Below are 68,881 nucleotides of genomic sequence, written 5' to 3'. Positions count from 1 at the left end.
AACCCTGTGGAGATGCCTGGATCGGGCTAACATTAGTAGGTTATAGAAATAAGGGCCGATTGGGATACTCCCTAAGACTGAGGCGATGTAATACCTGATTGAGAAGAAACCACCTTCCAGATCAAGCTTACATTGTAACCATTCTTTAAGTTACTAAAACTTTCCAATAAATTATGATAAAAATTACATCTTACATATACAAATTAAAATAGACAAAAGAAAGGATCAGCAACTCACAGAAGTATAAGAAAAATATATGAAGAAATATTCAAACTCATTTGTAACTACATAAGTTTAACTTAAAACAACATTAAGATAGTATTTTCTGCCCATTAGAGTATAAAAAATTAGAAAGATGGATATACCAAGTGTTGGTGAGGATGTAGAGAGATAAGAACTCTCATGCGTAGATGGTAGGAGTACAATCTGGTCCAGCTATTCTGCACAGTAATCAGCCAATATTTAATAAATGATGTGCATGCCTGTGACCCAACAATACCACTCCTGGGTGTGTCCAAGAGAAATTCTCATCATGGCTTTGATTGTGGCTGCTAGATGTTGAAATCAATCTAAGCATCTGTTACTAGGGGCATAAATAAATAAAAGGTGGTGGATGCATATTGGTTAGTCCAGGTCCCAAAGGGTTGGCTTGGGTTTGAAAATTGGCTAATAGGGCAACTCAGACCCAAGTCAAGGTTGTTATCACTTCAGTTTTCTAATAAATTAGCAAACAAGCAAAGCAAAAAACAATGTCTTCCTAGTTCCTCACAGAAACAGGCCAAATTCTGGTGATCAGTTCAGGCCATTTAGAGGGAAGAAACTGGTCTAATGAGTTCAGAGTCAATTCTAAAGTGTTTGTGAGATTAGGCTTGGGGAGGGTTTGGGTCAGCATTCTAGCATCTACCATCTACCGTGTAAGAACATCCTCTATTGTACAGAAAATTGAGCCTATAGCATCCCTGTCCATGGCTTAGCCCACATACTATAAAATCTACACTAATAAAAGAGAAAGATGCAAATTGGCCATACCTTTGTGACATCCACCAGCCAATCAGGAGTGAGTATGCAAATTAACCCAACAAAGCTGGCGGGTTAATTTGCATACACAGGCGCCTAGTGGCCAGGGGCAGGGCGGGAGGCTTGTGTCGTCGCCATGGCAACAACGCAGGTGTTCCGCACAGCCCCAGCCACTCTGGGCCTCTGGGCAGCATGGGAAGGCGGAGAGGCGGCTCCGGCCGGAGCGAAGGCAGTGCTGGCAGCCAGGGGAAGGAAGGCCCATTCTTGCACGAATCTTCGTGCATCAGGCCTCTAGTGCTGTATAAAAGTAATAAGCTAGTAACCAGCTGCACATACAGCAACATGGAGAACCGAAACAAAAAAAAAACAAAATCAGCCCTAGTTGGTTTGGCTCGGTGGATGGAGCGTCAGCCTGCAGACTGAGGGGTCCCAGGTTTGATTCCGGTCAAGGGCACATGCCCGGGTTGCAGGCTCAATCCCCAATGGGGGGCGTGCAGGAGGCAGCCGATCAATGATTCTCTCTTATCATTGATGTTTCTATCTCTCCCTCTTCCTTCCTCTCTGAAATCAATAAAAATATATTAAAAAAACAAACAAAATAAAAACAAAATGGTTTATAGTACAATGCCATTCATGTAAATTAAAAACATACAAAACCGTACTTTATGAGGTTTCATATATATTTAATAACATACATTAAGTACATTGGAGCAGGAACCTATGGAGAGGGAGGGCAATGAGAAGGGGGAAAGGAAAAAATATTAAATGAGATAAAATGAGCAGGACCTTGCACAGATTAAAAATGTCAGTGGTTAGTGTGCTAAGAAGTGAGGATGATTAATTCATTGCTCTTTCTGCCTCCCAGATCTAAATTTTTAAACAAAACTAAAGTGAGGAAGGGATTAAATAGTACATGGAGATAGAGGAAATTTATATTGATGTGCCTTACATATGTCAGATTAATAGCAAAGTGAGAAAAAAACTAAATATTTGATTTGGTTTGATAAAAAGAATACAGATTCTAACTTGTCTGCTTTTATGCCTAATTGCCACGTAACATAACATAGTTATGCAAATTTAAAAATTTGTGACAGATTTGTTTGATCACATTGATTTGATTATGGAAGCTCAGACTTCATGGAATTGTCTGTTCATGAAGCTTGGTGCTCAGCTCTCAGCTGTCACCTGTCAGCCCTTGCCCCGCCCTGTCTGGTTCCAGCTCTTTGGACTAAGCACCCAGTTATTTACAGGCTGCCCCACCTCTTTCCTGGAGCCAGAAAGAGGTAGAAGCTCAGGGTGTCAAAAGCCTTAATGCTACATACAAATTGAATTAGACACGTCAAGATTAATACCTGAGCGCAGCCATCTATGTTGTCCAAAATACAGGAAGCCAGGCCCTTGCCCATGTAGCTCGTGCATCCAGGGTTCCACTGCCTTTTGTCCTACCTCGGGGCATTGGTGTCCCTGACAGCCAAATGGAGATCCTGATTCTTTGCCTTGTTCCTACCAGTGCCGGGCTCCCAGCCTTCACCCATATTCACTCACTTCCTTGAGTAATGAACATTTTCCAGATCTTTGGCTGCCCAGCATTGAATTTCCTTCCTTTGACTAGGAAACTCTCCACTACAAATATTCAGTATGCAGACCCCTCCTCCCACTGTATTCCCTTCCTTAGCACCCACCTCACATTGTACCCCTAAATACACATCTAGGCTGTGGAGACATGAGCTGGGCTCTACCAGTCTGATGCACCAGCCTAAAACCTTGACACAGGGGTTAAGGACACAAAAGAGGAGGCACCGTGGAGCATGTACTGAGAGGGCAGTAGGGTACGGCAGCAGCACTTGGTTTCCAGGGCACCTGTGTATAATATAATATAATATAATATAATATAATATAATATAATATAATATGATAGGTTATATTGTAATTGATAATATAATCCCCAGAGCCGGATGCTATCCTAGGTCCAGTGCTGGCCATAGCTGTGCTTCAGGCTGCAGAATCTCTTGGTTTCCAGAGGGGACAGTGATGGCCTCATTGTCTGGCCTCAACAGACTGCATCTGTGGTCTGTCTCTGCCCCCCAATACTTCAGCCTGGTTATCCAGTCTTCCCAATAATTCTGAGAGCTTCCCAACAGCCTTTCAATAAATTTATTTTCTGCTTCTATTTGCCAAAGTGTATTTGTGTTGCAGCCAGGATCTCTGACTGACATATTTGTTTCTGGTAGAACTCCTATGTGACTTCAATTTTGCCTGGTATTCCCACCGTGTCCACTTTCTCTTTCCCATTTTCTGCTGACCTTACCACTTGGACATGCCACACCTCTGCTCAATCTTGGCCCCTGTCTGCCAGTCTCTCTCCTAAGTCCTCTTCCCTGTGTCTCCACCACCTCCCTCTAAGCCCCTCCCAGGACTCAGGTGTCCTATGCTCCCAGCCCATTCTAAGGCCTGGAGAGCTGGGTGGTCATCCTAACCCTGTCTTGATGTCAGCAGTAGGCCTCATGCTGACAGGAGAGGGTCCTCAGATGCCAGATGGGAGGGTCACCAGGAGAAAAGAGGAACAAAGGCAGAGAGGTGGGAAGGTAGCAGAGACTTTTCCTGTTTTTATATTTTATCTAATAATGTAAGTTGTCATTCACTGAGTTCCTGCATTGTGCTGGCCCTTTATATGCATGACCTTACATTAATACTTTGAGGTAGGGACTACCCATTTTCAGATGAGGAAACAAGAGTTTAAAGAGCTTAAGAGGGACGCCTGGCAGGCATGGCTCAGTGGTTGACCTATGAACCAGGGGGTCACGGTTTGGTGCCCTGTAAGGGCACATGCCCAGGTTGCAGGCTCCATCCCTAGTGTGGGGTGTGCAGAAGACAGCCAATCAATGATTTTTCTCTCATCGTTGATGTTTCTATCTCTCCTTCCTTCCTCTCTTAACTCAATAAAAATATATTTTAAAAAAGGTTAAGAGGGATGGAATGAAATGATGCCTTGGATCTCCTTCAAAATAATTGGAAGGAGGGGAGATAAGTAGCATGTAGATGAAACAGGATTGGCCATGGGTTGATAATTATACAAGCTGGATAATGGGTATATGGAAATTTATTATACTATTGTGTCTAATTTGCATGTATTTGAAATTTTCCATAATTAGAAATGTGTTTTGTTTTCTTTTAAGTTGGGAAACTTGATCAAAGTCATACAAGAAATAAGTAATAAGATTGGGTTTAGATTCCAGACCTTCCTGACTTCAATGCCCGCTCTCTTAACCTCTTTACACGAATCCTCCCCAAGGTACCTAAAAAGACCAAGAGGAACAGATTAGTGATTTTCAGAGCATTCAAAGGGGATTCAGAGGCCTCTTGACGAATTTCTGCTCCTGTTTTCCAGGCACATCATGGCAGGGATCAATGGAGTATGGCCAGATATTAATTCCCCATGCCTAGAGCTTATTTTAAAGATGCCCTCATTTTCTCTGCCTGCTTCTGAGTAGGTAGGTGCAGAAGCAGCCTGTAAGAGTCTTTGGCAGCCAAAGTTTTCTAAAAACACCCAGGCAACAGCTGTCCTTGTGCTGTCACCTGACTTGCCAGGCCCTGAATCAGCACCACTCCCCACCCAGCCCCCACGGCTCAGCCAGATCTGACTTGCCCTTTCAAGGCTGGGCTGAACCAGTTGGGCCAGCCCAACCCCGCCCTGTCTCAGCATCTTCCTCAGTCGTTGGCTTCTTGCTCCCTTACTCTCACCTGAGTTCCTACCCTTGCACTGCCCTTGTCATCCAAAACAGCAATCTCATGCCTGGAACTTTAGCTCTGAAGGGAGCTGAAAGACCACCTCCGTGTGATTGGAGATGTAGAAAAGGCTCTGGAATCTGTCCCTGGGTAGAAAGGATAAGCTGTGTACCAGCATCTCCTGCCATCTGTCAAGGAAAATCTTCCTTTTCTGGGTGACTCTGGGATTTGCTTTAGGAGAAAAGCAGAAGAAAATATAAAGATACCATTAACCTTCCTGTAGAGGAGGATTCTACCCCTAGACTCAAGTCCAGAAGCAACTAGGGCTGGGGCAATATGGAGACCCAATTCTTTTTCTTTTGTTTTGTTTTGTTTTGTTATTCCTCACCCGAGGATATTTTTCCATTGATTTTTAGGAAGAGTGGAAAAGAGAGGGAAAGACAGAGAGAAACATCAATGTGAAAGAAACACATTGATAGGTTGCCTCCTGCATGAGCCCCCAACCATGGGCCAGGCCAGGGAAGAGCCTGCAACCAAGGTAGGTGCCCTTGACCAGAATTGAAACCTGGACCCAAATAGACAGCTAGCTCCTCCCTTCTCCCCAAATAGCTCTCTGGCCAAGGGAAGGGTGTTACAGCTCTCTTCCCAGGATCAGGGCTTTGTGTAAGCATGCCAATTTTTCAGTCCCTGTGAAAATCGGATTGGGAGCCACAATCAGGACAATACTCCAGGAATGGTTTGACCTGATATGGTAGAAAAGACCACCGCTTCTCATGGTGTGCATATATCCTGGAGTTTATGTAACCTAAGTCATAGGACTTTGGCAACTATGTCCTAATGTTGCTCTTTTAGGTTTGTGGTCAACTAGGAATTATAGACCTTTATTCACAAACTGCAGGTGTCTCCCAGATGTCATTTTGTACTGTGACAGCTGATTTTATAAGCTCAACTTTAGTATGACATCTATTTATCTCTACTAAATATCACTTTATTATCAAGATTACTATTTTGGTTTTTTAGCAGATAAAGTATAAGGGAAAAAGTGTAAGAGGGCAACTTTTAGAATGAAAGAGTCTGACTGGCATAGCTCCGTGATTGAGTGTCGACCTATGAACCAAGAGGTCATGGTTCAATTCCCAGTCAGGGCACAGGCTCGATCCCCAGTGGGGTGCATGCAAGAAGTAGCTGATCAATGATTCTCTCTCATCATTGAAGTTTCTCTCTCTCTCCCTCTCTCCCTATTCCTCTGCCTCTCCCTCTCCCTTCCTCTCTGAAATAAATAAAAATATATATTTAAAAAAGAATGAAAGAAGCATAATGATATATCAACCAATTGCAATGTGAGAGTTTTGTTTGGATCCTGATTTAAACAAAACAACTACAAAATTTATATTTATGAGACAGTTGGAAATTTGGAACTGGATATTTGATGATGCTAAGAAATGATTGAAGTTTCTTTTTGGGTGTGATAATAGTGTTAGAGTTTGTTTTTAGCAAGTAGGATGCCTGAGATTTGCTTCAAAATAAAATAATGGAAGGGGAGTTCATGGGGGTACAGAAGAAACAAGATCGGCTCTGAGTTGAAAATTGCTGAAGCTGGATGATTGGCACATGAAGTTTCTTACACTATAATGTCCACATTTGTGAATGTTTGAAACTATCCAAAATGAAAATTATTTTGTATCTTGCCTCTGTCATCCAGCATATTAACTGCTCTTAGCCCTGTACTCTCCCTCCATCTAATAAGTACAATTTCTGTACCTATATCTAAGTAGTTAATAAACAGGTCAACCAGGTCAGAACTACGAACAGATCTCTATGCCTCACCAAGATCCACAAGGTTGATCCATCAGTCAGTCCTCTTTGGAAATGGCTGATCAATGAACCATGACTCCACCTACCTCAGTTATCCAGTCTTTGTTTACAAGGATAACATGAAAGACTTGTCTAGTTCCTTGCAAAAAATAGAAATGCCAAATTTCAAGCATTATCCTTTCCTGCCACTTTTGCAATCTATTTGTTTAGTTAAGAGTTTGATCCATTTGTTCTAAGTGAATTGAAATTGGTTCCAAGTATTCATCTTTCTTTTCCAAAACACCCAAAGATCACATGCTTTAAAAAATCCAATTTGGACATGTATGGCATCAACAATAACTCACTATAGTTTGTCCCTTACCCTAATACTAGGTCAGTCACACATCTGGGGCCACACACATGAGCTAGTCCATGACAATCAAAGTCTACTCCTGGATTTTTGTTGGGAAAGGCATTTTCTTTCCCTGCTAAGTTGGAAGGTTGTAATCCTGTAGACACTGGTGGCCATCTTGTCGCCACTTGGGCGGAGTCTGCCTGAGAACGAAGCCAACACAGAGGAAAGCAGAGCTGAGAAATGGAAAGAAAGGGATTCTGGAGTTACATCATTTGAGCCTCCAGATTTAGCTACGCCTAAAGCCAACAACCCCTATAATTTTTGGCTATGTGAGCCAATACATTCTATTATTTTCTTAAACCAGTTTAAGCTGAATTTCTGTCACTTGCAAAAGAAGTCCTGACTAATACAGTGTGTGTGTGTAATTGGCTGAGCAATGCATAATCTAAAATGTTCTATTTCGTGTAATAATTTTTGTGTGATCATATTGTGTATACAACATTATTTTTATAACACCTTTATTGAGATACAATTCAGGCATCCAAAATTCACTTAAGTATACAATCTAGTGGTGTTTAGTATAGTCACAGAATTGTGCAACTATAACCACCATCTTATTTTGGAATATTGTCATGTCCCCAAAAGAAACTGTATCCATTACCATCACTCCCCAAACTCCATTCCCCCACCTTCCTTTAACCCCTACTAACCACTAATCCACTTTCTGTCTCTATGAATTCACCTATTCTGGACATTTTATGCAAATGGAAGCATATAATATGTGGTCTTTTGTGATTGCCTTCTTTCACTTAGCATAATGTTTTCACGGTTTTGCATGTTGTAGCATGAATTTGTATTTCATTCCTTTTATGGATGAACAATATTTCATTCTATAGATATATCACATTTTGTTTATATATGCATGAATGGTGTACATTTGTGTTGTTTCTACTTTTTTGTTATTATAAATTATGCTGCTGTGAACACTTATATACAAGTTGTTGTGTGGACATATGTTCCAGTTCTCTTTGTTACATACCTAGGAATGGAATTGCTGAGCCATATGGTAACTTCATGTTTAACTTTTTGAGGATCTGTCAAACTATTTTCCAAAGTAGCTACATCATTTTAAATTCCTACTAGCAATGTTTAAGAGTTTTAGTTCTCCACATTCTCAGCAACACATGTCATTGTCTTTTTTATTTTGGCTATCCTAGTGGTTTAAATTTGCATTTTCCTAATATTGATAATCTTGGGCATCTTTTCATGTGCTTATTGTCTTTTGTGTATCTTCTTTGGAGAGATGTATATTCAAATCCTTTACCTGGTTTTGAACTGAGTTGTCTTTTTATTTTGTAAGAGTTATTTATATATTCTGGATACAAGTCCCTTATCAGATATATGATTTACAAATATTTCCTTCCATTCTGTGGGGTTTCTTTTTTCAGTTTCTTGATGGTGTCCACTGAAGCACAAAAGTTTTAGATTTTGACAAGGTCCAATTTACCTTTTTTATTTCTCTCTCACTTGTGCTTTTGGTATCATATCTAAAAAACCACTGCCTAATCCAAGGTCAAGAAGAACTATTCCTGTTTTGCCTTTTAAGAGTTTTATGGTTTTAGCTCCTACATTTAGGTTTATAATCAATTTTCAGTTAATCTTTTAATATGGTATGAGGGAGGGGTTCAACTTTATATTTTTGTTTCTGGCACCATTTGTTGTATTCTTTCCCCTACTGGTACAACCATATTTTTATAAACATGTTTTTACTTAGAACAATATTAATGTGAGTTTATATTCTCTGAGCACACCCAGCACATCCAGCAGTGTTGCATGCTGGAGATTGAGGAGGAGGGTGATTTTTCTGTGGGTGAGTAAACATTTGACTATAGAATATGATGAGTATGTATACAATGATGCCAACATGTTGGTGTGCATCATCATAATCTGTGAAACATTTTTTCATGGGAATTCACAAGCTCCACCCCAACCTACTGCATCAGAATTTCCTGGCAACCCTGGCCAGGTAGCTCAGTTGGTTAGAGCATTCTCCCAATATGCCAAGGTTGTGGGTTCCATCCTCTATCAACGCACATACAAGAGTCAACCAGTGAATCCATACATAAGTAGAACAACAAATTGATGTTTCTTTTCTCTCTCTCTCTTTCTCTCTCTCTCTCTCTCTCTCTCTCTCTCTTTTTTTTTCTCTCTCTCTCCCCTCCCTCCCTCCCTCCTCAGATCCCCCCTCTCTCAGAAATAAATAAATATATAAATAAAAGAATTTACTGGCGATAGTCTATATCTTCCATATATAAAATCATAGACCACTAAGACTGGGAGAGCCCATATGGTCACATAATTCACCCCCTCATTTTTAAATTGATAATATAACTGGAAGATGATTGGATTATCAGCTTATTCCCTGTACCCATCAAGGCCAGGCTGAGCACTTTCTTTGCACCCCCCCCCCCCCGCAATATGTTCAAATGCAACAGTATTTATGACTAATGAGATTTTACTGAAGGCCTCATGGGAAGATGGAGAAGAGGGTTACATCAAGATCATAAAGCAATGCTTAATTAGATCCCTCCATCTGACTAGCTAGACCTGTTCTTCCTCTAAAAGTTTTCTCCCTTGCTACCATATTGCCAGGTCTCTTCTCTTCATCCCTCCTACTACACAACTTTGACATTCTCTCTTTTTTTCCAAACCATTCAAGCTATGGTATCAAGTTTATATAGCACACTCAACAAAACAAAAACACAATAGCTACCTGAAAAGCAACTGACCCTTTTCCCTCAAGCATGCTCTTTGGGAAAGTGGGGAGGTGTCTCCGTTATTATTAGGAAATGATAAGTATTTCCTGAAGGCTTATTAAGAACAAAACACTGGGCTAAGTATCTCACAAAATGACTTACTTACTGTCATGTAACTCATTACTGGCAAATCTGGAATGGACCTTTAATTATAAGGGTCAAAGCACAACTTCTGAGCAACTCACTTTCATAATCTTCAGTTTCTTTGGCTTAACAGCCCCGTGGGATACATGGAAAAGGCATAGTATTTCATCTCCTAAACATAGGGAAATTGAGGTACAGTGACACTGAGTGACTTTGCAACTCAGACAGTGGAAGGTTTTGATCTGGGATCTAGGATTGTTTATCTTTAGCAGGGTACGTGACATTGTGGCCAAAATCTCATTGGGAAGCCACAATGGAAATATGTAACCAATAAGGGACACTGTGTCATCCTGGATGTGATGTGACGCGATGTCGAGCCTAAAGGAGTGAAGCATTATGACCAATAGGGAGCACAGAGAAGGGAGAATGAGAGAGGACAGACTGTTAGTGCCTCTCCCACAGTGACAGGAAAGAGAAGGCAGCATTGGGCAAGGCAGGATCCTGTTTGGCAAGGGAGTCTGTTCCCGTGTGGGAAAGCATGACTCATCAGGGTGCCACAGCTCAGTGACACAGTCGCTTAAGATCTTCCAAGTCCCCTTAGTCCAACTCTGTATTTACCAAACAGCTCTCAGATCTGCTTGTGGCTTCTGAAGTACGCCTTCCCACAGAGTAAAAAATGTGCTGACTGGGCTTTCTTCGGGCCTATTGTCAATTATGCTCTGCTGGATGAATGAATAATGCTGCATCCGGCCTCTCTTTCATGGGTTTGGTTTAGAGTGAGTTTTTTCATTCAACATTAATTCAACAAATATTTACTGAGTGCCATCTATGTGCCAGGCATAGGTCCGAGCCCTTGTGGTGCAAGTCAGATTAAGATCCCTGACGCCGAAACTGGTTTGGCTCAGTGGATAGAGCGTCGGCCTGCGGACTGAAAGGTCCCAGGTTCGATTCCAGTCAAGGGCATGTACCTGGGTTGCGGGCACATCCCCAGTAGGAGATGTGCAGGAGGCGGCTGATCGATGTTTCTCTCTCATCGATGTTTCTAACTCTCTATCTCTCTCCCTTCCTCTCTGTAAAAAATCAATAAAATGTATTTTAAAAAAAAAATCCCTGTCCTCATGGAGTGCACACACTAAGGAGAGGTGACAATAACAACACAAATCAATAGATAATTTCCCACTGTGATATTTTACACCTAAGGTTACTGAATTCCTTTCTACAGGCTCAGCTGTACCCCAGATTCTGTGAACCTCCCCCTCTCACCTTTCCCAGGAAGACTTAAGCTTTAGCCCAATCTCAAAGGATTCAGCATCAAATTTCCCCTCTGGTCTGACCCAGACTCTGAGAGAATGTGTTTCAGTAACTACACTTAACACCCACTGCCTCTCTTACCACCAAAGGTCTGGTCTCTGGACCTCAGCCCTGTTTCTGAGGCCAGGACTTGATAACTTCATCCATTTGTTCATTCAACACAACTCTTACTGGCACCACGCATTTTGTTAGGGGCTAGGAATTCCGAAATGAATAAGACACATCCCCTGCCCTCTACTCCAGTTCACAATCCAAGGGAGGATGCACACCCCTTTCCCCCGGAGAATTGTCAGTCCACTCCCTTTCTATGCCCCTGATTCTATTATATTCACCAGTTTATTCTGTTCATTGGCTTTTTTATTCACTTGATTTTTAGATTCACTTGTTGATAGATATGTATTTGTTGTTCATAATTTTTATCTTTACCTTTTTCTTCTTCTTCCTCTTCTTAAAGAATACCTTTCAGCATTTCATATAACACTGGTTTGGTGGTAATGAACTCCTTTAACTTTTTCTTATCTGTGAAGCTCTTTATCTGACCTTCAATTCTGAATGATAGCTTTGCTGGGTAAAGTAATCTTGGTTGTAGGTTCTGCTATTCATCACTTTGAATATTTCTTGCCACTCCCTTCTGGCCTACATAGTTTCTGTTGAGAAATCAGCTGACAGTCGAATGGGTACTCCCTTGTAGGTAACTAACTGTTTTTCTCTTGCTGCTTTTAAGATTCTCTCTTTGTCTTTTGCTCTTGGCATTTTAACTACGATGTGTCTTGGTATGGCCCTCTTTGGATTCCTTTTGTTTGGGGTTCTTTGCACTTCCTGGACTTGTAAGTCTATTTCTTTCACCAGGTAGGGGAAGTTTTCTGTCATTATTTCTTCAAATAGGTTTTCAATATCTTGCTCTCTCTCTTCTTCTGGCACCCCCATAATTCGGATGTTGGTACGCTTGAAGTTGTCCCTATCTTCATATTTTTCTATTCTTTTTTCCTTTTGCTTTTCCAGTTGGGTGTTTTTTGCTTCTTCATATTTCAAATTTTTTACTTGATTCTTGCAATCCTCTGGTCTGCTGTTGGAACTCTGTATAATATTCTTTATTTCAGTCAGTGTATGCTTAATTTCTAGTTGGTCCTTTTTCATATCCTCGAGAGTCTCACTAGATTTATCGAGGATCTCACTGAATTTATCAGTGGTTTAAAGAAAATTTTTGAAAAACCTTATAACTGTGGTTTTGAACTCTATTTCCAGTAGTTTGCTTTCCTCCATTTCTGTCATTTGTGACCTGTTTCTTTGTTTTCACATTTTGGCTGCTTCCCTGTGTTGATAGAGTGGCTTTCTGTGCTAGGTGTCCTATAGGGCCCAGTGGCTCAGCCTCCCCAATTACCTGAGGTGGACACTCTTGGTGCACCCCTTTGTGGGCTTTGTGCACAGTCTTGTTGTAGTTAAGCCTTGATTGTTGTTAGTGTCACTGGGAGGAATTGACTGCCAGGCCAATTGGCTGTGAGATTCAGCTGTGTCTGAGGTGGGAGAACTTCTGTGCTGGAGACACCCTTATGGGGCAAGACTTGCTTCAGTGGGGCTTTGGTGCTCTCTGAGTCTGCCCCTTGAGTGTGTCCCTTATGGATCTGAGGAGTTGCAATCTGGATGGTCCCACTCTGACCACTGGTTACACTGGCTCTTGGATCTCTAAGGAGGTGCTAATTTAGCCTCTGCCTGAGGCTACCCAGCAGAAGCTACGGAGAGATCTGCAGATTCCTCTTCTTTGTTTGGGGTTTGGAGGTGCCCAGATGAGGCCCAGCTGTGAAGCAATGCAAGCTGCTGTGGGGCCTTGGGCCTTCTTTTGGATGTTCTGGATCTCTCTTACCCAGCTGCAGTTTGTTAGGTAATTTTAGATTGCAAAGGGCTAGGTCATTCATATGCAAAAGCCTCTGCACACAGCTTGGGTGGAGTGGGGTCTCAGGGAATCAACAGGGCGGAGCAAACAGCTATAGCTGATCCTCAGTCCCACCCTAAGAGGCCCGGCATCTCAGTGTCCCGGTAATCACTGCAAGCACCTCTGAGAGAAAGCCGCCCTTGAGTTCCGCCCGATGCCAGACAGTCCAGTTTCTCCCCATGTGAGTCTGGGTCCCCAGAGACTCGCCTGGAACTGGAGTTCAGAGCCGTCAGGAGCTTGAGACTCCCTCCCGATTGAAAAAGACAACCGTGTCCTCAGCCGCCAGCCCTTTCCGCATGCGCCTCCGTACCTCTGCACTTTACTTCCGCACCTCCTCTGAGTCTCAGTGTGCTTTTCTCTTTCCTTCTAGTTGTAGAATTTCCACTCAGCCAGCCTTCTTGTGGTTCTGGATGATGTCCATTTTGTCTTTTAGTTGTATTTTTGAAGTGGTTGTGCGAGGCAGCAATTTCAGGTGTTTACTTATGCCGCCATCTTGGTTTCTCGCTGAATATATATTTTTGTTGTTGTTGTTGTTCACTGAGATATCACTGGCACCTAGCCAGTACATGGCAGCATAGTTAGTTGCTCAACATGTATTTGTTTAAAAAAAAAAAAAAAAGCCCGGCTGGCATGGCTCAGTGGTTGAGCATCAACCTATGAACCCGGAGGTCATAGTTCAGTGATGGTGAACCTTTGGAGCTCGGCATGTCAGCATTTTGAAAAACCCTAACTTAACTCTGGTGCCGTGTCAGATATAGAAATTTTTTGATATTTGCAACCATAGTAAAACAAAGATTTATATTTTTGATATTTATTAATTATATTTAAATGCCATTTAACAAAGAAAAATCAACCAAAAAAATGAGTTCGCGTGTCACAGGTTCGCCATCACTGTCATAGTTCAATTCCCAGTCAGGGCACATGCCCGAGTTGTAGGCTTGATCCCCATTGTGGGGCATGCAGGAGGCAGCCATTCAATGATTCTCTCTCATCACTGATGTTTTTATCTCTTTCTCCATCTCCCTTCCTCTTTGAAATCAATAAAAATATATTTTTTAAAAGAAGGAACAAGATGTAATAGAAAGATGAGCTTCTGAATACTGAAGCATAAGAATGCAATTCCTTCTTTGAGGTCCAGCATCTGCAAAACTGAAAAGAGAACATCCTGGAAGGGGGCCACACTAGACCAAGGTCTCCTGTCATTTATTAGCACCAACGTGAACTACAAAGACTGACATCTGTGCTCTTGTGGGAGAGAAGATATCAGAGGGAAGGAGACGTCTGGGTGGTCAGGTATGAAGGGCAGAGAAGGCTCCATCTGCTGCCTTCCCCCACCCCCTCCCAGGTCCTGCTGGTATTGTGTGGAGAAGTTGGCATGAAGACCTGAGACATTTCTGATAAAATGTCTCATTTGGGAAGGTGTGGAAAGAAAGGAGATTTGACATCTCCACCTCTTGCCTTTTCTCAGGTGACTGGTAGGAGTTTCTCCTTAGGAAGAAGAGAGGTTTTAGGAATCTTTACCCAGGGCCACTAGGAACATTGAAGGAGGCAACATACACGACCAACTTGAGTGAAAATAGGTAAGCAGCTGTAGACATTCTAGGCCTCTGGGCTGGAGCAGCACCCATCTACGGAAACCCCCACTAGCATACACAGCTATGCACAGACTTAAGAGCAAATGCTTGCATGCGCTCACAGCCAGTGCACAGCCATGCCTGTCTCAAAGGCACTGTGGTATAATTGAGGTCTTGTCTCTTACCACCTGTTCCTGTCAGAGGCCCAACTTCTCACACTCCCTCTCCCCCAACTCTAAACTTGACATAGTTCACCTAGGAGGCTGGGGGAAGGGTGAGGTGGCAATGGGCTGTGTGGGAGAGAGCAAGGGTGTGAGTATGCCTGGGTCCAACCATGGATATTCCATGCTAGGACCCTAGAGGGCTGCCTGAGTCAAGCCAAGGAGCTGAGCCTGCATATGCCACTGCACAGGCTGTGCAAAAAATATACTGACAATGGTTTTTACTTGAGGAGGGGGACACTTTTCCTAATGAGCAGAAGCTAGTGGAAGCCTGGGCCTTGCGCTACATGCCTCCACTCCTGTTTTTTACATCTTAACAGGTTGTATAACTTCTGCTGTCTCTTGGGGTTCAAGAAGACAAATTCTGAAAGGCCAATTCTCATGTTTCCAAATCTCAACTAGCACATTAAAGGTTATGAAAAGCTTTGAAAACATAAAATACTAGTCAGGGATTGTAAACTCATGCATGCTGGAAGCAGAGAGGAGACAAGCAGTTAATCTATATGTATAAAGTGAGCCTTTTATTTATTTTATTTTTTTGGTCATCTTTATTGAGGTGTAACTTATACACAATAAAATTTGCCAACTATAAGTATACAATTCAATGAGGTTTTAAAATATATATATATTTTATTGATTTTTTACAGAGAGGAAAGAAGAGGGATAGAGAGTTAGAAACATCGATCAGCTGCCTCCTACACACTCCCTACTGGGTATGTGCCCGCAACCAAGGTACATGCCCTTGATCGGAATCGAACCTGGGACCCTTCAGTCCGCAGGCCGACGATTTATCCACTGAGCCAAACCGGTTAGGGCCAATTCAATGAGTTTTGACAAATGCAGCCACTGCCACAATCATGATTCAGAGTGTTTCTATTACACCAAAAATTTCCCTCATGACCCTTAGCATTCAATTTTTCCCCTCCAACTTCTGGCCCCTGGCAACTACTGACCTACTTTTTATCACTGTTGCTTTTCCTTTCCCAGAATTTTATATAAATGGAACCATACATTACAGAGTCTTGTGTCTGGCTTCTCTCTCTTAGCATAATGCTTGTAAGATTCGTCCATATTGTGCATGTAGTCTGTTCCCTTTGATTGCTGAGTAGTGCTCCGTTGCATGGGCATACCATAGATTGTTTATCCATTCAGTGAGGACAGTCCGAGAGGTGGGTAGACTGTCCAATTCTGTTTTTTTCTTTAGTATCTTTAGGTAGTTCCTTTTGTTTTAAACCCAGGTTTTATGACTGTTTTCTGCAGGCAAGAGTTGTGCACTATAGTCTTTAGCACACCCAGAGGCAGAGTTTCACTTTTGTATTTCTGAAAGTCTATTTCAACTTCATTTTTGAAAGATATTTTGTTTTGGGTTGGCAATTTTTCTTTCAATGTTTTAAAGATGTTTCTCCACTATTTTCTGGTTTGCAATGTGTCCAAGATGTTTGCTAGCATCCTTATCTTTGTTCCTCTGCACATAATCTGTTTTTGTCCTTCTGGTTGCTTTTCACATTTTCTTATCATTAGTTTTCTTCAGCAATTTGATCATGAGGTGCCTTGGTGGAGTTTTCTTTATGCTTTTCTGCTTGGGCTTCTTGAGCTTCTTTGACTTATGAGTTTATAGTTTTTATCAAATTTTCAGCCATTGTTTTTTTTCAAATATTTTTTCTGGCCTCTCCTTCACCCCACCCCCTTTCTGGGGCTCCAGGTACATGTATGTAAGGCTTAAGGTTGTATCAGCTAACTAATGTTCTGTTCATTTGTTGTTGTTTTATAATCTTCACCCAAAGATGTATTTTTTATTGATTTTTTTTAAGAAAGAGAAAGAGAAACATCGATGGAAGAGAGAAACATCAATTGGCTGCTTCCCACACACGCCCTGACTGGGGATCAAACCCACATCCTGGGTACGTGCCCTGACCAGGAATCAAACCTTTGGGTATATGGAATGATGCTCCAACCAACTGAGCCACACTGGCTAGGGCTATTGTAATTTCTAACACTGTAGTGTCTGTTTTTGAACTTTATATAAATAAAATCACGTAGTGTGTACTCTTTTATGTCTGGCTTCTTTCACTCAGCATTATGTTTGTCAGATTTATCCATTTTATTGTGAAGCAAGAATTCATTTCTTTTCATTGCTGTATCACATTCCACTTTATGAATATACCATATTATTCATCTATTTTGCTGTTGATAGCATTTGAGTTGTTTCCAGTTTGGGGCTATTATGAATAGTGTTGCTATGATCATGTTTGCTCAGTTTTGTGTGTGTTACCTGTTTGTATTTCTAGGAATAGAACTGCTGAATCATAGGCTAGGCTTCTCTTCTACTTTAATAGATGTCACCAAGCAGTTTTCCACAGTCATTATTCCAATTTACATTCCCACTGGCATTGTAGAGTTTCAGTTGTTCCATATCCTCACCAACACTTGCTATTATGTCTTTTTCTTTTTATCCATTTGATAAATTTCACTTAAATTGCCTTTCATCAAACACCACAGGCATAATAAAACTACCAGGCAGAAGGAGCTAACAGTGTGCTGGTTTGAGACTCTTGTATTAAGGTGTTTCTTCTCAATGGCTTGGAGCACTTCCAAAAGCATTCCGTTGTTACATACGTGTTCCTCAACATTGTTTGAGAGTTTGAAAGCTAACTGTGGGATGGTTTACCAGGTGAAGAGATGATGGGAAGAAAGGCAAACAAGGGTGTTCTTGGCAGAAGGTGCAATATATGGGAAGGAAGAAAGTCATAAAACGTCTTGGCTCAGGGCTACCTGGTAGAGTTGTAATGGTTCTTGGAGGCGCAGTTCACTCTTTTGTCTATGGGAATGGCACCTCTAGGAACTGTGTAGTGCACTACCCATGAATCTGTACAGCAGTCATGCCCGTCATGGTCAGGGGTGATTAGAAATTTGGTGTGATTAGAGGGCAAAGTGAGGAGGGTAGAGGAACAAGAGAAGCCAGATCCAGAATTGGAGCAATATAACTGACTCAGCCTTTGTTAAAAGTCACTATAAAACTCCACCCCACCCCCACCCTACTAGATGAGGGATTGTACAAGCTTCCTCCTCTTGGATCCCTCAGCCCTCTGAACCAAGAGAGCTGCCACTGAACTGGGGCCGAGGTGAAACCCAAGTCAGGAAGGAGAAATGCTGAGCGTGCTCCAGCTTGTCTTGCTACACAACTTTGGTCTCAACAAGTTGAGAAAGCAACACCCTGTCCTTCCTCTGTCTTGGGCTTCCTCTCTTGCCTGCGGCCTCAGCACACTCCTCTGCCTGGGAAAACTGGGTAAACCTGGATGGAAAGCCGTGCCCCATCTGTCTAAACCGAGCCACTAGGGGTGGTTCCTGAAGACACAAGAAAATGAAAGAAAAATCCCAGGGCCCCCACATGTCTTTGCCATGGCCTGCCAGAGTGAAGAGTACCCCTCTGAAGGAAAGAGACTCTTTGGGTTGATGCTGTTTGTCTCTAAGCCCTTATTACATTTTGTATGTACTAGTATGTGTGTCTCGTATGCTTGTGTAGGGAATTAAATAGTTGAGGTGGGGCTCGCCGATTGGGCTATAAGGAACGATCCATTCTCTGAAAGGCCTCTTCTGGAACATGAGGTTCATGTTCAAGTTCTGCCTTCCTTCTAGTTACTTTGTTAAACACACACACACACACACACACACACACACACCACACAAACAAAACAAAAAAACACACCCGTATTCCTTAAAGTAGAAATTGGGGCTGGTGGAAGAGTTCCAGGGAATGGCAGAGTGAGAATCTCTGTTGGCTCTGGTTACAAAGGCAGTAGCTCTGGGGAAATAAGTGGTAAGTTGGCACCCCCTCAAGGAAGAGACAAAAGCCAGGACAAGGAACCTGGGAAAGGTGCCCATAGTTTCACCAGAACTTTGGAACTAAGTATATATCATGAGACCAGATGTCAGCTGGAGATTTGTGGGCCCTGGGATCAAGTTGACTATGATATGAGTAGAATCCTTTCCAACCTAGCTAGTCAACTCTCGAATCAATCAAAAGGAATATCTTGCACGCTTAAAATGTGTTCACTGTACTTGTGCCTTATACAGAGTAGAGGACTGTCAGATACACTGTAATATTCCTAAACAATAAATAAACAAGATAATGAAAGGCCATATCTAAGTAATTGCTAAGTGATGCAGGAGAACTAAATGCTGAGGGGACTCACAGGTACCCAAGAGGCTCTAGGTGCTGGGGAAAGTCCAGTTCTCACTGGACTGGGGAATAGAGTCAAAGGGCATTCTGGATAGGTGATCAGTGTGATAAAAGGGTAAATAATCGTCTTCAAAATCACTCCCATTTCTATTGAATTTTAAAGTTTTCAAAAAACCTTCATAGCCCTAATCTTCCCTCCCTCTCCGCCCCCCGCCCCCCACCCCCAACATCTTTAAGCATTTTGCAGAACAGATTCCCACTCACAAAGGAAGTGAGAACTGGAGAGTATCCGTTGATTTTGTCTGCTCAGCAGCCCTCTCTCCCACCTTCAGCACCTGGCACCCTGAATTTTCTTGGGAAGGCATCTCTCTCCACTCTCAGACCAACCACGGGTTCTGACTCCACCCTTGAGTCCAGGCCTAGCCCACCACTGACCACAGTAGTTTAGGGATGGACATGTGATCCAAGCTGGTGAATGAGACATCCAGACCTTTCCTGGAACAATTGGGGAAGAGGATAAAGCCAACACAGAGGAAAGCGGAGCCAAGAGACTTTGTTTGGGTCTTCAAATCCAGCTGTGCCTGAAGCTACAAGATACGCTCCAGTTCTAGTCTTGTTTCATCCATTTATGGTTCACTCATTCATTTATTCAAAGGATATTTGTTAAGTGCCAAGTACTTGCCTGGTACTGGGGATATAATATTGAGCAAGATCGATTAGGCAGAGGTTTTCTATGGAGAGAGTGTGTACTTTTTCCTCCCAGGATATTACATACTCATGCATGTGTACACATACACACACCAGACACATGCATGTATACAGACATATGCATACAGGCACACACACATGCTTATACTAGTATGCACACACGCACACACACACACACACACAGGCTCACCAACCCTTTCTGTTTACATCCTCTCCAAAGCCTCTGACTTGGGACCCAGCTGTCAAGCATGCGATCGATGTGGGGCACAGACTATGGGAAGGAAGTTAGGCCAGTAGGCTAAGGAAGAGAGTCAGACAGCCCAGAGGGAGCTGGCCACTCTGAATGGCAGTACCCACTGGAGAAGGGCACACGCTGGAATCCCAGTTCTGGGCCACTTCAGGCAGTGCCTAAGGCATGGTCCTTCCCAGGAGGCCAAAGAGCAGCAGTTCTCAACCTGTGGGTCTCGACCCCTTTGGGGGTCGAACGACCCCTTCACAGAGGTCGCCTAAGACCGTCGGAAAACACATATTGAATATATAATTACATATTGTTTTTGTGATTAATCACTATGCTTTAATTATGTTCAATTTGTAACAATGAAAATACATCCTGCATATCAGATATTTACATTACGATTCATAACAGTAGCAACATTACAGTTATGAAGTAGCAACGAAAATAATTTTATGGTTGGGGGTCACCACAACATGAGGAACTGTATTAAAGGGTCGCGGCATTAGGAAGGTTGAGAACCACTGCCAAAGAGGGACCTGGGGACCTGGTTCCAGCATTTTGGGAGGCAAGCGGTCCAGGGCTATGCCTGCTACAGCGCACTCCTTTCCTGAATCCTGGTCTTGCTCCTGGAGCAGGAAGCCCCTAAAACTGTCCCCCTAGAGAGGGGAGTCCCTGAGCAGGACCCTGACATCTTATAAATGCAAGGAGCCTTTAAAAAAAACCACCTTGGAAATCTGAACAAAACGAGAACCACAACTTGTTCTCATCGGAAACTGAGATTAAATAAATAAATGAATGAATGAATAAATAAATAAATAAATAAATAAATAAATAAATAAATAAATAAATTCAAGGAGCCAGCCAGTTAGGGCTCCAGCTAGCTGGGCACTCAAGAGTTCTCATGATGGAAGGTCCCAAAATTTTCTTTTCTTTCTCTTCCTAGGGAATTATATAAAGTAAATGAAGAATAAAAAGGAGAAAGAAGAGGGGAGAAGGAGAAGGAAAAGAAGTGGAGAAGGAAAGTATTTTTAAAAACATATAGCCCTGATCATAGCATTTCTCTGCCTAAAACCTTTAATAACTTCCCATTGCTCATGAGATAACCACACCCCCTTTTCACTCTGCTCCCCCTTCCTGCCGCACCCCTTCCAGTCACATGGGGTTCTAGGGCCTGCTAGGATGTGTTCATACAGGTCTTATGGGAAATTGCCTCATGGGGTTACAGCAACTGAAACAGAGAGAACACCATAATGGGCCCATCATGAGCGTAGAGAGCTGCATAGGGTGGTTTTAGTCCTAAGTCCGTGACTATAGGGCCATGGGAAAATCAAGTTCTCTAAGCCTCCTTTTCTTCATCTGATCAGTGGTCAAGGGAAATAATCCCCACCCTGCCTGCCTCGCCGGGTCGCTGTGAGGCTCAGGTGAGATAAAGAACCTAGAGAAACCCTTTGTGAAGGATCAAGCACTGAACAAATACGGGATTGTTTTTATTACCCAGCAAATCATACTGAGAAGTGTCCGAGGCCCGCCCCGTTCATCTCTCAGCACTCTTCTTTCTAATAACCCTTCATGTCGGTATAGCACCTTAAGCTTTTCAAAGTACTTTTACATATAATGTGCCATTTCTTCTGACACCATCTCTGTGCAGTGCCTGGGCACGGCTGCCCCTTGCTGGGCATATAAGGGCACAGGCTCAGGAGCTGAAGTCACCAGGAGGCCCAGTGTCACGGGGTGTGCTGTGGCAGAGCCAGGCCTGAGCTCAGGTTTCCTGACTGCAGCTCGGGCCTGCGCCCAGCGCCTGGAGCCACTCTGCTCCCAGTACGTACCAGCTGTTGTTCTGTTTAGATTCTATACCTTCAGAGGGTACAGACAGCATCTTCTTAGGGGATTAACTTCCCCGTCAGTGAGCATGACCTTGGGTGGAGCTATTTCAGAGGATACTGAAGCCTTCGCCAGTGAGACAGGCTTGGTTTTTGAAAGTCTACTTGCCAGAGCCGTGGGAGTTTACCCAGGCCCCTTTGTCACTCCTCCGTGAGGGTAGTCAACCCATAGGCCAGAGGTGCGAATTTGGGATCATTTTGGAATCCTTCCTCCGGGTGGGATTCTAACCACAAAATGTGCTCATGCCCAAGCACCCCACAAACCTCATCTGCTGGCTCACTCTCACATGGAGTGTTATCCATGTCCAGCCCCTGAGTCAGGGCAAGGCAGAGGAATTCATGCATGCCCCTGACCTGCAGCTGCTCACAGCTGGAGAAACAGCACCGCAGGGGAAGATAACAGCCAAGAGGACAGAGTGAGCGCCTTCTTGGGGGCACACAATAACCCGGGGATGAAAGGGTTGTGAACTCAGAAAGGCAGAGATCTCTGGGGACTGGGAGGCTCCGAGGAAGCTTCCTGGCTGAGGACACGGAGTCCCCCTCCCCAAGTCTGGTCTCTGTGTCAGACTGAAGCATTCTTGCTGTTGGTGAATCACACCAGGAAACCGCCCCTGCAGCATTCCAGGATGCAGAAGCCAGGACCTTGGTCTGATTGCTGATTGGTGATGGTGAGTCAGCGTAAGAGCACCAGATGGGCAGTCTGGAGATGCAGGGGACTTCAGGGATCCTGGCAATGTCCTTTTTTTGGCCTGGGTGGCTGGTACAGGGATGTTGTTTTATAATAATTATTTAAGTGTTAATGCAACTGTGATACGTGGCATTGACAATACTCAACCATTTTTAACCTACAAATGGAGATTTCATATGGTTCAACCTAATATTTCACAGTGAAATTTCACAATTTACACTGTTAAGCAACATTCAAAATAATGATTGTGAAGGCTATTAATAACTTCATTCACTCATTTATTCATTAAACAAATGCTTCCTGGGGTTTTTGATGAACTGGTCATATTTCCAGACATTGGGATACAGAATAAAATTCTGTTATGGTGCTTGTTTTCTAATGGAAAATAATCCATAAACAAACATAGAAACATCTAGAATGTTATATTGTGGCAAGCGCTATGAATAAACAAAGGATAGTAAGAGTAGGAGAGTGATGAAGAGATACTTGAGGAGGCTTCTCTGAGGAGATGACGTTTGAAAGCACAGCTGAATGAGAGAGAGAACCATGAGCAGCCGTGGGAGAAGCCTCGGGCAGAGGAAAGAGCAGCGCACAGCCCTGCAACTGGAATGTGCCTGGCAGGCCTGGAGAACAAGGAGGCCAGTGTTACTGGATCAGAGGGAGGGGAGGGGAGAGTATGAAGACATGAAATGGGAGAAGTAACCAGGGACCTGATCGATCGTGGAAGGCCTGAGTGCCCTGGTGAGGGACTTCGGATTTTATTCTGAGAGAGATGAGAGGGCATTGGAAGTTTAGAGCAGGAAGTGGTGTGATTTGATTTATAGTTTAGAAGGAAGACTCTGGCTGTTCTGTGGAGGAGGGAGAGTAGGGTGGTAGAAGCAGTGTTTCCTGTTAAAATGCTACCATGGTGTCCAGGCAAGAGGTGAAGGTGGCATGGGCTAGAGTGGCAGTGGTGGTGGCACACAGGGTTTTGGAGTCAGGATTGGTAGATTTTTGTAGGCAGGACCCAGATGGGATTTGTAGATGGACTGCATGTAGAGTAGGAAAAAGTGGATGATAAGGTGTATAATATTTTAAAAACTTAGCCCTGGCCGGGTGGCTCGGTTTGTTGGAGTTCTATTTGGGTTCCATTCTTGGTCAGGGCACATACTTAGGTGCGGGTTCAATCCCAGTCAGGGCACTTACGGGAGGCAACCAATCAATGTTTCTCACATCAATGTTTCTCTCTTTCTCTCTCTCTCTCTCTCTCTCTCTCTCTCTCAAATCAATAAAAAACAAGCATATCTTCGGGTGAGGATTGAAAAAAAAAAGAAAAGAAACCCAATATAGTGAAAGCTCTTCAAACATGTTCTTCAATCACTTTTTAAAAAATATAAATTTTTATTGACTTTTATAGAAAGAGGAAGGGAGAGGGAGAAAGAGAGAAATAGCGATGTGAGAGTGAAACATTAATTGGCTGCCTCATGCATACCCCTTACCAAGGAATGACCCCCGCACAACCTGGGCATGTGCCCTTACTGGAATCAAACCAGCAACCCTTTGGCCAGGGCGATCTTTAATTACTTTTGTAGTGAGAAACTTAAGTATAGCAAAGTAGAAGAAGTGCAGTTGGGGAGACAGAATATTTTCATAATGATATGACCACATCATAAAACAAAAAAGCAGATGTTCATTGTTAAAGGCGGTAAAGAAGGGAAGAGACCCCTGAGGCTGGAAGAGGCAGGAAAGTGTTGAAAGAAGGTAGAGTTAGTCCAGCGAGGGGACAGATTGGGAGCTAAACCTCAGGGCCCAGTGGTGGAAAGAACACAGGCTTTGGAGTTGGAGAAATTTGGCTCAAGCCTCAGTACTGCTCAAGTCTTAGTACTGCCACTTACCACCTGGGTTAATGTGAAGGTTAAATAAAACATCTGTACTCACCTATTAGGTGCTCAACAAAGCTACCAAGAACAGTGCATTTTAAAAAATATGTTGTTATTGATTTTTAGAGAGAGGGGAAGGGAGAAATAGAAACATTAATGCAAGAGGAATATCAATTGGTTGCCTCCTGCATCCCCCTACTGGGGATGGAGCCCACAACCTGGGCATGTGCCCTGACCAGGAATTGAACCAGTAACCTCTTGGTGCATGGGTTGACAATCCACGGAGCCACACCCGCACTGGCTGGGCAAACAGTGCCTTTTTAATATTTAGATTTTTCTATTCTTTTAGGGAAGGGGATGGGGAGTTGACTCAAATCCCATTCTCCAGAAATTACAGCAGAGAAAGAAGGAAAAGAGGAGCTATTAGTAATCTAGATTTGAACACAACTGGGTGTATCTTGAATTAGATAATGTGGCAGTGATTGAGAAGCGGGAAGCTTGGAGCTCATCCAGTGATTCTGTCACATACTCATGTCTCCATCTGCTGGCAGAACTTGGTTTTACAAGGCAAACTCAAATCCTGAATTACGTGCATATGGAAATTTGCAGGCCCCAGGATTACTAAAGAGCTAACTCTGTCTTCTTGGTATAATTTCACTCTGTAACTGGGATCACACTGGAAGAAGAGGCTGGTGTGGAAATCCCCTGGGAGAAAATGACGGTCATTGACAAAGGAGAAACAGGAAGGAAGCTTTTGCCTTCTACCAAGCCTAAGACGGGTCTGGACTCCAAAGAAACTGTCAAACAAACCAGGACTGAGAAGCAACTGTTCTGCCCTCTCCATGGTAAGCTCCCCCCTTGACATAAGAAAAGACCCCAGGTTGCAGATTTGGAGTCTGAAGATTGACTTTGCCACTTGGTGGCTGGGTTTCCTTCCTTGGTCATTTAATTGGTCTGAAGCTTGGAATCCTCTTTACAATAAGAAAATATTAATATTTTCCCCTTTCCTGGGGTTGACATGAGGATCAAGTGAGTAATATATGTGATAATACTTTGTTAACTGTAACGTATTCCACAAATCTAAGAATTTATTACTGTTCTTCATTCTGTTTTCCCATTTTCTTGCCCTGAAGGTCTTGGAACATTCATTCACTTGGTTAGGCATCGATATTGATTACCTAAAGTGTATTTGGTACTGTGCTAGATATGGGTAAATGAGGCACAATGACAAAAGCCATAGCTCCTGTCTTCAGGAGATATACATTATGGTAAGGGAGACATATGCAGTTAATCATAGTATAAGTCAGACTATGATGGGTACTATAAGGCTAGTTCAATAATGAGCAATAGGATCATGAAAAAAGTAAAGATCAGTTAGAAGGTAGACTCAGGGAAGTCAAAGAAAGATCCCCAGAAGAGGTGATATTCATAAGGGGCTTTTATTTATGTCACTTATTTATAAAAATAGTTACTGAGCACATATTATATGCCAGGAACTAGACTACAAACCTGTATATTTGTAGATACAAACCTGAACAAAGCAGATATATTATGTCTTCAAAGAACAACAGAGGAGGTGGGTGAATAACCATTTAATTATAATTATGCTAACTTCTATGAAAGAAATACAGGGAATAATGAGAATATATTGCAAAGGGACATAAACTAGGTGGGAAAGTCAAGAAAGGTGCCCTTAGGAAGTGACATTCAAGCTGAGAGCTGAAGGATGACGAGCAGGTTACCTAGGCAAAGATGGTGAGGATAAATGTTCTATGCAATAGGAACAGAATGTGTAAGGGCCCTGTGGTGGGAAGTTGGAAAGGAGCTGAAGAAAACCATTGTTATAACAGCCCAGAGAGCAAGGTGGAAAGTGGCATGAGATGTGACAGGAGATATGGGCAGGTACCAGGTTATGTAGGGCCTACGGGGCCGCATTAATGATTTGGATTTTACCTTAAGAGCAGTGAGAAGCCTTGAAAGGTTTGAAGCATTGGTGATATGATTAGTCAGGTGTTATTGAAAGACTAGAGGCCCGTTGCATGAAGAGATTCATGCAATAGGCCTTCCTTCCCCTGGCTGCCGGCACCGGTTTTCCTCTGGCACCCAGGACCCAGGCCTTCGCTCTGGCCGCAGCAGAGAAGCCAAGCTTGGATGCTTCTCTGCTCTGGTTGCAGTGGAGAAGGCAAGCCTCTTCAGTCTTCAGTTGTCTTCAGTCTTCGCTCCTCGCCTGCATATGCAAATTAACCGCCATCTTTGTTGGGCTAATTTGCATACTCATCCTGATTGGCTGGTGGGCATAGCGGAGTGACATCAATTTGCATGTTTCTCTTTTATTAGTGTAGATTACCTTATAGAGAATGGATGGGTAGAGACAAGAGCACACCTAGGAAGACCAGATTGGAGGTATTTTGGGAGGTCAGGCCAGAGAAGATAACAGCTTGGAGAAAAAGTAGATCTGAGAAATATTTAGGAAGTTGAGTTGATAGGATTTGGTGTTTGAATGGATATATTGAGGGTGAGGCAAGAGTTGTTTACAAAGCTAAGGACCATTCCTAGAGGACCAGGTTTGGATGAGAGGATGATGAATTCAGTTGGACAAATAGAATTTCATATGTATGGGAGCTATCCAAGTAGCTATGTCCATTAGAGAACTGGACATATAACTTGGAACTCAGAGGAGAAGTCTGGACTGGAGATACAAATTTAGGAATCACTTAGAAAATACTGAACCCATAAGCTGTAGTGATCATCAGAGAGGGACATTGGAAGAAAAAGGGGGCTTAGGATTTAGCCTTAGTGAACTTCAACATTTAATGTTGGGGTTCAGTGAGATCAACCAGTTAAGAAGACTGCGAGTTCTGGGAGCTGTAGGAAGAATACCAGAAAAGTGCAGAATCATGGAAACCATGGGCAGTGAGAGTTTGATAAAGAATGAAGTGGATTATGTCAAGTGCTCCTATTGAAAGGGGCCTACTAGAATTGGCCTTGGAGTTAACTGATGTCCTTCATAAGAGAAATCTCTATTGAGCTGTAGAAGTGGAAGCCATGTAAGGTCAAGTTATAGAATTAATAGAAGGTGAAGCTCTGTAGGCAGGGACAAAGTTAGAAGGACATTTCTGGCTGAGGGACAGCATGAGCAAAGATATGGAAACATGAAAAACTACGTGTTTGGAGGATCTTTAGTGAACCAGAAAGGCTGGAGACTTGAGTGTGTAAGAGGGTGCAGGAAAGAAGGATGGCTGAAGACAGTGCTGAAAAGGGAGACAAAGAATGTGAACAACCTGAATGCAAAGGATAAAACGAAGGAAAACTACAATTTCTTGAATGTCTTCTATGCCCTGGGAGTTTTCACATACATTATCTCATTTAATCCTCATGTAAACCCTGTGAGTCAGGCAAGCATTCTTATCCTCACTTTTCCTGCTGAGAAAATAGCTGCTCAGAAGTTTAATATTTTACTCGGGTCATACATTATGTAAGCAATGGGAATCCAGTATCCCTCCCATATGGGAGGATTTGGACAAGTGCCCTGACAGGTAATGACATCAGGTGGGGAGAACGGGGAAAGGATCTGTTTTATCCAGCACTGTAGAGTCAGGTGGGTTAGCCAAAGTAGAGAAAGGGTAGTCCAAAAACCAAAGCCAAGTGCAACAAGAAAATCGTTCAACAGCCAAATCGTCCATCCAGAAGTCAGGTTGCCAGAGCCAAGAGAGGTTAGTATACAAAGCCAAAACCCCACCCAAGAATTGATTCAAAAGCCAAGTTAATCACAAGCAGTTAAGCTTGATCAAAGAAAGAGAGGGCTGAGGAAGGCCAAGAAGTTACAGATGTGGACCAGCCACCAGCTAAGCCTTAAGCTTCCAGTTGAGCTGGCATTCAGGTCCTAGGGACTTGAAGATGGGGAAGAAGTAAGGAGATAGGTTCTGTAGAGTTGAAGAACACACAATTAGGCTCTCTAGAGAATAACATGATTGAAAATGTTGTATGGACAGATTCTTCTGGTGCCTCTATGAATGGCCTGAAAGTTTCAGATAACAGCATGTCCTCTATCTGGATCTCATATGGAGGATAAGGACAACTGGGGCCCAGTCCACAGATTCAGCTCCACTCTGCCGAGTGGAACATGGATAGGATACTGGCTTCATCCTTGGATTTGAAGAATTATAAGTGATTTGTATCCTAGAGGAAAAAAATATGAAGACACCAAAGAGAAACAGCAAGCATTGGCCTGGGCTATCCAGGATGCTCAAGGAAGCAGGAGCTATCAGACAATCCAACGTTATTAAGGGCTTGCTTAAAATAAGTCTTTTCATTGGTGCAATACTTTATAATTCATTCTTTGAGTCTCACAACCATCCCAGAAGGAGATAATATTTCTTGCCCCCTTTCCAATTTTTCTTAAACAGATGAGGAAACTAAAGCTGGGGCAAGGTAAGTGACTGCCCAGAGTCACACAGTTGGATGAAGAGCAAAACTGGAACTGGAATGTGAGTTTTTTGTTTTATGCAAATTATGTGTCTCTTTCTGCTATGGGAAAGACATTGGTCAAGGAAGACTTCACAGTGGAGGTGCCTGAATTACCCAAGTGTCAGGGCGCCAAGTACACAAGGGGGACAGGGTCCTCTGGGCAAAGGCACAAAGATGCAACACAGCACAGCCAGTTAAGGAAACAAAACATGGTTTCTAGAATGTGAACCCCTTGAGGACAAGAAGGTCTAGCTCCTTGAATGGGGCCTGGGTTTTAGCAAGCGAGGTTTGAAGGAAGGAATGTCTGGAACACAGACTCTCCATAGGAGAGTAGCTGTGGGGGAGGAAAGGAAGTTAGGCAAGAGTCAGAAGATGACCGCCCTGACCGGTTTGGCTCAGTGGATAGAGCGTCAGCCTGCGGACTGAAGGGTCCCAGGTTCGATTCCGGTCAAGGGCATGTACCTTGGTTGCGGGCACATCCCCAGTAGGGTGTGTGCAAGAAGCAGCTGATCGATGTTTCTCTCTCATCGATGTTTCTAACTCTCTATCCCTCTACCTTCCTCTCTGTAAAAAAACAATAAAAAAATTAAAAAAAGAGTCAGAAGATGGAGAGCCTTTTATACGATACCAGGGGCCCAGTGCACGAATTTGTGCACCTTGAAAGGAACTGTGGGCCGTGAGGCTGCGGTGGGCACAAGGGTGGGTCTTTTTTAAAAAATATATATTTTATTGAATTTTTACAGAGAGGAAAGGAGAGGGATAGAGAGTTAGAAACATCGATGAGAGAGAAACATCTATCAGCTGCCTCTTGCACGCTCCCTACTGGGGATGTGCCCGCAACCAAGGTACATGCCCTTGACCGGAATCGAACCTGGGACCCTTGAGTCCGCAGGCCAGCACTCTGTCCACCGAGCCAAACCAGCTAGGGCAAAAGGGCGGGTCTTGGCTCATCCTCCGTGCCCCCGCCTGGCCCCTCCCGCCTTGGTCCCCTGTCTGCTGGCAGCCCTGCTCCTGCCACCGCTGCTCGCTCGCACCCACTGACAGCAAAGAGTGATTGGGGCCAGCACCAGCAGCGGGTGCTAGTGGTGGCTGCTGTCCCAATCACCCCTCAGGAGCAGGGGGAGGTGGAGAAGTCCTCAGGGGCGATCGGGGCCAGCAGCCACTGCTCGCACCTGCTGATGGCGCCGAGCAGTTGGGGCTGGCACCAGGCACTGGCAGCGGGTGTGAGCAGGGCCAGCACAGCAGTAGGTATGAGCACCAGGCAGGACCGCAGCACAGGGGAGCAAAGAATTTTCAGTAACCACCAGAGGCTCGCCCCGATGACAGTGACAGTGACTGGCGCCCCACCTTGGTCGGGCACCCCCGCTCACCTGCTCCACCTTCTCACCGCAGCCGACGCCCGCCATGTTCGGTGCTCTGCCACCTGCTGTCGACGCCCGCAATGTTCTGCCCCCTGGTGGTCAGTGCACGTCATAGCGACCAGTTGTCCGGTCTATTTGCATATTGCCTTTTATTATATAGGATAGAAGGCTGGTGGAGGAGGAGGGGTGCATGTGGGGAGAGAAGGTGAGGAGAAAATCAGCTGGAAGGAGGCTCCAGGAGAGAGAAGAAGACAGAAGTAAACCAGGGTAGGGCGAGGAAAAGATTAGGAATTAGGGTACCTGGAGACCCTGAAGGGGAGGGGTGACATGTACCTGTCTGCAGACAGAAAGGCGGGCGCATTGGAGAGACAAGGATGGTGGCTGTGGAGGGAACACATGTGGGTAGTGGGTCACCTCCCTCCCCGCACCAGGTAGGCTGAAACCTCAGCAGTCACGCTGGGAGTTTCATGCCAGAGAGGGAGGGGCTTCCCCTGATGTGAGAAGGCAGCAGCAACCTGCCAGATCCGGGTTAACAAAGGCGGGACTACAACTCCCAGCATGCTCGGCTTCGTGGGGTGACGGCGGGCGGTGGCTGCGCTGCCACTCGCCTGGTGGGCGCAGGACCGGAGTCGGCACCAGAGTCTGTCATTCCGGAGGGGTCTAAGGGTGCTGATCGGCGATGCACCCCGGTCCCGGGCGCACTGGCTGCAGCGGACTGGCGCCTCCCGTCCCGCGGCCCCGCCCCGCGCCCCACCCCAGCCCGGAGGCTTAGCTGGGGCCACAGCGCAGCGGCAACATCAGTCTCCGCCGCTGCTCCGCCCCATCGCCTTCTGTTTTTCTCTCATTCTCCGGTGGCGGCGGGGAAGGGCAGAGGCGGCGGCGGCAGCAGCAGCGCTGGCTGCAATGAATGACCCCCCAGCTGGGGAGGAGGACTCCAGGTGAGCCTCTGCCCTCAGCAGGGCCGAGACCCCCGGCCGCCCAGGACCCGCAGCCCCCGCCATGGATCCCTAGAGGAGGAGGCTGAGAAGACAGCTCTGCCGCCCACCCCCATCCCATTTTCCTCTTCCTTTATCTCATTGTTGCCGTAGCTGTTTACGCCTGGGCTCTTCTGCCCCAGCATGGGGCAGGCTCCGGGCACTGCCATCCAGCCGGCGCGGCTCCCGCGGCTGCCCGGAGATTCTGCCTAATTCTCCCTGTCCAGCCGGTGCAGCGAGGACCAGAGAGCGGAGGAGGCCCGGACTGCAGCGGCGGCGGCGGCGGGGCCACCTCCCAGCATCCCCACCCTAGGAGGCTGCATGCGGATTGAAGAGCGGCGCCTCGGGGCTGGGCCGGCCCCGCTGATACCTACCTTGGGAGGACGCAGGACTGCCCAGCCTACGGACGGGTCCCTGGGGCAGGAAGGACAGGAGCAAGATGGCCAATAAAACCAAGGGCAGTGAGGCCCTGAAGGTGGTGGCCCGGTGCCGCCCCCTCAGCCGGAAGGAGGAGGCTGCTGGTCATGAGCAAATCCTGACCATGGACGTGAAACTGGGCCAGGTGACCCTCCGGAACCCCCGTGCTGCCCTGGGGGAGCTGCCCAAGACCTTCACCTTTGATGCCGTGTATGATGCCAGCTCCAAGCAGGCAGACTTGTATGATGAAACTGTGAGGCCCCTGGTAGACTCGGTGCTTCAGGGTTTCAATGGCACGGTGTTTGCCTATGGCCAGACGGGCACTGGCAAGACCTACACCATGCAAGGGACCTGGGTGGAGCCCGAGCTGCGTGGGGTCATCCCTAATGCCTTCGAGCACATCTTCACCCACATCTCTCGCTCCCAGAACCAGCAGTACCTGGTCCGGGCCTCCTACCTGGAGATCTACCAGGAGGAGATCCGAGACCTGCTCTCCAAGGAGCCTGGCAAGAGGCTGGAGCTGAAGGAAAATCCAGAGACAGGTGTCTACATCAAGGACCTCTCCTCCTTTGTCACCAAGAATGTCAAGGAGATCGAGCATGTGATGAACCTGGGGAACCAGACCCGGGCAGTGGGCAGCACACACATGAATGAGGTCAGCTCCCGCTCCCACGCCATCTTCGTCATCACCGTGGAGTGCAGTGAGCGTGGCTCAGATGGCCAGGACCACATCCGTGTGGGCAAGCTCAACCTGGTGGACCTGGCTGGTAGTGAGAGGCAGAATAAGGCGGGCCCCAACACGGCTGGAGGGGCTGCCACACAGTCCACAGGTAGTGGCAGCGGTGGAGGGGGCGGTGGGAGTGGGGAGAGGCCTAAGGAAGCCTCCAAAATCAACCTCTCGCTGTCTGCCCTGGGCAACGTGATCGCTGCTCTGGCGGGCAACAGGAGCACCCATATCCCCTACCGGGACTCCAAGCTGACCCGGCTGCTCCAGGACTCTCTTGGGGGGAATGCCAAGACCATTATGGTGGCCACACTGGGGCCAGCTTCTCACAGCTACGATGAGAGCCTCTCTACCCTGCGCTTTGCCAACCGGGCCAAAAACATCAAGAACAGGCCCCGGGTGAACGAGGACCCTAAGGACACACTGCTGAGGGAATTCCAGGAGGAGATCGCCCGCCTGAAGGCCCAGCTAGAGAAGAAAGGGATGCTGGGGAAGCGGCTCCGGAGGAAGAGCAGTCGTAGAAAGAAGGCCGTGTCGGCCCCGGCCGGCTACCCTGAGGGGCAAGTGATCGAGGCCTGGGTGGCCGAAGAGGAGGATGACAACAACAACAACCATCGCCCGCCCCAGCCCATCCTGGACTCAGCCTTGGACAAGAACATGGAGAATTACCTGCAGGAGCAGAAGGAACGGCTGGAGGAAGAGAAGGCAGCCATCCAGGATGACCGAAGCCTGGTCAGCGAGGAGAAGCAGAAGCTGCTGGAGGAGAAGGAGAAGATGCTGGAAGAACTGCGGCGCGAGCAGCAGGCCACAGAGCTGCTCGCAGCCAAGTACAAGGTAAGGTCCCCAAGGAAGCAGGGACACCCAGAGGTCCCCAGAGGGATCCGGGCTGGCAGGCTTTCCTATGTGGGTCTGTGAGCTGGCTGAAGCAAGGTGTCCCTTCCCAACACCATACACTGCCCTCCTGCCAAATGCTCCCCTGGAAAAGCCAGGCAAATTCCAGGCTAGCCTCCCTGGAGTACCTAGGAGGATGGACAGGGACACACACACACACACACACACACACACACACGACAAAGCAGGCAGCCAGTCTCTTAGGCCAATGGACTTGGGCTGGCCTGACCTGCTGCCTGTCAGTCTCTGCTGGTGGCCCCTAGTATCAGTCAGGTCCATGGGGTGGCCAGGCAGGCCCTCAGCCTCGTTTGGTTGTGGGTTTTCACTCATGCATAGCCTCCTCACCTGTGACCTCCTCCCTCTGCTGCACCTTCAAACCTCACACCATTTTAATAATACCTGACATTTGGTTAGCACTTCACAGTTTACAAAGTGTCCCACATATGTGATCTCGTTTGATCCATACAGTAGCCATCTGGGGAACTGGTTCTTAAATCCCCATTTTACAGGCGAGGAACTAAGGCTCAGAGAAGGGACATGACCAAGGTACCATCCTACGAAGTGGCAGAGCTGAGCGGGAACCCTTGGGCCTCATGCTCTTCAGTTCTTGGATGGCAAGGTGGGACTAGGAATGGTTCTGCTCCCTGTGAATGAGGTCCATTGGGCCCATGCGGAGCAGGCCCATTACATGGTATCATTAAGAAGGAGTTTGGGGGATCACGGCAGAGGGTGGAAAGAGTACTTACTGGGCTCTACACTGGAGACCTGGAGACCTTGTGTAAGTGGCTTCCTCTTTTCCTAAAGCCTCAGTTTTTCTTTTTGTAAAATGGAAGATTGGCCTGGATGATTTCTGAGGCTCTTCCAATCTGCTCATTCTTTGACCTGTATTAATAAACTGAGGCAGAATAAGGCCTCATCTCAGTAAGAGCCAGTTCCCCATTGCCCTGGGAGATATCAGGCCTCAGTGTCCTTCCTGAGCTGTTTCCTCCCCCTGGGAGCCCCCAGGCCTTAGGGGCTAGGCTTAGTTACAGAGGCCCCCGCCTGGCCAGCCACAGACCGCTAAATTTTAGTGCTGCAGATGCCATAACTCAATGATCCTGGCATTTTTAGGTCCCTGGGGCCATCAACACTGGGGGTTGGAAGAAGGTCACAGGGACCCATAGCTGGTCACTTCCTGGGGACAGCAGAACATTACTATTTCTTATTCCTTGTTCTCAGGAGTGTGGGCTGGGAGCAGGGAAGTCCAGCCTGGAAAGGGAGGGCTGGAGCCTCTGGGGTGGTGACAGATGAGTGGGATGCCATTGTCCTTGTTGTGGGGATGTGCTGCTGCACCAGGCGCCCTAGCCTGGCACATTTAGTATTTAATTCGCCTCTATGAGCTGAGCAAGGGTCATGCCGAGCTGCTTCCTCAGGGGCCTGGCACATTTGGGGCCATCCTGGGAGAAGCAGGATGTGAAAGGCAGGATGTGTTAGTCAGCTCTCCCTAGGAGGAAGGGAATCCAGGCAGTCTTGTGCTTTCCACTGGGAAATCTTACATGGGCAATCAGTCATTGGCTTCACTACCAAGAGCACCTATGCCCACCTGCCATGCCCCTCGCTCCCCTTCCCATCCCTACCCCCCTCCATCCTTAAGGCTGAGAAGCCACTGAGGCCAAGAGAGTACGGAAGCCTACTTCAGCTCTGAGGACATGGGTAGAGGGATGGAGCAAAGCCTCCAGCGGGACCTCCCACTGTGGGGGACTGACTGGCTCCCTCAATAAGGTGCTTGGATCTAAGGCAGTGTGGGGCACAGATAATAGGACAGTCAGGAGATCAGGGTGGCTGATGCCAGAATTTTTGCACCAGAGGCATAGCCCTCAGAACCCTGTGTTAGAGCTGGCACGGCCTTGGAAAACTGAGGCCAGGACATGCCCAGGGCCCCACAGGTGAGTTAAGGAGAGCCCAAACTATATTTGGCCCAGCCTCTTTCCATTATGCCATAATCCTGACGTTACCTGTGCCACTTGATAATCAGAGTAATTCATTTTTATATAATACTTTGACATCTTGATCTCTTATAATCTTTCCAGCAATCCCAAGAGATGAGTATTAGTTCCATTTGACAGTTAATGAAAACCAAGGCTGGAGAGGTTGAGTGACTGGTGACTCTGGCTGATAAGGGGCGGAGCCAGGACTGGAACCCAGGTTTTCTGATTTCCCCAGTCCTGTGTTCTTCCTAAGTCATCACGGAGCCCTCCATGTTTGCTCACTATGTGACTCAGGGCAAAGGCCTTTGCCTCTCTCTCTAGGCCTCAGGTTTCCATTCGCCTAATGAGGAGAAGTCTGACATAGCTCTCTGGGGAGTGGGTGAAATGGACATTGTGTGTCAGGCTTTCAGATATAAGCAAAGGGGGAGGGTGCCTGGGAAATTCCAAGAGGGGAATGATTCCATATCCTGTGACTTCTCGTCAGACCCAGCCCCGGACAGACAGCAGCAAGCAAGCCGGGAATGGAGCCAAGGCAGAGGACCTCCTTATAGCCCCTAGAGGGGATGTTTCTGTGGAGGAAGCAATTTGAGGGTCCTTGAGGGACCCACAGGGAAAAGAGGAGAGGGACATGTCAGAGATAATCCCAGACCTGCCTCTTTCACGGGGCTGTGCTGAAGACTGAATGAGACCTTTAGTGTGAGGGTGTTTGAAATATGTTGAGAGCACCAAATAAATGGAGGGCACTAGCAGCCACGGGTGGCTTCTGTCTGCCAGGCAGGGGTCCAGTGATCTCCAGGACTGACATCTTTGTTGTTAGCTTAACTCCTTCCTTCCTTCCTTCCTTCCTTCCTTCCTTCCTTCCTTCCTTCCTTCCTTCCTTCCTTCCTTCCTCTGCCATCCCGGCTGCCTTGCCATAACCCTGAAGCCCTGGTAGCAGAGCCAGGCAAGATGGATTGAGGAGGCAAGGGGAGACCAGATCAAAAGGCGAGAGCTTGGGTCCCTCCTGGAAATGAGCTGAACTGGTGTCCACTTTCTGAGTAATGGCACCAACTCCCCTTCTCGCCTCCCCCCCCCCCCCCCCCCCCATTCCCTTCTTCCAGTTCACACTACCCTCTGGAGGCAGCTAAGCAAGAGCTGATGCGACCCAGTGCCCTCATTCACTCTCTTTGACTCATCTAACCGTCTGCCTCGCCTGCTTTTCCTGCCTGCCACCCCCAGGCTCCCTGTTCCCTTTGTTCTCCCCTCACTGTGTACAAACACCATGCCTGTCTCCTTAGAGTCTCCTTTCATATTTACCGTGGACCTCGGGGGATGTTAGAGTGCGCAAATGTGTGAGGGTGTGTGATTGTGAGCAGTGCCCTGTTACTGTCCATCGTTAGCCATCCATACTTACGTATATCACCGGGGGCTTGGATAGCTGACTAGGCCTGTGAGGGAGGGGTGTAAAGTCCCAGACAGACCTGCACTGAGATTGGCTGTGCACAGTGAAAATGCAAGTGTTTGTGCACACACAGTGCACATACTGCAATGATGGTGGATGCGTGCAGATTGACTGGGAGAAGGCCTACTTTACTAAATTTAATTGTGCAAGAAATTTAAAAAATATATATTTTAATTGATTTCAGAGAGGAAGGGAGAAAGAGAGATAGAAACATCAATGATGAGAGAGAATCATCGATCTGCTGCCTCCTGCATACCCCACACTGGGGATTGAGCCCACATCCCGGGCACGTGCCCTGACTAGGAATCAAACTGTGACCTCCTGGTCCCGTGGTCGGTAAACTGCGGCTCGCGAGCCACATGCGGCTCTTTGGCCCCTTGAGTGTGGCTCTTCCTAAGCCTTAGGAGTACCCTAATTAAGTTAATAACAATGTACCTACCTATATAGTTTAAGTTTAAAAAATTTGGCTCTCAAAAGAAATTTCAATCGTTGTACTGTTGATAGTTGGCTCTGCTGACTAATGAGTTTGCTGACCACTGTCCTGGTCTATAGGTCAATGCTCAACCACTGAGCTACGCCAGCCAGGGAAGAACCTTTTTTTAAAATGGCTTTTAATTTTAAACTTCAGTTTTTGAGGGATTGGACTAGACCATTTCTAAAACTTTGATTCTAGATACTTTGAGGGAAAGGAGGGTGTTTGGGGAGGCAAAGGCAACAGATGACACAAAATGCAGGCTCCAGCTGAAGAGAGTAGAAGAGGTAGAAACAGCAACACTGCTTGTTGATCCCCAAGTAAGAAGGTTTGGCGGGAGAATGGGGGTCTTGGCTGGAGCCCAGTTCTCTCTGTGGGTGTGGAAGAGACCCTACAGCCCAGAAGTCAGAAGGATGAGGTCACTGCAAGGAGCACAAACTGCATTGACTTTTTATCATCTCCTTTGTGGGTCCCTCTTCTTCCTCCCACCTCTCAGCATCAGAATGAGCCATCCATGGATACGTAAGAGAGGGAGTTTTAAACCTGAGAAACAACAGTCATAGCACTAATAATCCCATTTACCTAACATTCACTAGATGCCAAGCACTATATTATCTGTGATATACAAATCGTCTCATTTAATCCCCATAAGCACCTTCCAAGAAAGGTCTTGTGACTTTCCATTTCATAGATGAGAAAACTGAGACCCACTAAGGTTCAGTAACTTGCCCAAAGCCTCAGGGTTTGTATATGGCACTTCTAGTTGAGCCCAGGTTGGTTTGACACAAAATTTGATCCACTTTCATGCTTAAAGAATTAGGACTATCAGGCTTGGAACTGGTTGCTGGGAAGGTAGTGAAAAATGACAGGAGCTGGTGACAAAATCCAATGGTCAGCTGATGATACGCAGTGAGTTTAGGAGCAAGCACAAGACTGGAGATGGAGTGGGGGCTCATCTTCAGAAAAAGGCTGGAATGAAACCTATGGCCTCTGTTTTTGGCATTCTCTCCCTCTATGTAAGCGACTCCCAGATTGAGGTCTCCTGTCCTGGTCTCTCTGCTGATCTTATTTTGTAGAGCATTGTATTCAGAGCACAGGCATCAGAGTCAGGCAGGCCTGGGTTTAGTGACTTACTAGTTCTGAGGCCTCAGGTTTTTTTGTTTTTCAGTTTTTTCATCTATAAAATAGGGTGATACTAGTACCTATGCCATAGTGCTATTGAGAGCATTAAATGAGATAAGCACTTTGCATAGTTCCTGGCATGTAAGTGGTCAGTAAGTAACAACTGTTTATTAGTGTTACCTCTAACTGTCCAATGGATGTTTTCACTCGGCCACCTTCCTCATATGTCAAACACATCACATTTTACTCTGCATTCAAAGCCCGCCAGAGTCTGACTGCAATATATCTCTTCAATCTGCCTGCCCAAGCAAGCTACTCCAATAGGCTAACCTCACAGCCAGCTGGTCTACCCCTATCCTTCTATCCTAAATGTGCCTCACTGCCCTTTGGCTGATCGCAGTGTTTTTGTATCTTGGGTAATAAGGGAATTATGGGAGTATATTCAGCTCAACATAAAGAAGAACTTTTTAGCAGTTAGAATTGTGCTGTTTCAAAAGGCAGTGACTCCCATCTCTGGATGTGTATTCAAGGAGAAACTGAATGTCAGAGGTGCTCTAAAGGGATTCGTGTATAAGAAAAGCCATTGAACTGGATGACCGCCAGAGTTTCTTCCTCTTAAAAGTCCTTCATTGTGAGGATAAAATTTTCTAGAATAAAACATAAAATGTTTCATTGTTTTGAAAATTAAAATTAGAGGGTTTAAATTTTAATATTTGAATTCAACCAATAATGAAAGATAATTTTTTTTAGCTTTCTACCATGGCCAATTAGAGAAAAACAAGGCAAAGAAGAGCAGAAAGAGAAGAACATGAGGAGAAGGACAGAAAAGAAATAGAGGCGGGCAGTGAAGAGGGGAAAGAGAAATAGAGTCATAGAGTCAAGGTGAAAAGAGAGCAAGTGGGTAAAGGGTAGGGTTTCTGGGAGAAGAAACCCCAATTGGGAAAACATAGTGTAGAGGAGAGAGTTAAATACTCAGTGCCATTCCACTGTCCTGATCTTGATGTTAGTCTCCAAATAGGGCTAGACCAGCCGTGGGCAAACTACGGCCCGCGGGCCGGATCCGGCCCGTTTGAAATGAATAAAACTAAAAAAAAAAAAGACTGTACCCTTTTATGTAATGATGTTTACTTTGAATTTATATTAGTTCACACAAACACTCCATCCATGCTTTTGTTCCGACCCTCTGGTCCAGTTTAAGAACCCATTGTGGCCCTCGAGTCAAAAAGTTTGCCCACCCCTGGGCTAGACCCAGTCTCCAGAGACCCCCAATAATATAGGGAGCATCTAATTTTCCTAAGCTGGTCTGGTTCCATCCACATGTCCCCAAGGACACCAGCCCCATACTAGACACTGAGGTTTATGGGGCTGGGTGAGCAGGGATTGTGTGCACCCCCACCCAATCGGAGTCAGCCATGACCCTTGAGAGAAGCCTCATGATAATAAGTGACCAGTGCTCCAAGCTGTGTTTGGCATCAGAGTCCATGGCCTCTTGGCGTTGATGGAATCAGTGACTTATACTCCTTCTCTTCCCTGGCGGTGTGATCAGTTAACAGAATTGTCATAAGCTGGGGCATTTTGTCACGATTTGACCAGCAGGAGGTATATAAAACTAATACATTTCCATAGAGGTTCTGGGCTTCAAGTTATGTGGAGGCTCAGCAGGCCTTTTGGTTAAGTGTTGGGTTTCTATTGATGTCTGTTGGCTGGATGAGTGTATTATCATATTGCCCTGAGTCATTTTTTCAGCCCCGGATAGTGGTAGATTGGATGAAGTGGCTGTGATAGTGTTCTCATTGTGCACTGAGGACTAGGAGGAAGGGCCCAGAATTCAGCTAGAGAAGGGCATCCCTGCCAGCCTGCTGCGGCTGGCCAGTCTGGAGCACTTCTGAGAGCGGCTGAACCAGGTGGCCTAAGTGGATAAGAGAATGGTCTTCTTCCCACAGGTCCTTCAGCCCTGCAGGCCATGCAAGACAGATCTCTATGCTCATAGCCTGTAGGGCACCTGCCCTTATGGTTTGGTGTATCTAGAATTTTTAATATCCGGAGACATTTCTGGTCATTAACTCCTAGTCAGACTAAAGTTGTCTCCTTTTTCTCCCAGATGTACTCACCAGAAGAAGTACCAGGCCCTGAGTTGAATTGTTTCTATAGCGCTAGGTAATTCCGTCTTTCTCCTCGAGGTGCGCCAGCAGAAAAATAATCACAACAAGAATAATGGTAGCTACCATTTCTTTAGTGCATGCTTAATGCCAAGCACTCTGCTCTATTATGTACACTGTTTTCTTCAATCCTCACAATAGTACCATAAGAAGTAGTACTATTTAAATCTCCATGTGACAAATGAGGACACTGAGGCACATTAAGGAAGAAACAACCCATAGTCACATGCCTAGGAAGTGTTAGGGCCAGAATATGAGCCTATGTCCAAAGCCCATGTTCTTAACCTCCACAGTGTACTATGAACTCAGAAAAGAAGGATTTAAGCCAGATCTCCCTGGGAGCTCTTGTCTGCTGAGATGCTTAACTCATCTGCCTTTTTGTGTGATGCAAACCCCTGGCCCCTGACCTCAGCCTAGCGCCACTCATTCCTATACTCAACAAATCTTTTGGAGTAGCCATGGCCAAGAACATAAATCAGTAGATATAGTTAACTTTGGGTTTTTTTCTTTTGGTGTTTTTTTAAAAATATATTTTATTGATTTTTTACAGAGAGGAAGGGAGAGAGATAGAGAGTTAGAAACATCGATGAGAGAGAAACATCGACCAGCTGCCTCCTGCACATCCCCTACTGGGGGTGTGCCCGCAACCAACGTACATGTCCTTGACCGGAATCGAACCTGGGACCCTTCAGTCCGCAGGCCGACGCTCTATCCACTGAGCCAAACCGGTTTCGGCAGTTAACTTTGGTTTTAAATTAAAGTTCCTAGCCCGGCTGGTGTTGCTCAGTGGTTGAGGGTCGACCTATGAATCAGGAGGTCACGGTTCAATTCCTGGGTTAGGGCACATACCTGGGTTGCAGGTTCGATTCCCAATAGGGGGCATGCAGGAGGCAGCCAACCGACAATTCTCTCTCATCATTGATATTGCTATCTCACCCTCTTCCTTCCTCTCTCTGAAATCAATAAAAATATATTTATAAACAAATAATAATAAAATAAATTAAAGTTTTTAGAAAGAATCACAATAACTCACTAATAGCGATTATCTCTAAGGATTTCAATAGGAAGGGATACTTTCATTTTTTACTTTATACTTTTTTTTTACTTTTATCTTTTTTTATGGCAAGCATATATTACTTTGCTAATTAAACAAAAACTAATCTAAATTTGTGAAAGGAGAAAACATATAAAAACAAATGTATTCACACCTGATTGGAAGATTGGCTTAAAGCTATGCATAATTGAGGGAAATCCAGGGTTGATAATAATACTCAATGATACCCAGTTATTGGTAATCTGGCGATCTAGGACAAGTCAGTGCCCCTCCCAGGGACTGTAAAAAGTAATCAACAGCCCTAGCCGGTTTGGCTCAGTGGATAGAGCGTCGGCCTGAGGACTGAAGGGTCCCGGGTTCGATTCCAGTCAAGGGCATGTACCTTGGTTGCGGGCACATCCCCAGTAGGGGGTGTGTAGGAGGCAGCTGATCGATGTTTCTCTCTCATCGATGTTTCTAACTCTCTATCCCTCTCCCTTCCTCTCTGTAAAAAATCAACTATATATATATATATATATATATATATATATATATATATTTTAAAGTAATCAATAGATGTTTCCTTGCTTTCTGCACCATTTGTGGATTCTCCTTGGAAGCAGTGGGTCAGGAGCCCAGGATTAGAGATCCGCCTGAATGAGGGGCAGTGAGGGCTGGAGGAATGACCGAGCATCGCCTGGCAGATGGAGGCTGTATGATGTGGGACTACCCACTAAGCCCTTTGGACCTGTAAAACGCTGAGTCTGTACTTTATGCATCCTTAGGTCTCATCCAGTTCTGACACTGTAGCATTCTATTGTCTGGCTGGATTTGCATCCCTGGTGCTGAAGAGAAACCTTGTAGAATACCACAAAGAAGGGGATTAGGGGAGAAAGATGAAGGTCAGGACTGAAGTAGATGGGCTGGCTTTTTTCTCCCTGCTTTTCTTCAAGGTGAACTGAAGCACTCTGGGCATCCATACCCTGCCTGTCCAGCATGAGGCTGGGGTAGAGTCCAGTTCACCTCACTCTCCAGCCCATATGTTTCCTGATCTCTAACTGTCCTTGCTTCTTGATGAGACTCCTGATTTGTGTCCAATCCCAGGACAGAGAATCACTGAAAATAGCACTCTTCTTCCCTTCACCATTTTCTCTTTCATTTCTTCTTCCCTTCTTGCTGGCTTCTCAAGATCTACAACTAGGAAGCCGCCAAGGGAGAAATAGCCTGTGGTGATGGGGATAAACTGTATTTCCTAAGAGACTGTTGTGCGAATAGTTTTGTTTCGCTCTTTGTGATGAGTGGTGGGTAAATGTCCATTAGATACTGAAACAGCAAATAACCACTGATGCCTGATTGCTTTATCATTTACCAAGTGCTTTCACAACTACCTCCCAACTCACCATTTTCACCCAAAGCCTACAAGGTAGTGGAGATTCTCATTACAGATGAGAAAACTGAAGTCCAGGGCCCGATGCCTTAGCAAACAGGGTGGCAGAGTGTGACAAGGACCCAGGCTGTCTTTCGCAGCAGTCTTTTAAAAATATATTATTATTATTATTATTATTATTATTATTGATTTCAGAGAGGAAGAGAGAGAGAGAGAGAGATCAGTGATGAGAGAGAATCATTGATTGGCTGCCTCTTGCACGCCCCACAGTGGGGATCGCGCCCCCAATCCAGGCATGTACCCTGACCAGGAATCGAACCATCATAGGTCAATGCTCAACCACTGAGCCACGCTGGCCGGGCTCCCAGCACTCTTTATGTCATTTTACCCTGGAACTTATGAGGTGGCCCTTCCCATGAGCATTCCAGGTTTGAGCTTCTCTTAGGGATGCTAATGACAGCCTCCCCCCAAGCTCCTAGCTTAAAACTCTAACCTACTCATCTCAGAGCCTCACAAAAGCAGAAGCATTCTCAGCACCCTGCCTGGAAGAGGAAGAAAAGGTGCTCTGAGCTTTTCTGGTGGTTCCCGAGTTGACAGAGGTGCAAATACCAAATGTGGCTTCTCTCCAAGGTGCCTTCCTGCCTGAACCTGGGAGAAAGCTGTGAAAGATGGAAAAGGACACTGGACTTAGAATTAGGAGGCTGGTGTTCAAATATCACTTCTGCCAATTACTGGCACCATAACCTTGTGCAAGTCACTTCACCTGTCTGATCCTGCGTTTTCTCTTATGTCGAATGGGGATCATATTCATTATCTCATAAGGTTACTTTGATGATTAATGTAAAAAGGACCTAGCCCAGCTGCAGGCACATGGCAACTCGTATCTGAGATTCCTGGCTCCTGCAGAATGTCACAGATTAGCTGGCAGTGGCAGGGAAGAGCCCCTTTGGCTTCTCTGTCCTTGTAAATTATACTTGATGGTATCTTCTCAGAAGAGTGGCTGGCTGGGCCTGGCTGTCTCCATTCTGGCTTTCCGGATCAGCACTTAACGAGTGCTGTGGCCTCCTTTCTCCGCCGTCTGGTTTTATACTCCAGTTGCTTCTAGAACAGGAAAAGGTGAGCCTCTGAATATCCCAAGCTATTTGTGCAAGCGAACATGGTCCCTCTGGTGATCTCGGCAATTAACTGCCATAGCACCTTACCTGCCTCTAATACCTGGAATCAGGATTTGGCTCAGTGGTTGAGCATCGACCTATGATCCAGGAGGTCATGGTTCGATTCTTGGGCAGGACACCTACCTGGGTTACAGGCTCAATCCCCAATATGGCGCATGTCGAAGACAGCCCATCACTGATTCTCTCTCATCATTGATGTTTCTATCTCTCTCTCCCTCTCCCTCTCTGAAATCAATAATTTTTTTTAAAGACTCAGATCAAATTGGGAGATTATCTGGAAAGTGCATAGTCAATATAGGAGCAAATACACTTAAAGATTCCTTGATTATGAACTGTGGGCTTAGAGTACTCCGTCTCTGGGCCTCAGTTTCTTTATCTGTAAAGCCAAAGCGTTTAGGGTTGATGATTCCCTGAGGTCAGCTAGTTAGCATGTGATTTGTATCTCTCTCTCCAGAGTCAGACCATGGTGCCTGGAACTCCCAAACTGTCTCTCCTGCCCCCACGGCCTCTGCTGGCCTCTTAGCTACACTGGATGTATTTAGAACCAGCCGGACTAAACCCAGTTCTGTCCACAGGCTTCACCCACCGGTACTCCTTTGTCCAAGAGATCACAAAGGCAGAAACTCAGGCAGCTCAGAGCTCCAGAGAACCTTTCCTGGGGACTAGGAAGCCCATATTTCCTGCCTTTCTGCTTACTACCCGCAGCCTGAAGTGGGCCTAGGCACTGGAGGCATCCTGTCCCTCCCTGCTCTCCATAGGTGATAGTTAAGGATATGGATCTCTGAGGAAAAGGAGAAGGTGGCCACTGGTATCCTCAGAGAAATGGGGAAAATAAAAAACAAAAGCAAGAAAATAAAAGCCTGTTTCTAAGCAAAGAATTGAAGCTCATGCATGACATATTTCAGAGCGTGGGGGTGAAGCAGACGGCATGAATTGAGACTGAGGAGAAGGAGGGGGCTGAGATCTTGCACCTGGATGGAGGCCCACCCACAGATTTCGTGCCAGGGCCAACCCCCACTTCGAGCACAATACAGGTTCTGTCGGGCAGGCATGGCTGATAGTGTGGGCTGGGCAAGTGGGCAAGGTTTGGCAAGTAACCGATAAGGCAGATTCAGTTGTCATTCAGACCACATCTGTGCTGGGTTCTGGCAGAGCAGGCAGTGAACAAACAGAATGGGGTGATAATGGGCAGTCAGGCATCGTCCAGGAATGCTCTTGATGGAGTCCAGGCTCAGCCAGAAGAAGAGGTGCTAAAGAAGAGGTCCATAACCAAGGCGGATGAGCAAAAACCAACACAGAACCCAGTCCTGGGAATCTTGTCATGGGGATGGGGGCCTCGTAGTCTTGGCTTATGCATCAAATTCCAGGACTGATTAGCAGCTCAAATTCTGGCTCATAATGTCCAAATGGGTTGGTTACCTAGTTCTTGAACCAATTTGGACATTGTCAGGCAGAATGTTGAATGAGGAGAGCGTGGTACTAGGTGTGGTTAGATAGAAAAGTGGTTAAATAAACAATTGTTTTGAGTCAGAGATCTACCTCCTCACTTAAAAATCACCCAAAAAAAAGCATAAAAGTGTATCTTGTAAAAGGGGATATCAGGCCTCTAAGGTATAGGAGTATAAAGTAAGTAGGGAGGCTCAATTTTATATCTCTTATTATAGACAATTAAAAAATAATAAGAACTCATGCGTATGATATTCTAATGAAAGTGGTTCCATTATTATTGCTGGCAGTAGGTTAAGTGGTATGAACCATTAGAAAGGTAACCTGACAGTATGTTCTAAGATACCCAAATTATTTGTAACCCTTTACCCACCCCTGAAATTTCCTTCTAAGAAAGTCACCTAAAAAGGCAGCAAATTATATGGACATGGATGTTTATTGCACACATTGTAAACAAACAATAATAATCTTATAATCGGTTTTAATTAGATATATTATAAATTATCCACTCTAAATATTATGCAGTCATTAAATTTACAATCATCAGCATTATGGAAGTAACAGACAATGCTTGAAATATTTGATAAAGTGGAAATAGCAGGACATACGCTTGTATTTATGCCATGAAAAAATGATGTTTGCATATGGAAAACTTGATAAAAATAGGGATATAACCGAAGCTGATTAGCTTTGGTGAGAAAAATGTGAAGTATTTTCTCATATTATTTCTCTGGTTATTTTTATGTTAGTGCTTTTTTTTTTCTGAAAGGAGAGGAAGACAATAAAAGGTTAAAAATATGTCCCCAGAATTCCTTAATAAACTGTTAAGTATTTATTCTATTTTTAAAAATATATTTTTATTGATTTCAGAGAGAGAGAGAGGGAGAGAAAGATAGAAACATCAATGATGAGAGAGAATCATTGACCGGCTGCCTCCTGCCCACCCCACACTGGGGACTGAGCCCATAACCCGGCAAGTGCCCTGACCAGGAATGGAACCGTAACCTCTTAGTTCACAGGTCGATGCTCAACCACTGAGCAACACCGGCCGGGCATAAACTGTTAAGTATTTGATTTCATGCTCCTGAGATGCCAGATTCCATAAATGTATCACCTGTAAACAGTAGAACTTCCCTTTGTTTCTCCTAAAAACTCAAGGTGTAAGCTCTTACTCTGTGTACCAGGACGGATTGGAAAGGTCTGGCTCTTTGCTTTTCACACCTTTCTTGATTGTATGGTTTCCAGGCCTATCCTCTAACCTTCCTTTGTCTTTGCAGAGTAGAGTCCTATTTTTTAAAGTCTCTTAGAATAGCCCTTCTCTGAATGGTTTTAGCCGCCTTCCTCTGGATCTCTTTCCTTTGTTCCCCGGAGATACAGGGAGGGAACTGTGCACAGTACTCCAGATTCAGCTTCGTTGTGGTTTTATATTTGGATAGAATGCTTGTTGTTTTGTTTCTAAAAAGCCTTCACGATGGTGGCTGGCCAGATGCTGTTGGCTTTTTTAGCTGTGGCAGCATATTAAGCCAATGCCTTCTGGGAACAATAGAGATCGATTCTCTACTCCCCTGCCCCCCCTTCTGGCTTATAACTGATTGCTCATAGCTACCCTTTAATGAGTAGGGCTAGAAGTACTTTTTCCCAAACCGTAAAACTATCATTGAAGCTTATCTGCCATGTTTTTGTCGGCTCACCCAGCCTAGAGATTCTCTTGTGCGCCACCACCAGGAAGGATGTGGGCGCATCTGTGAAGCTGGGCGTTTCATTTCACCAGCGCACGCTTTCCAACGGAGACCAGTCCCCCCAACATTTAACGTTTGAGCACTTTTCCATCTCGAGGGATGCCCATGTATTTGTTTCCTTTTGTTAATCCACCTTTCACTTATGAGAAAACATTTCCCTTTCTCCATCTCCTCGCCCACCATGTAACTTCGAATAACCTCTGATGGAGAACCTTGCCGGGAGCATTTTAACCTCTAAAATTCTGGCCACTGGCTTCCCCACGAATGGTAATGACCTTGGGGATGAGTCAGATATGATTTTCTCTTGCTGGACACATGTTGCTTTTCTTTTAGCAGGTTCTGCTTCCTGGAGCACTCAACACAGTGCAGCAGAAAGAACATGGGCTTTGGAGCCAGGCCAACCTGGGTCTGGATTCTCCATTTATATTTAATGTCCATGATGTGACCTTGGATGGATTACTTAACCTCTCTGCGTTTTCATTGGAAAAATGACGGTGCTAATAATATGCCCCTTAAAGTCACCTGGGATCTCGTTACAATGCAGTTTTTTTATTCACTGGTTCTGGTAGGACCTGAGATTCTGCATTTTAACAAGCTCCCAAGTAATGCTGATTCAGGAGACTTCAAAAAGCAGCGATTCTCAAATTCGACTGCGCCGTGAAATCACCTGGGAACCTTTGAAAACCACCAGTGCTTGGACCTCACCCCCAGCCTTCTCTCACCGATTCCAGTTTAACTGGCAGTGGGGTGTAGCCTGGGCACTGGGTTTTTTCAAAGATGATTCTAATATACATGGAAGTTTGAGACCCATTGCTTAAAGGGGGATCTGATGTGATGTGAGAAACCCGGCACGTAGTAGGTACAAAGAAAATAATGGGTTTCTTCCTCCTGGTTGCTTGTCCTGTGCTTCCCACTCTCCACCCCAGTGCCCAGTCTTTAAATCAGGCAGGAAACAACAGAGCAGCTACTGTTGTTGGGTCTTCGCTAGAGCCCCTGTCCTAGTTCTCACAGCTGTGAGTGGAAGGGACCGGGATAATGCGGTGGGCCTGGCACTGAGAATTTTAAAAGCGCCTCAGCTTTCATATGTAACCATATTCTAATATGTAACCAAGTTTGAGAACTAGTATCTTTTTATTAGCTAGCAAAGACTGAAGAACACTGGAGTTAAATACAATGCCAGGGGAAGTGCAAGGACTCCGGGCTGGAGTGGCCAAGTATGTCCCAGAATGTGGTGGTCCCTCGAGACTCCCTTCCCCGGTAGTTGGAGGGACCCGTCATCCATGGCCCACAGCACTAGGTGGCTTCCTCGTGCCCTCTCTCCTTCTCCCTCCTCACACCCAGCCAGTCCCTCCTACAGGCGCCCAAGAGGCCCAGCCCCTGCTGCTCTGCCCTTTGGCCCTGCAACAGTGAGTGTGGATTGGTCCGTTGAAGCTGGGATGAGCGAGCCCAGAGAAAGGACCTGGAGCCCCCCTCTGGAGCAACCCCACGACTTCCTTTCAGTTCATCAAACATTGATTGAGCACTTACTCTGTGCCTAGCCCTGTGCTAAGCCCTGACACCGAGATCTGATGAGACATGATTCCTGCCCTGAAGCAGCTCTCAGGAGAGGCAGGACGTAAACCAATAGTGGGATGTGACGGCAGAACAGCAGGAAGGTGTCCTGGTTATTGAGGAGGCCAGAGGAGGGAATGTGCAGATTGGAGGGAATCAGAGGAAAGTCCCAAGATGCTCAAGCTGCGTCTTTGCAGAAGTAGCGGTTTTCCGGGTGGACGTGGTGTGGGAAGAGAGAGCAGCGTGGTGGAAAGGCTCGGCACGTCCTGGGAGCTGGAAGAGTACAGAGCACACCGTGGGGGCGGGGAGTAAGCGGTAAGAGGAGACTGGGAGGCCAGGGTAGCCCACTGGCCTGTCACTTGGGTGTCTATCCCGTAAGGAGTGCATGAGTTTGCAGCAGAGGAGAGGCACACTCAGGCTTGTGTTTCTGGTGGCTCCTCTGAGTGTCATGTGGAGATGGATGGAAGGGGAAACTGAGGCAGTGACTCGCTCATGGCAGTGGTCCAGGTGAGTCCTGAGGATCGCAGTGAAGTCAACAGCTATCACGAGGCTGAAAAGAATGGTGTGGGCCACACCAAGAAGACAGACCTGACGGGATTTGAGGACTGGCCGATGTTGGGAGGTGTGTGAGATGCAGGGCGGGCACTCGGGTGAGGTAGGCAAGGTGCCTAGGACACGGAATGTAAGGAGTTGCTCGCCCACCTTGAGTGAAAGGGAAGTCTAGGACGAGTTCAGGCCTGTCATCTATGGTGGGGTGGATGGTGAGACATTAACCCCAAGCAGGGCCTGGGGAGGTTCAGGTGCAGCAGGTGGCTGTGGTGTGGTAGCGAGGTCAGGCAGCCACTGGAGGGCGCCTTTCCCTGCAGCAGCTCTCTCCTTGGCCTCAAGGCTGCATGGGGCTGCTCCAACTGACCCAACTTAGCTCAGTGTCCTCTGGCACCGTCACATAGTTCAACCTCTGACCTCCCAAACGCACCCTTAACCCCGGCCTTGCTCTGTCCCCAGTGATGGGGTCTCACAGGTGGCATAGGGGTCCCCTTCTGACAGCATCCACTGCTTTGAGAACACTCAGGCAGCTCAGCTGGTTCCACTGGGAAAAATTCCAGTGGGGAGACAGCCGATGTTTCTGGTGGCTCAAGGTGATTTCAACCTTCCAGGAAGCCTGGGATGAAATCAGAGGATAGCTGGAGTGCCCTGGGGCAGCACCTCTGACTAGCAACAGTGAAAATGCATTTCATGTAGTCACAATTTACACAGCTCACACAAATCTGTTACCATTTAAGCTTCAGAGTCAGCAGGCACCCATGGAATGTCTGTGCCAAGCACTGGGCTAGGAGCTTCCACAGTGAGACGGGGTGGAGTGGCGGGGCGGGGGGGGGGGGGGTGATGTGGGAGGAGGATGAGGGGGTGGCGGGTTTGTTAACTACCTGCCTGACCTGAGGCTAGTTCCCCTCAATTTCTTTCTTTGTTAAAGAGGGAGAGTAGCCCTGGCCAGTGTGGCTCACCCATGCACCAAAAGGTCACCGGTTCGATTCCTGGTCAGGGCACATGCCCTGGTTGTGGGCTCGATCCCCAGGGGGGATGTGCAGGAGGCAGCCAATTGATGTTTTTCTCTCTTTCTCTCTCTTTCCCTCCCTCCCTCCCCCTCTCTTTCCCTTCCTCTCTCTCTCAAATAAATTTTTAAAAATTTAAAAACAGAGAAAGTGATACTACCTCTCTCAGGGTAAGGACAGAGATAATGTCTGTTAAGGGTCTAGTTCAGCCCCTGGCAAATGTTTGGTAGCCGTCCTGGGTCATAGTCGGTTCTGATGTTAGATGTGAGAACTGAAGCGGGTAACTTGGCCAAGGCTTTGCAGTTAGTGGGTAGAACCCCGTCTGTCTGGCCATCTCCAAAGCTAGGTGCCTCCGGGGCCCCATATGCCCCTTAGTATTACAGAGTCTTCTGCCTTTGGCTTTTCTTCTGCTTTCCATGTCCGCCTACAACTAGGCTCTTCCGTTGCCTGTGTTGAGATCCCTCTTCCTGCATTGGGAGACAGTCATCCAAAAAGCTGGGCCGCCCAGTGACTATCTTCTGAGCTCCCCCTCCTGAGCACCAGCTGGGTGCTGATCGCCAGGATTAGGTTGCCATCTGCACCCCCCGCTCCCCCAGGCCTGCGAACCACCTTCCATCTGGATCCAAAGCAAACAGATCAGGGGCCCTACGTCCCCTGAGGGATTCCCTCTCCTTTTCTCACCCAATGGCCCTGCCAACAATGGGCACCTTGTGCTGGGGCCCAAGAAGCTGGAGGAAACCGCTTCCTTCTTGTTGGAGGCCCCATTGGGACACGTCTTGTGTCTCTTCTTGGAAGGACCACAGAGAGCAGGGAAGCAGAACCTCTCAGCCTGAGGATCCTGTGCCCCTTTAAAAAGCCTGTCTCTGACCCCGTCTGTATCTCCAGGCCATGGAGAGCAAGCTGCTCATCGGGGGCAGGAACATCATGGATCACACAAACGAGCAGCAGAAGATGTTGGAACTGAAGAGGCAGGAGATTGCCGAGCAGGTAGGGCTGGGGCTTCAGGTCCCTGGGGGCGCATGGCCTTGAGGTCATGTCTGAGGGGCATGGGGCAGTAAGCCATCCTTGACTCAGGATCCCTGGACCAGTGCCGAGAACCTAAGACAAGCTGCCCTGGATCCCATGGGTCCACCAGCCCAGGGCCTGTCTCTGGCAGGGGCACTGCTAGCTGGTGGGTGAGAGAAAGTGGTGGCTCTTCACCATGTCAGCCTCCACAGCACCTGGTACGCATTCCTGGGCCTTCCACAAGGTGCGAGTCCTTGGCCAAGTGTATGGCTATGTCCCGAATCATCACGAACCACAATTTGTTGCTCTTACCAGTCAACTGTAACACCACGTGGGGAGATGGTGAGGCGGCTGGGAAGCCCGTAAGCGGACATCTGTGTAAGTGGTTGACACCTCTGGAATGTGCCAGTGATGAGGGCTGGGTCTCCATCCACAGGGGCAGTGCCTAGGAAAGGCATGGCAATAGGAGCTGAGAAGCAGGTTCAGAGAGGAGAGGCTCCACTGAGGTTGGGGTGGGAGCCACGGATGAGGGCCATGCTACTCTCCCTTCTCCCTCCTGGCAGCTGGGGCCATAGGGAAGCCATGTCCCACGGGAGGCAGAGTGAGCCTGTCCCTGAGCTCCCTTGACCTTCCCTGGTATGTGCTGCTGCTCTGAGCTCCTATGCCCTGCACTGGCCTAGAAACGCCGCGAGCGGGAGATGCAGCAGGAGATGATGCTCCGAGATGAGGAGACCATGGAGCTCCGGGGCACCTACACATCCCTGCAACAGGAGGTGGAGGTCAAAACCAAGAAACTCAAGAAGGTGAGATGCCACAGCAGGACGGGGTCTGGGGGTGTGAGGGCCCGGCAGCTTCTGCCCAAGACAGTCACCTGTCCAAGGGGTGTGTCTTTTAGGTCCTCTCCCCACTTTGCTTGAACTGCTGAACCTAGTTACATTGCCTGGGCTGCTGGGGGTGAGGAGCGGAGAAGGCAGGAGTTGGTGTTAGGGTGGAACAGAGCTGTTTCTCCTGGGTCAGGCTAGGCCTGATGAGCTGGGAACACCGTCATTTCTGGTCTCCAGGGTGATTGTCCTCATGGTCCTGGGTAACTTCCCCTTTTACAGTGTCGCCAGTGAGTCACAGTTTGTATAGCTGGGCCTGGAGCAGGGCCAGGGGAGTGGTGAGCCTGGGGGAGCTCCAAGAAGGAAACACAGGGCCCTCAAGGGCATGTGAAGGGATGAGAATATCTCATCACCAGAACCCTGCAAAGGCAATGCCGGGAAAACGTGTGTGCATGAGATGAGGGTAGAGGGTAGGAAGCTGCAAGTCTCAGCCTGGATTCTAGTAAGAACCTGGAGAGCTCTTAGGGTTGCCGATGTGGCTGCCCCAGAGTAGGCCAGGCAGCGGCCCAGTCACAGTGGCAGTTTCCAGGGACACACCCTCCATGGCTGGGAGTGGGGCAGCGGGGTCAGTGCTGCCCTCCACACCCCCACTTCTGAGAACCCCTGGAGAGGTAGGAGTGGGGTGCTTCACCTTCCAAACTGGCTTAGACCCCCTCCGCTGCCTAAGCCCTGGACATAGGCCCTGATTCTGGCTCTTCTATTAACTAGTTTTGTGACCTTGAGCAAATCTGCGCATGAGTTTCCTCACCTATAGAAAGAGGGTGTTGAGCCAAAAGGTCCCCAAGAGTCCCTTCCAGTTTGAACATTCCATGCTGCCGACAGCAGCTGAGAGAGAGCAGGTAACAGGCCAGCATGTAGGAGGGACAGGGCAGCCTTTGGATCGCCTGTCCTGACTGCTGGTGGAGCCGCGGGAGGGAGATTCAGACTTGGCCCTGGCCTCATCCTGTGCTGAGCCTGGGACCCTGAGCCCGGGGGGCCTCTGAGCTGCACCTGTCCCCACCCAGCTCTACGCCAAGCTGCAGGCGGTGAAGGCGGAGATCCAGGACCAGCATGACGAGTACATCCGTGTGCGGCAGGACCTGGAGGAGGCGCAGAATGAGCAGACCCGGGAGCTCAAGCTCAAGTAGGCTCCCTCCCCTTCCCATTCCTGGTCCACAGCCAGCCCGTGGGCCCCGTGCTTCTCCCGACAGGATCTTCTCCTTCCTGAAGGCCTCCTTCCGCCTGTCACCCATGAGTCCATGTGTCTTAGGAATAACGTGTCGGAGGGATGCGGGAGAGGCCCAGGTTCTGGAGTTTCTTCTACCTCCTTCCCTCCTCAGCCTGCATTTGATGAACTCCCCTGAAGTGCATGCTGGGTGCTGGCCAGAAGGAACCCCTTTGGCCCTGAACCGACACTCTTTGCGTTAGAAGTTATGTTCAAGGCCTGCTATTTCCCCTCCCCCAACATTGTGGTTTCTCCGCCTGTGTCCCTTCCTTCTGCCTCTTTGCTTCTTCCTTCTGATCCTTCAACTTCACAGATACGTGTGGGGTCCCTCTCCCCAATTCCCATCCCTACCTCCTTTCTGCTCCCAGGTACCTAATTATTGAAAACTTCATCCCCCCTGAGGAGAAAAACAAGATCATGAACCGGCTTTTCCTGGACTGTGAGGAGGAGCAGTGGAAGTTCCAGCCGCTCGTGCCAGCCGGCGTGTGAGTCTCTCACCCAGTCGTCTGGGCCTCGGGATTCGGGCCAGGGTGGAGGTGGCCAGGGGCCTGTGGGGAGACAGGTTTCTATAGATTGGAGAGCGAAGAGGATGATTCAGATGGAGGATGGATTTTCCAGGACCTGATGTAGGGGTCTTCATGAAGGAAGGGTGTCCCCCTACCCCCCCCCCGCAAAAATGTCTCCTTGGCCTGGGATACAGAAAATTTTATATGAAAGGCCTGAAGGGGGCGGGAAGAGCATCTCAGCCTCTTGGCAATCTCAGTGAATGCTAACATTTGGCCAGTCTGATGAATTTTCATTTGTCTGGTGCCAAGAGCAGCAGCAATAGTTAATATTTACCTTCCTGTGTGTTGGGCACGATGGGAGACTCTGCAGACAGAAGGTAAATCCAACTCAGTCAGCACTCAAGTCCGGTGGGGAATACAGGGAAGTAACTAGATCAGGAAATGATAGAGGTGGGACCCAGTCTTTATAGCTTCACTCAGCTCCGTGATTCAGCATTTCCACCTGTTTTCACATCCTAGCCCTTAGGCAGTTTGAGTCCACTGGGTGGGTGTGCAGCTCCCTCTGCTGGTAGCCATGAAGAACAAGGCCGGATAGTCAAACCCAACAGAGTAACTGCCTCACTCAGTTGGACCCACTGTCCCTTCATTGAAAATCTGTGTGTAGCCGAAACCGGTTTGGCTCAGTGGATAGAGCGTCGGCCTGCGGACTGAAGGGTCCCGGGTTCGATTCCGGTCAAGGGCATGTACCTGGGTTGCGGGCACATCCCCACTGGGAGATGTGCAGGAGGCAGCTGATCGATGTTTCCAGCTCTCTATCTCTCTCCTTTCCTCTCTGTAAAAAATCAATAAAATATATTTTAAAAAAAATTTAAATGTTTAAAAAAAAAAAAAGAAAATCTGTGTGTATAGAAGGTTTATTTTTAAATTAGTATATATTTTCATTCAATTTATATATTAAACTTAGTGATGGACACATTAAACAAATTACTACAAATTGCAAGTTTATACAATTGATTACAAATTTCACATTAAATAAATTACTACACCATTAACTAAAAAAGGATATGCAGAATCTTTAAATTACCCTTGTGGAACACTGAGTAATGGCCTCCAAAGAAATGCTAGTGAGCTTCTGCTCTGTAGGTTCTCGGAACCTGTGAAGATGACCTTATCTGGCAAAAGAGACTTTGCAGGTCTGATGAAATTAAGGGGCTTGAGGAGGAGTATCCTGTATTATCCAGGTGGACCTTAAATGTAATCACAAGTGTCCTTAAAAAAGGAAGGCAGAGGAAGATGAGACTCTAGATGTAAGAGATGTGATAACAGAAACAAGAGACCACAGTGACGTAGCTGTGAGGCAAAGATTTCTGAGGAATGCCCATAGCCTCTAGAGCAGTGGTTCTCAACCTTCTGGCCCTTTATTTTTTATTTTTTAAAAAATATATTTTATTGATATTTTACAGAGAGGAAGGGAGAGGGATAGAGAGTTAGAAACATGGATGAGAGAGAAACATTGATCAGCTGCCTCCTGCACACCACCTACTGGGGATGTGCCCGCAACCAAGGTACATGCCCTGGACTGGAATCGAACCTGGGACCCTTCAGTCCACAGGCCGACGCTCTATCCACTGAGCCAAACCGGTTAGGGCAACCTTCTGGCTGGCCCTTTAAATACAGTTCCTCATGTTTTGACCCAACCATAAAATTATTTTCCTTGCTACTGTTATGAATCGTAATGTAAATATCTGATATGCAGGATGGGCTTAGGCGACCCCTGTGAAAGGGTCGTTCAACCGCCAAAGGGGTCACGACCCACAGGTTGAGAACCGCTGCTCTAGAGGTTGGCATTGGCAAGGAACAGACTCTGCCCTGGAGCTTCTAGAAGAAACCAATCCTGCTGACACCTTGATTTTGTTTTAGTCCTGTAGACTCACTGATGCACATAGAGGTATTTAGGAGGCCAAATACCAGTGCACTTGCCCAGAACTCTTTGCTCTCTCTGTCCACAAATATTAATGCCCAGATAGGGCGGGAGTCTCCCCTAAGCAGGTTTGGGAAGCTAGCTGTGTAGGTCTGTAGCTTCTCACTGGAGCATCAGATGCCGCTTCATCTGACTACTTTCTGAAAGGCTGATCCTCCCCAAAGTGACACTACGCAGGTTTGTAAGGGGCAAGTTCATGAGTAGAAGACTTATCAATCGTGTCATTTTGCACTTAAAATCTACCTTTCCAATCCCGGTAGAGACCCACAGTAGTACGGCATCTAATGCAGACATTCTCCACCCTGGCTGAAGCTAGAATCACCTGTAAGCTGGGCTACAAAGAGTCTGATTTAAAGGGTCTTGGGTGGATCCCAGGACAAATTTTTTTTTTTTCCCCCCCGAAGCTTCGAGGCAAGGCTTCCAACAAGGAAGCCGGGCTCAAAAACTCCTACTCCAGCGCCCTCTGCTGGAAGGAAATGCTAGTGAAGCTTCTGCTCTAGGGTTATCTTGTGCTTAGAAAACTTCAGTTTCAAGTTTGCAGATGGAGGAATTTCTTTGTGTTGGCTAGATATGGGATGAGAGAGAACCTGAGGAAGGGATGTGTTTTTTAAACTTTTTATTTTGAAAAATAAGAATTGCAAGAATAATACAAAGAATTCCGATATACCCTCATGAAAATTCACCAATTAATATTTTGCCACCTCTTGTTTTATTAATAACTCCTTCACCCCACCACCCCAACCATTTGAGATTAAGTGGCAGATGTCCTAGCCCATCACTTGTATTTCCTAAAAATGAGGACATTGTCTTACATAAGCACAATACAATGATCAAACTTAGGAAATTTTATATCAACACAATACTATTATATAAGCAAATATTCAATTTTAGCCAGTACCACAATAATGTCCTTTATGGCCGTTTCCTCCCCCTCCCCCAACCCACACACCTGAGATGGTGCATTGCATTTGTCATGCTTCTTTAGTCTTCTATAATCTGTAACTGAGAAGGGATATATCTTATTTAATTTTTTAAAACCCAGTTTTTATTGATTTTAGGGAGAGAGATAGAGAGATAGAAATATCCATAATCAGCTGCCTCCTGCACGCCCCCTACTGGGGATCAAGCCCTCAACCCGGCATGTGCCCTTGACCGGAATTAAACCCAGACTTTCAGTCTGCAGGCCGATGCTCTATCCACTGAGCCAAACCGGCTAGGGCTGTCAGGCAACTCTTGAAACATGCCCATATCAACTTATTTTGGAAGTCTATCTTTTATTTTTCCACCATTATCTCTATGTGGTTACTGGTTGATACACAACATCTTCAGGTGAGGTGCCTTCCTTCATCAAACAATTTTTCAACCAGCTCTAGCAATAACTTTTTCAAGTATGACCTTTCATTTTTTATTTCTCATAATAGACTTTATTTTTAATTGTGTTTATACAAAATTATCTTCTAAGGGTTGGATATTGGACAATGTCTGTAGCGCATGGTTTACAGTTCACAAAATTCTATTGTAACTTTAGCTCTTTGGCCTACTGCAGAGGGTCAGTCATGGAAAGTAGGCCTGGGGCAGAAGAGGGAGTAGATGGGGAGTTTGGTGTCCCAATTACAGACTCCCCTCCCCCAGCCCCTTCTTCCCGCATGCCACCCAGAATAGCCCTGGCATCTTTGTGGGGTCAGGCTGCCAATTCACACTGATCCACTGCTCCGCTGGCCCCGCCCAGCCGTGTCCTTCTGTCCTGTTCCCAGAGCCTGCAGCCTTCAAGGCGCCCCTCAGCCCCAGGCCAGTTCACGTGTACTCCTGAGACAGTACAGCATCGTGGAATATCCGGGAAGGTTCAGTTCCTGTCTCTTCCTAATTGGATGACCTTGGACACCAAAGACTGCATGGTGTCTGCCCTGTCTGCACCTCAGGAGGCTGTGGTCCAATTCAGATGGAATCTGTAGGCTCTCCTTATAAATGATTAGCTATTATTTTACTAATTTCCCCGCTGCCCTTTGAGCTGTCACGATGCTGCTCTCTCGGGTGCACAGCCTCCGGGGCTCCACCGCAGCAGAGCCCGAGAGGTGGGGCTTCTGCAGCCTCATCCTTGCTTGCCCTCCTCCATAAAGAGGAGTCAGCAGGGACCCCAGGTGGGGCCCCGCACTCTTCTTTTACCTTTCATACAATGAACCACAAGGATGCTACCACTCTCGCTGCAGACGGCAGGCATTGTTCGTGGGCTCCTGCCTGGCTTGTTCTATTCAAGGACAGAGCGTCCTACCTGTGAATTACTTGCCTGTGAATTTCGTCCCCTCTTCTGTCTTCTAGCTGTCTGCCTTTTGGCTTCTTTCATTGCTCATTTGTGTCCCTGCTTGAAATTAGCAAGTGGCATTGAGAATAAATCACCATCGCAGGGGCCATGTGCAGAGTCCTTGCGGTGTCCGTGCTCGGTGTTTATCTTGGTTCATCTCAGCCTTGCTGGAGGACAGGCTGCCGTAGCCGAGGCTCAGAGAGAGGAAGCCACTTCCCGAGGTCTCAAAGCTCCCTGAGCCAACATTCAAACCCTGGTCCGTCTTCCTCCAAAACCTGTGTGGGTTTTTTTAATTAAAATAACTTTCTTGTATTCTTTTCTATCTTTTTCTGTTTGTTTCTAATAATAAAGCGATACATCACACTCATCAAATTGCTGAAAGTAAAAATTCTGACATACCATGAGTTGGCAATGGAAACTTTCATAGGAATAACCACTTTGAAAGGCAACTTGGCAATATCTAGTAAAGTTGAAATGCACATACCCTATAATGCAACCATTCCATTCCTGGGTATTTACCCCCGGGAATCTGTTGAATAGGTACTTGAAGATACCTGTACAGAATTGTTCACAGCAGCACTGTATTTAATGGGGGGGGGAGGGGGGGGGCGGGGAATCAACCTAGATAACCATCAACAAGAGAATATATACATAAAAATATATATGCATTGCCCTAGCTGGTTTGGCTCAGTGGATAAAGCATTGGCCTGTGGACTGAGGGGTCCCAGGTTCGATTCCGGTCAAGGGCACATGCCTGGGTTGTGGGCTCGGTCCCCAGTGGGGGGCATGTAGGAGGCAACCCATCAATGATTCTCTCTCATCATTGATGTTTCTATCTCTCTCTCTCTCCCCCTCTCCCTTCCTCTCTGAAATCAATAAAAATATATATTTAAAAAAAAAATATATATATATATGTATATATAGTTATCTTAAAATATGCCCAAGCCAGTGTGGCTCAGTGCTTGGGCGTTAACCCAGGAACCAAGAAGTCACTGGTTCAGTTCAGCACGAAAGGGTTGTCAGGTTGAAAACTGAAGTTTGGGTCAACAACTGAGACATCTTTTTTTTGTGAACAGTCAAGAACCAAATTGTTGGAGATGGGAGACATTCGAGAAACGAGGTTTGACTGTAATTAATGTTGAGCATCTTTTCATGTGCTCATTGGCCATTTGTAAATGGCTATTCAACTTCTTTGTCCATTTTTAAACTGGGTTGTGTGTCTTTTTTGTTGTTGATTTATAAAAGTTATTGATAGATTCTGGATACAAGTTCCTTATCAAATACATGATTTGCAGATATTCCCCCCCCCCCCCATTTTGTAGATTGTCTTTTCACTTTCTTTCTACTGTCCTTTGAAGCAAAAAGTTTATAATGTTCATAAAGTCTTATTTATCTATTTTTTCATTAGTTACTTGAGCTTTTGATGTCATAGGTAAGAAACTATTGCATAACTTAAGAGCATAAGGATTTACTACTATGTTTTATTTGAAAAGTTTTATAGATTAGATTTTTACATTTAAGTCTATGATCCATTTGGGGTTAATTTTTTATATTTGGTGCAAGGTAAGGGTCCAACCTCATTTTTTTTTGCCTGTGCATAATCCAGTTGACCCAGTATCACTTTTTAAAAATTATATTTTATTTTTATTGTTGACATTATTACAGATGTCCTCTATTCCCCCCCACCTCCAGCGCTTTACCCCCCTCTACCTAGACCTTACCTTCCCCTCCTTCTGTCCCTCACCACATTGTTGTCTGTGTCCATGGCTATGTTTATATGTTCTTTGCCAGCACCATTTATTGATGAGACTATTCTTTCTCCATTAAATGGTCTTGGTACCCGTATAGAAAATTAATTATGGTCAATATGACAGTTTATTTCTAGGCTCTCCATTCTATTCCATTGATACATGTATCTGTCTGCATGCCAGTACCATATAGCCTTGATTACTATAATGTTGTAATAAGCTTTCAAATTGGGAAATGTGAGTCCTCCAACTTTGTTCTTTTTCAAGATTGTTTTGGCTATTTTTGGACCTTTGCATTTCAAGCCTGAGTTTTTAGTCATTTTGTTGTGCTAACTCCTATGAAGGAAAATGAGAAGCAGAACCACTAGTCATCAGTGGTTTTGTGGAGTATGTGAAATTAGTATATGAATCTGAAAGCTAAAAAAAAAAATTGAATTTGATTTTTTCATTCCAGTCCTCAAGCAACCCTTGGTACTGTGGGAAATAATTGAAGCAGCAAGAGTGAAGAAACATGTGCCTCCTTGTGTGATACTGCTTTTGTTTGTTTTTCTATGCTATACTACTTTTAGTTGTGAGGTTGCATTAGAGCAAAGAGAAGAAAATTCCAGAACCTGCAGTCTGCAGGGCCTCCTGTCTACCTGAATGATACTTACTTTCTCAGAATATCATCTTCCCTCTGTGTTTGAAGGAAATCCATTCTAATATAGCCTCTCCCCTACAGCAATAACAGCCAAATGAAGAAGCGGCCAACCTCTGCAGTGGGCTACAAGAGGCCTATCAGCCAGTATGCTCGGGTTGCCATGGCAATGGGGTCCCACCCCAGGTACAGGGTAAGAAGCTGGAAAGTAGAAGCGGGGAGGGGAGAGAGGGCCCAGGGGAGGTGATGCTCACAGCCTCTGCTGCCTCCACCTACCTCATCACCCTTGCTACACCCGGTGTTTACGGAGTGCCCAGAAGGTACAGTCATGGGCTGCTGCTTATGTGTGGTATGATGCTCCTACCACAGGCTGAAAACATAATGTTTCTGGAGTTGGATGTGTCCCCTCCCACTGTCTTCGAGATGGAGTTCTCTCATGACCAAGACCAAGATCCCCGTGCACTACACATGGAGAGGCTCATGCGGTTGGACAGCTTTCTGGAAAGACCCTCCACATCAAAAGTTCGAAAATCCAGATCCTGGTCAGTACCACCGTGACCAGAGTGGGCAGTGGCCTTAGGGTTGGAGGCAGGGAGACTGCACGGGCTACGGGGCTACCGGGAGGGTGTGAAGGGGGGTGATGACTGGGGCTGTGGGGGAGGAGTTTCTACAGCAATAGGGTGAGGGAATGGACGGTCCTCACTGTCCTCTTTCCTGCACTTTCCCAACCTCCCCTTTCACCCACTGTCCCCACCCCCTGCAGGTGCCAGAGTCCTCAGCGGCCTCCACCCTCCACCGCACACGCCTCACTGGCCTCCGCTGCTCTGCGCCCCGCGACAGTGCTAGACCATGAGTGACAACCTTCAGTTAGGCTGCCCATCTGACAGACGCCTGGGATGGGACTGCCAACCCTGGATCATCTCATCTGCCGCTTGGTGTGTGTGTGTGTGTGTGTGTGTGTGTGTGTGCGTGTGTGCACGCGCATGTGCGTGTTTGTATGTGTGAGGGGGTGAGACTCTGGCAGACCGTGCCTCTGCCTGCTCTTCTCAGCCTCCTTTATTTAATTAACGTTATTTATTCATGGAGCTCAGTTAGTGTGGGGGAGAGGCCCTCGCCTGAGCCTGCCGTGGTCACTGCATAGCCTCCTTTTCTGCTGACTATAGACCCCCCCACCCCCAAGTCAGACCTCAGGCTCCTCCCTGTATGTTCTCCCCAGAAGGGAAGGTGGCCAGTGCCTGAGAAGAGAGGACTTTTTCTACCTGTCTCCAAAATCTCCATCTCCTCCTATGCTGATGGTGAGCAGCTCCTAAGCACCTTCTGGGACTGGGAAAATGCTGGGTGCCCCTGAGGACAGGAGAGGGCCTGACAGTGCTCCCAGCACTTTCTGGGCCTCAGAAAACCTTGTTCAGCTTCTTGGGCTCCTTCTCAAAGACTTGAAAGACCTCACCCTCCCAGCCCATGCTCTTCAGCTTGCCAAGAACCCATGGCTTCCCGGACTGCTTCCTGCGCACCTTCCCAAGCCTTGGGTAGGAGTTGTGAACCAACCAGTTGCTGCCTCCTCGGACGTGCAGGAAATGGAACAGTAATGGAGACACTGTGGACAGTCACCAAGGGAAGTCCCTCCTCTCCTCCCATGTCCTTTGTGTCTGTGCCCCTCCGAGAAGTAACTTTGGTCAACAAGTGGTCAAGCCAACTCCCTGTTTTTGAGATGCTGCTCCTTCCTGCTTCAGATGTCTTCCCTGTAGCTGCTTGGGTCCCAGTTCATAGTGGAGGGAGCGATGTCATTATCCCCCCCGGCTAAACAAAGGTATGGAACCTGTTGCTTCCCCCTTCATTTAGCACAGGAGACGGAGAGCTGGCACCATCTGCCAGCTTGGCCTATTACCCCTGCTTCTGAGTCACACGTGTTGGGCTCTGTTTTGTGGAAAACTAACCAACCCCATCTTCGGCATTGTGCACATTGGTCCCTAAGGAAGTGCTCTCCGTCTTCTTTTGTGACATCCCAAGATGTCTCCAGGTATCTCAAGTGATAAGTAAATTTCTACCAAAAAAAGAAAAGAGATTAATTTTCATTGACTTTTTAAGTATGTGTGTTGGTGGAGGGTTGAAGAGGTAATCATGAGAGAAAACCAATGGTTTAGGATTTTAAAATGCCCTATTAGTGGGAGTCTGCAATTCCTAGAAGATGAGGAATTTAGTCATTATATAAAATCATAAAATTGACTGATTTGCCTGAAATTTAGTGTGTGGGAGGTGGCGGTGGGGCTGATTGCCTGGTTATTCTCTTTCCATCAGGAAATTAACCCTTTTTACACTTTTCAAGTTCTGCTCTGAGGACCAAGCTATGGGTTTTGTGTTGTTTTTTGTTGTTGTTTTTTTAAATCAATATGCTGCCATTTGTGCTGAAATTTCTGGACTAGATGGTTGGGCAAACTCAATTGCCATTTGCTCCTGTCCATCAAGGATATAACATTTTTTCATCAGAACCCAAGAGATTATTTGAGACTCAGAATTCAGATACTTGATTCGACTGAGGCTGGGACAGGAGTTGTATGTACAAATCCCCCAGGTGGCCTGGGCACAGGGGGCCTCCGGGTCTGCATTGAGCAGCCTCTCCCAGTGACTTCCTTCTCGTTTGTGGATGAAGCAGCATGTGTCACCCCATTCGCACTTGGACACATTGACTCTGCATTGTCTGGTCACTTGACCCTCACAGTCTTATAGCACAATCTACCCAAGTTCACCGCCCCTGGTCTGAGGGCTGGGCCCGAGGTGTGGTCAGAGGAGGAGCTCCTGCCTGCAGTTTTGTGTATGTGCGTATGTGTGTGCGTGTTTGTGTGTTTAACTCCACCGGGGATACTCTACACTCAGCGTAAGATATGCTGGGAACAGGGCCACTGGGGTGGTTGGATCTCAGCTTCTCTCTCCCTCTCTCTCTCTCTCTCTCTCTCTCTCGATGTATCAGACATTTGGTTGACAAAGTAAGGGCCCTGATTAGGACCAAATTTCCATGTCTGTCGCTATGGTCTTTATTTAGGACAACAGCTGATGCAGTGGCCCGAATATTACATATGTAATATATAAATATATATATATAAAACATTGCCCTCTATCTCCTTGGCTTAGATGACAAGAAATGCACCTGCACCCTGGTGCTGCCAGCAGCCCGCAGGCCCCAGCCCTGTTCAACTTAACAGTCAATAATAAAGGAATGAGTATCGTTACCGAGTTGGTTGCTGGCCTTCTCTTCCCTTTGCCTCTTCCTACTTTTACTCCCATTTTTATTTTCTCCCATCTCTCTCTCCCTTGTTTTCCTAATGTGGGTTCAATGGCGCAGGGAGCCCAGCTGCAGTTAATAAAAGGGGACTGGCTGCTTAATAAAAGGGGACCCGTCTGCCCAGTACGGCTGAGAGGCAGGTCCCAGGCTCCAGGCTGAAGTCTGTGCCAGAGCCAAGGCAGCAGCTGTTCATGTTCTTGTAGCGTCCCCACCCCGTTAATTCTGAACTATTAGCAGATTTCAGAACTGCCTAGAATAGATGCTGTCCAGATAAACTGTCAATAGTATTTGACAGCTCTGCCCCGACTGCGCCTCCATTTATCAGCCAAGAGAGGCTAAAACAGCGAATGATTTGTGTACGGTAAAGCACATAGATGCGCCTGGCACATGGTGGGTGTCAGATTAAAATAAAGACTACCTTTCCCTTTTGGTCTCTTCCCAGGGCCTCTTTCCCTCCCTTTTGGGTTCTAGCGATTGGCTCCCTTTAGCATGGAGGTCTCATAGGAAATGAAAAGTAGTTGCTGCTAAGAAAACAAACACAGAGCCCCTGACTCCCAGGAGAGTACGAGGTTGGTCTGTTGCACAACACAGCCATGAAGCATTGTTTTGGCAGTGACGGTTTTCCTGGAGGGGCTCCCTGCCTCCACACCAGGCTCCAGCCCTGCCTGTGACACGGTTCCAGGCTTGGGGGGGGGGGGGGGGGTCTGCTTTTTGAGCAGGATTTGCCAGGTGTTGTGTTAGGCTCATTTTTTCCTCCCAGGTGGGAATAATTGCCGCTGGTTTATAGGTGGCATTTGGGGCAACTGACTATAGTCATACTTCAGAGATACTATGGCTTCAGTGCCAGACTACTATCATAAAGAGAATTCAAATCTTTTTTGTCATGGAGGGTCTTGCCTTTAATTTGCAAAAACAACGCAACACCTAGGAAGCACAATAAAGTGGAGCACAATAAAACGGGGTGTGCGGAGCCTTGGCTAACAGTTAGTAATAACGCTGGACTTGGAGACTCTAGAACCCATATTTTTTCTTCTGTGCCGCACTACCTGTCCAAGCCATCGGTGCCTCAGGAGAACTGATAGGCACCCTGCATGTTTTGCAGGTAGTGGAAGCTGTGGGCAGAGTGCTTGGAAATAAAACCAAATCTGCAGACCCTTAACCTCCAGTTCTATTTTAGAAGCACTTACTCCCCCCATTAGCAGGGGGCTCACCCGTGTGGCTGACAAGGGTGGTTTTCTAGAACTCCACGAAGCGGCCGGAAGAACTCTCCCGTGGCCCAGTCCTTTGTTGACTGTTGATAAAGAAACTGCCATGTTTCACTTCTTCCTCCAAGACTGGGCACCTGATCTCCAGAGTTACTTCCTTCTGTTTTCATTGCCTAAGGGTGGGGAGTGTGTGTGCAAACTCTTAGCCAGGACTAAAGGTTCGCTTAAGCTGGCCTGAACAAAATGAGAACACAGAAGCGTGCAGTGGATGCCAAGGGTGAGAACAGAACCAGGCCTCAGGAATGGCCTACTACCAGGGCCTCAGACACCACAAAGACCCTCTCTCTTTCACCACATTTCCTTCTGGGTGGAGTTCCTGCTCTTGCCTCAGCTGCTCCAGTTCACGACGTAGAAGATATGTCTGCCAGCAGCTCTCTGTTTACATGATCCAGTCATCCGGAGACACTTAGAGTCTCAGTCCCAGTGCCAAGTTCATGGTAATGTGATTCTGATTCAGTGTTTTGGGTCAGGTGGGTGGGAACATGATATATGAATAACACCTCCAAGAGTCCTCCTGCTGTAACCATGTATATGTGGGCTGGGATGCAAATAAAGGTATTTCTCCAAAAAAGATGATAAAGATAACAGGGAGGGTGGAGTATGCTCTAACAGTTAACCAAACAGATGTCCATGACTAGTGTGTCCATCACCCAGAATGGCTCATTCTATTATTCTGTTCATTTTTCTTACAACAATTCACCCGCATCAAAATTATCACCCTCAGAGATTCCACTTCATTAGGTCCAGGGTAGATCCATGTGGTGGGCATTATAGGTTGCCTTTCCAATATCCATTCTTTCCTCTGCCTTATTTACAAATAATTTTGTTTAAGGAGGGACGTGCACACAATTAGAAATACTCTTTCCAGACTCCCTTGCAGCAGGGGGTGGTCATGTGACATGGTTTTGGCCTAGGTCAGTGGTCGGCAAACCGGCTCAGCAAACTGCGGCTCACGAGTCACATGCGGCTCTTTGGCCCCTTGAGTGTGGCTCTTCCACAAAATAACTACTTCTGCGCATGGGCCACGAAGTTTCAGTCGCACTGTACGTGCGTGCCCGCACGTGGTATTCTGTGGAAGAGCCACACTCAAGGGGCCAAAGAGCCGCATGTGGCTCTCGAGCCGCGGTTTGCCAACCACGGGCCTAGGTGATGTAAATGAAAGTTGGCTAGGGATTTCTGGAAAATTATTTTGCTTTCCTTGATTTAGATATCTCCCATCTCTCCTTCTGGAAGTATATTCTTTCATTGAACAAAAAACTAGCATCTGCTACCCATATATTCCAAGTATTGTTCTAAGTGCTGGAGATGCAGCAGTGAACAGAAGGACAGATAGCCCTATCTACACAGTGCTTGCATTCTAGGGTGGAGAGAGAGAAAAACATATTGCACATATATAGTGTACACATAATGGTGATAAGTGTAGTCAAGAAAAATTAAGCAGAGAAGGGAGCTAGGGAGTTCCAGGTACTAAGGTGAGGGGGAGGTTGTAGTTTTAAGGTCCATACTAAGAAGGTGACATCTGAGCAAATTCCTGCAGGAGGTCAGGAAGAGGACCATGAAGATAGCTGGAGGAAGAGGACTCCAGGAGAGGGAAAACAAATGCAAATGTAGACAAGACTGGATCAGGTTTGCTCAAGGAGCAGCAACCATATTGCAACCCTGAGGCAATAAGCACAGCATGTGAAGGTTGATGGAGAAGAGACACAAGGAGACCCAAGTTCCTGATGGGATCTGTGATTCTGTGCCAAGCTGGGTCTATCCACTTATGCACTTAAAATGGTGCCAGGAGATTTGCCAGGAATCTGCATTTGAAACGAGCACCTCCACTCATTCCAAGAAACCTCTTTAAAGGCTGAGCATCTTGGTTCTACCATTTGTGGTTCTGAGTCATGCTCACAGTGGGCCTGCCCTTCCGCAGGCGCCAGCAGCAGGGCCCCTGCCTGTGTAGACACCATGACTGTGCTCAAGGAGGGTAGAGGCAGAGGGCACACAGCCACTGAGGGCACAGAGACCCTGGGGTCCCTGTGCTCAACCACTTGCTGCTTCTTCACCACTGGGTGGAGGGAGGGGACAGGGTGCTAACTTGTTTGGACTGAAAAACCAAAGTGATTATTTATTCACGCCCAAAGCTCCCAGTTGCAATAAGGAAAAGAAAAGAAGACCCAGAAAAGGAAAGTGGTTTCCAAAGGCACACAAATGGTGATCAGGGGAGATGGGCCTGGGAGGAACAAGGACTTACTAGTGAGACACACTGTTTATATTTTTTGTTGTGTGTTTCTTTTTATTTTATAATATTTTTTTATTGATTTCAGAGAGGAAGGGAGCGAGAGATAGGAACATCAATGATGAGAGAGAATCATCGATCGGCTGCCTCCTGCATGCTTCCTACTGGGATCAAGGCCTCAATCCAGGTTTGTGCCCTGACTGGGAATTGAACCATGACCTCCTGGTTCATAGGTCAACACTCAACCACGGAGCCATGTTGGCTGGGCTATTTTTATTTTTGATGTAATTTTAAACTCACAGAACAGTTGCAATAATCATACTAAGAACTCCCACATGCACGGAAATCCTGTTCAAGTTTTGCCAACTGCCCCAAGAATGACCTTCACCACAAAAGGATCCAATCCAGGGTTGTCTGTTGCACTTAGTTGTCACGTCTCTTTAGTCTCCCATCTAGAAGTCTTCCTCCATCCATTCTTGACTTTTGTGCCCTTAACATTCATTAATATTAAAGGCCAGTTAGTGTGTGGGCTGTGCCTGGATTCAGGTATCCTCGTGGTTAGATTCAGGTGATGCACTGCATTGTGGTCTTCTCACTGTATCCCGTCAGGTGGAACACGATGACATTGCTTTGTGCTATTAATGGTCATCTTAACTTTGATTATTTATTAAGGTGGTGCCTCTCCGGCTTTCTTTGGCAAGGAGATACTGTGAAACTATGTGACTATTCCACTCCTCCAAATTTCATCCACTAGTTTGAATACTCATTGATGTTTCCTGCTTGAATTTATTATTATTATTTATCCCAAGGGTATTTTTCCATTGATTTTTAGAGAGAGTGGAAGAGAGAGGGAAAGACAGAGAGGAATATCGATCTGAGAAAAACACATCCATGGGTTGCCCTCTGCACGACCCCAGTCGGGGAGGAGCCTGCAACCGAGGTATGTTCCCCTGACCGGAATAGAACCCGGGACCCTCTGGTCTGCAGTCCAACACCCTATCCACTAAGCCAAACCAGCTAGGGCTTGAATTAATTATTACTATATGGTTGCTAAATGGTGGCTTTTAATTTCATTGTTTCTTCTGCGTTTATTAGTTGACATTAACATGTGAGCAACTGCTTTCTCTTCTTATTTGTTTGTTTATATCAATGTGGACTCATGCATTCCTATTTTATTCAATGGGTTATTATTATTATTATTATTTGATGTTCAAATTATGCCAGATTTGGTTCGTGGCTGTGCCTTCAAGCTGGCTTCTGAGTTCTTCTGAAATGTTTCCATTATTCTCTGAGCACTTCCTTACTTTATGGGGCAAGAAGATGTTACAGACTCATCCAAGGAGTCCCTTTAGTGGTGAATGGTGTGTTTATTGCTAAAGACCGGCTCTACTCCCAGGCTCTCTCAGTGGACAGAGCTCAGGATGAATATATAGAGGCTACACATACTTGCTCACTCGCACACACTATATAATTATGTTTACTTTAGCTCTACCTATCTAACCATGAGCTCATACTGCTCCCTCCAGTTCCCACCCAGTATCAGGGTTTATTCCAGTGTTCCTGTTTTCATACTTACAACTCCTTTCTCTGACAGCTG

At 46.5% G+C, this 68,881-nt stretch overlaps 1 protein-coding gene across 1 annotated transcript; it reads left to right on the top strand.

Annotated features, from left to right (window-relative positions):
- Window positions 1-30,386: 30,386 nt before the first annotated feature.
- On the top strand, window positions 30,387-62,576 carry KIF3C (kinesin family member 3C). Its single transcript, XM_070428833.1, has 8 exons — window positions 30,387-33,155; window positions 51,143-51,244; window positions 51,943-52,065; window positions 53,148-53,266; window positions 53,716-53,832; window positions 60,603-60,711; window positions 60,888-61,060; window positions 61,282-62,576. Exons 1-8 carry the CDS (start codon window positions 31,620-31,622, stop codon window positions 61,373-61,375), a joined length of 2,373 nt encoding a protein of 790 aa, XP_070284934.1. The 5' UTR covers window positions 30,387-31,619; the 3' UTR covers window positions 61,376-62,576.
- The last annotated feature ends 6,305 nt before the right edge of the window (window positions 62,577-68,881 follow it).

The sequence above is a fragment of the Myotis yumanensis genome, unplaced genomic scaffold (assembly GCF_028538775.1).
Source record: "Myotis yumanensis isolate MYYU_CA2020_CCGP unplaced genomic scaffold, mMyoYum1.0.hap1 SCAF_11, whole genome shotgun sequence".
Lineage (NCBI taxonomy): Eukaryota > Metazoa > Chordata > Mammalia > Chiroptera > Vespertilionidae > Myotis > Myotis yumanensis.
This window is presented reverse-complemented; position numbering and strand designations above follow the sequence as displayed.

Bases quoted from the DNA above. Each gene is read 5' to 3' on its own strand.
- KIF3C (XM_070428833.1), top strand. From the start codon at position 31,620: ATGGCCAATAAAACCAAGGGCAGTGAGGCCCTGAAGGTGGTGGCCCGG. The intron at 53,833-60,602 runs GTGAGTCTCTCA...TCTCCCCTACAG, and splicing joins CCGCTCGTGCCAGCCGGCGT to CAATAACAGCCAAATGAAGA. The intron at 61,061-61,281 runs GTCAGTACCACC...CACCCCCTGCAG, and splicing joins GTTCGAAAATCCAGATCCTG to GTGCCAGAGTCCTCAGCGGC.